Source organism: Manis javanica, chromosome 1 (genome assembly GCF_040802235.1).
Source record: "Manis javanica isolate MJ-LG chromosome 1, MJ_LKY, whole genome shotgun sequence".
NCBI lineage: Eukaryota > Metazoa > Chordata > Mammalia > Pholidota > Manidae > Manis > Manis javanica.
Window position 1 is genome coordinate 150,446,139 of NC_133156.1, and position 71,816 is coordinate 150,517,954.

The 71,816-nt window shown below is 51.9% G+C and overlaps 1 long non-coding RNA gene across 2 annotated transcripts; it reads right to left on the reverse strand.

The window, feature by feature from the left end:
• Positions 1 to 27,984: 27,984 nt before the first annotated feature.
• On the reverse strand, positions 27,985 to 54,739 carry LOC108400620 (uncharacterized). 2 transcript variants are annotated; one of them, XR_012132049.1, is made up of 3 exons: positions 54,085 to 54,739; positions 35,524 to 35,625; positions 27,985 to 32,725 (listed from the first exon to the last, which is right to left on the reverse strand). It is a non-coding gene; the product is annotated as an uncharacterized lncRNA (long non-coding RNA). The 2 variants fall into 2 exon arrangements; XR_001853948.3 differs by lacking the exon at positions 54,085 to 54,739 and adding an exon at positions 39,387 to 40,074.
• Between the last annotated feature and the right edge of the window lie 17,077 nt (positions 54,740 to 71,816).

Sequence of the window (71,816 nt, forward strand, 5' to 3'; positions counted from 1 at the left end):
ACCTCTATCCAGTTCCAACACGTCTCACCCCCAAAGGAGGCCTGGGGCCCGTTCCCAGTTGCTCCCCATCCCCCCCTCAGCCCCTGGAAACCACTAACTTGCCTGTCGGCATGGCCACCTGGTAAGCATGCTTCCCATTAGAGGAACCCCACAGTATATGACCTTTCGTGTCTGGCTTCTGTCACTTAGTGCAGTGACTTCAGGTTCCCAGATGATGCAGCAGGTGTCAGAACCTCATTCCTTTTTATCCTGAGCTACATTCCATGCACGTAGAAGATACATATTATGTGACATAGTTGGACGGACACCATGACCTGCTTATCCCTTCATCCAGTGATGGGCGCTGGGCTCTCTCCACCCTTGGCATCCATGAACATACGCACTCGCCTGCATCTCTGCATTCAGTTCTCTTGGGTCTAGACTGAAAGTAACTCTGTTGAACTTTCTGAGACCTTTTTCCATGGTGGCTGTCCTGGTTTGCATCCCCCCCTGCACCACCAGCCCCCCACCCCCTGCACGAGGGCTCCAGTTCCTTGTGTCCCTGGGGTAAGGGTCTTCTGGCTCTGAGTGGCTGGGACAATTCAAGAGGATGGAGATCGAGGCTTCAGGGGACCCCTGGGTGGGTCCAGTTCCCAGCGTGTGAGGTCTCTGCTCCCTGCTGGGCACCCGCTGTGGGACAGCACCATGCCCCAGGCATTCACCCACATGCCCTCCACTGCCCAGGCTCGGCTGTGGAAACCAAACGGAACCTGGCTGTGCTGGGACTGACTCGCCCTCTGAAGCCCTCGGCTGTGCACGGGCTCATGGCGCCCCCGTTTAGTGGACATGTGGACTGACTCCATGAGGCGAGGACCGCCTGCATGTGGACACTGCCCAGACAGGAGCTCAGGATGATGGTGGTGGGATGCCGCGATTCTCGCAGGAAGTAGGTGCCCTCACCAAGGGACAGTCACCTAGGGGGAGCAGCAAAGGGGCAGCAGTCACTCTGGCCTGGCCTAGGGGACCAGCAGCGGCTGCTTTCTCTGTGCTTCAGCACCAGCCACCTCTTACCCCCTGCCCTGTTCTGTGGGGCCCCACTCCCCACCAGCTGGTCCTCGTAGGAGAGCCCTCCGGAGCCCAGCTCCGCCTGGTGACAGCGAGCTTGGGGACCCTGTGCCAAGAGGTCCCGCCTCCCACCTGGACACCGAATGGTGCAGGCAGACCCCTGACTGTGCTCACCCTCCCCAGACAAAATGAGCTTCCTGTGACCTCCACTTCCCGGTCAGCCTGCCCAGGGTCCGAGCTGCTCCTGGACGGCCAGGGGCAGGGTCAGCCTTCACCCTTGACACCCTGTGCCCCAGGGCAGGCACAGCTCCCCCACCCACACACAGGCCCTCCTCCCTCCCTGGCCCTGGTCACCCTGTCTGCTTTACCAGCAGCCCTCCTCTGGGGCTAGAGGAGGGTCCTTGTCCCTATAGCAGGGGCCTCACTTCTATCTGTGTGGGTTGTGTGGACCTGAACAGTCACCTTCCCCAGACTCTGCTGCCAGGCCCTACCACCCCTCAGGTCCAGGACCCCTGGGCCTCCACCTGCAGTTGAAGGAGATGCATGCAAACAGCTAAAAACATACAGTGCTCTTCACAGACCCTCAGGGACCCCCAAGGCCCCGTCTCGGGTACTGGCCACTGAGGAAGGCCCCTACCAGGCCGCCCAAGGGCCACCCTGTCTTAGGTAGCTCTTAACGGGCCTTTCAATTCTGCATAAAGCCAAGCAAACTAGCGTCTGTTGGGGCAGCTTTGTGTCTTTGGGCAGAGACCCCCACTGGCTCTGGCGCTCTCAGTGCTGAGGCAGCTTTTATTTTGACAGGATTCCATTTGCATGGGTTTTGCTGCTTTTCAGCAAATAATTTTTTTCATCTCCTTCTCTCACTCCCAACCAAAATAGTATCTTTGCCAAACTGAGACCTGTTTTTCTGCTTTAGCAGAAAAAATTAAGTTGCCCTTTTGCCTCATCTGATTTTTCAGAATTTTAATTAACAAATTCTGTATGTAGAACACAGAGCCTATTTTGACAAAGACCATATTTCATACTTTAGAAATTCTTGCTCTAGGATTTTCTCTTTATCAATAGTAACACACTAACTTAACCTTGCATATTCATTTACCAGTATATTTTATTTTATTTCATTTATACGAGTAAATTATTTATGTGTCTAGAAATGTAATAGATTTAATCAGAAACTAGTCCACAGTTCAGTCATGAACTGGTTCCTTTTTGTTAAAATTGTGCTGCTGTTCCTCCCATTGAGCTACACAGGAAAGGAGGGAGGCGGTGATGGCATGAAGAACTGGAACCTTCATCGACCTCATGCTGGCGAGGTCATGTGCAGTGGAGCAGAACTGAGTTTTAGGGATCAGTGAATAGTGAAGAAGCTCGGTTTTCTCCCAGTTATCTGAGGTCTCTGAGAACGATCCACATGGAACAGCTCCGGGAAATCTTCAGGTCTGCAAGGTCCGTACACATTATAAGGAGCCATCACTTCACTCAAAGTTTACAGGTTCAAATGTTCATCACTTCTGAAAACACCTCCACGTCAACATCCAGCCTGGCGTCTGATCCAACACCTGGGCACCATGACTTGCCCAAGCTAACACATAAGTTTGCCATCACACAGGGCTCTGATAAAAGGGAGGTGCAGCCCACATCTGGAGCTCCAGTAGCCATTTTGCAGCCGTGAGGACCCAGGATGAGGGAAAGGGTGAGAGATGGAAGAAGTGGCTACAGCTCACTGAACACATGCACCACCTGTGGGGAGGAAGGGAACAGGCCCCTGTGTGTCCAAGACAATCTGCTCCATCAGTCCCTGGGTCGCTCATACTACTGAAGTCATCAAAGATGCTTAAACAGTAACATTCCAGCTACCCAAAGATAATGGAAATACAGGTTAAGCAGCGTCGTGATGAGATCTGCTGGCCTGTCTTGTCGAGTCAGCCTGATGTGGTGCCCAGAAGTTGGCCACGGATCCAGCAGCACCTCCTCCGCTTGCCCCCAGGACCTGGTCAGGTCCACGGGAGGGTTTCCGCTCCCCCTGAAGCATCTGGCATCTGTACAGGGAGCTGAGAGGGACTACACTGCGGCCTCGTGGAGCATGACTGTTACTTTTTGTAACTTCTTCCCATGTAAAAAGGAGAAGTAGAGACAGCCACCTACAGGGGCTGTGGAAGGCTTGTCCATACATTTCAGAATGTATTCTCTCTTTTATAAACCAAACGGTCAGGCACCAAGTTTCTACTGTGAGTCGGGTGAGAAGCACAGGGCCCGAGACATGCAAATACATCACTCCAGTCATGTACCAAGAATTCGGATATGCCCAGAGCAGGGAGCCCCTCAGGAAGCCTCTTAAAGGGTTAAATAGGACAATTCGGGCAAACCTGTCAGCTCAGGTCCTGCCCGGGACAAGCAGCAGTGGCCCGGCCCCTTGTTGCTCTGGGAGGGGATGTGATGTGATCAGGAAGGGGGACTTGGCGATGATGAGGTGGAGGTGGAAAGCCCAGGAGTGAAGACAGAACTTGGGAGGTTGGCCATGGGAGAGGCGGGAGGTCAAGGGTGACCGAGGATTCCATGCAAGCACAGAGCAGAGGGCTGGCAGGTCGTAGGGGGCACGGCAACTCCAAATCCTCAGGGTCGGACAAGGAGCGCCCGCAGCTGCAGCTCCAGGGCTGTGCATGGCGCTCCAGCCACAGGCACAAAACTGCTGCTGCCCCCGGCACACAGCCTGAACGTCTTACAGAAAGCGTGTTCTTTCTCGATCAGCTTCCCCTAAAAGATGAAGCTCACATGGAGGGTCTAAGATGGCTTTTCCATGGAAGGACTGCTGCTGGACTGCCAAGTGTCTCTGCGGGGAAGCTGGGGTTCCCATGGCCGGGATCCTCACTGAACTTAAATCACCTGATGATGTAACTGGCCTGCTGCTAGGCTACCGCTTCCACACCTGTAGGCAATAAGCTATTATTGCCCTATATAGAGAGCTCGGCCCAGCGCTCTGCGCGGAGGCAGAGATGGTAGTGCTCCACCTACCACTGGGAGGACAAGCTGGGTAATAGACTGTTTCACCCCAAAGAATGTTTTGCTATCAATTTCTTTGGTCACATTGAATCCATAGTGAAGTTGCCTAGGGCTGAAACCCACTGGCAGGACAGTCTCCTCCCTGCATCACATCTGTGGTCGGTGTGACCTGTGCCTTTGTGCGGCCGACTGCAGGCACCTCCCTCACCGGGCACGGTGGCCGCAGCAGCATCCCCTGAAGCAAACGGGGAAGGACAGGCCTGCCTTCCCATGCCCCCTGCAGATGGGGTGCTCTTCTGTCAGAAACACGGGGGAGCGGACACACCTGTTTCTCTACTTCCCTCTATTTGGAGTCCGCTATGCTCCGTGTTTTCCCACCATCCAGGAATGTTCGACTTAGCTACTTGGTTTCATTTCAAACCAACACATACTCTTTCTGCAGCAAAGAGGGAGGGTTGTTTGTTCTAGAAGAAACAACATACATGGCTGTGACAAACACAAATAATTGGCTCTCTGACATTCTTAATAAAAAAGACATGTTGATTTTGCTGTAATGGCAAATTTATAGCATATTCTCCTAAGTGAGAACAAATGTGATTCCATTCAGTATGCCAAGACTGCCCCCTGTGGACACCCAGGCTTCCCCACGGCCCCTGCTCTGGCTCCCTTCCCCCAGTACCCTGAGCCTGAAGAAGTACGTGCACTCCCCAAATCAAACGGCCCCCAGAGGGTGGGGCCCAGACCCCTTCCTCACCCGCCTCACCTCTGCTCCTGGGGATGTGCCCTGCGCCCATGCCCATCAGAGCCAGAATCAGGAGGTAGGCCCTCATCCCACAGCCCCTGGCACCTTGTTGCCCTCGGGTACCAGTAGGAATTCCTGGGGCAAAAGAGCCACTGACTCGGCAGAAGCAGCAGAGTTTGGAGATGGCTGTGGCCACAGAGAGAAGGAGCGGTCTGGGGGCTTTCTCTCTCTGTGGCAGAGCCTCAGCTCCCTCTGTGCCCAGAGAGGAGAACTCCATGGTCAGGACACTGATGAGGAAAGAGGAGAGGGCTGGGTGAAAACCCACTGCTTTTCAGAGGAGCCGAGTGGCTGCCACCCAACACGGCTGTGGGAGGCGGCTCGGGAGAAACAGGTGCCATAACTGCGGAACGGCACGTCCTGCCTGCCCACAGCCAAGGGTGAACACCGTGGCATGGAGACTGTGCCACAGCTCCCAGGTCCCAAATGCCAGCAACAGGCCGTGGCTGCCTTTCAAAATCCAGGGGAAGGAGTTGGCTGCCCTGGAGGACAAAGCCGAGCCGCCATCGTGCCCCTGGGTGCCCCCAGCATGCCTGAGAGGTACCTCTCCAAGGAGATGAAGCAAGAGGCCCCAGCTAGGTTCAAGTCCATTGCATCACAGACTGCCCCCAGCTGGGGCTCGGGCAGCACTGGCTCAGCAGACCCTGCCAGGCCGGCGTGTAACCCTTGGGCATGCCGCTCACGTCTCCCTCCCAGGCGGAGCCCACTAGTGCCCCAGTGGAGCTGAACTCTGAAATGTCCACAGCTGGCCTCTTGGAAGCCTGCACTGATACCACAGCCTGCTGACTGTCAGGTGCAGGGACGCCACCCCAGATGCAGGTGGAGCTGACGGCCAGCCACGCCGCCTCCTGGCTTGGTGGTCTGACAAGGAAACTCAGAGTGGCCCTGAGGGTCCTCAGTGGGAAGTGTCCCGGTAAATGCCACCTGAGTGGGTAGTTATGCAGGATGCACAGCTGGGTGGTGACCCGCCCCTGCTCTGTGTCAGCTCCCAGCCCTCCAGGGACAGTGCTGGTGGGAACTCTAAGCATCAGCAGGGCCAGCTCTGCATGTTTCCGGCTTCCATGTGACCCTTCGGCCATGGTGACACCCCCTCCTCCTCTCTGGGCCTTACTGCACTGCAGCAGGAGCTGTGGTGACATGCCAGCCCCTGAAGGGGACACCACCAAGTGGGGCAAGTGTGGAGAGTGGGTGACATGGACCCTGGTGTGTGCTGCTGAAGCCAGGCTGACTGGGCAGACCACCTGCCAGGCCAGACCTGGCCCTGGGGGTGGGGCAGCGGTGATAGCGGGGAGACAGTTCTGAGGTCCCGTGATCCACAGAGTGCACAGACTCCAGACGGCAACGGAAATCAATAAGGGAACTGAGCAATGAGCCCCCTACCAATTCTCTGTGCAGAGAAACCCAGACATCCAGGTCAGCCTTGGTGAGCGAAAGTCTTGGGTCCCAGGGCTGCCCCTCACGGGCAGGCGGGCTTCCTGACGCTGTGAGGACTTGGCACCCGCTCCAGCGGTGCCCACCCCGAGGGAGTGCATGGAGCAGCACCATGCTGCGGGAGTGACTCCTGGGAAACGGTGTGAGCAGCGTCAGTCCACAGCATCGTCTCCAGAGGGAGGTCTGCAGTGGCTCTGTGTCCCCAGGTGGGTGGCTGCGCATTGCTCCCATGTGGAGGCCTCTGGTGTGGCCTCGCAGGGACCCTGCATGACCAGGCCTCCCCTCGCCCTGCTCCCACCTACCAGCTTGGGGTGAGGAGTCCAGCCCAGGCCCCTCTGAGGGATGCCTTAGCTGGGACAGAGCTGAGCCATGCCCTTTCACCAGCCCAGCCCGCAGGAGGCAAGGGCTTCTCTGATGCCTCTGCCCCCAGAGGTGCCCAGGGCGGCACTCCCATGCATGGAAGCGTAGACGTGGCTCACGCATGCTGACTCCATGGTTCCCAGGCTAGGGGATGCTGTGCCCATGGACACACCAGGAGCAGGGCCCGCCATGTAAGTGCACCAGGTGCCTGCCCCACGTTCTGAGCAGATGAACCAGGTGAGCTGGGGAGGCCACCGACCATGTGGACTGGAGCATGAAGGGTGTTCATTCTGCTGCCTGAATCCCCGCACCCTGCAAGCTCCTTCGATGAGTCTCTGAGTGCAGAGGGCTGGGTGCCCGCAGCACCTGTGACCTGCAGAGCTCTGAGCAGGGTCCGCACTGCTTGGGAGAGCCAGGACAGATCAGTCAGATGGAGACATGAGCCTCTCCCCAGGCACAGCCAGGTGCCAGCTTCTCCTCCCCTACATCCCATTTGTAGGGTTGGAGTGGGGTCCATGGGGAAAGACCAGATTTTCCTGACAGAGCAGAAGGACTGAACAGCCCCTGGGACTCGGAGATCGCTGTGCAATGTCAGCGCACCCCAGAGAGGCAGTCCAGTCTGCAAGACACACTGCACGGCTCTCAGACATGCAGACGGGGACACACTGGGGCCCTGTGGGTCCTGTGGCCAGCCTTGGTCTGTCCTCTGGCCTGTCCCTGTGTCCCTGCTGGCCGGCATGTGTGACATGCCCACCTGGCCAGGATCCGTATCTGTGAGTCTCTCTTTTGAGTTCAACAAGTTTCTGCACTGACTCACTTCCTTCCACTGTCAGTGGTCCTCTTTCTGACCACTTTAGGAGTTCGTGTTGGCCTGATTTTATGTCAGTGGAGTATCATGGGCTGTGAAGTCCATGTGGAGTTGGCACTCATATTTATATGTCAGGATCTGATGAATTTTGAAATGCACTGGATTGGGTTTCTCTCCTTATAAATCAAACCAAATGTGGATCTCACTCCCACACCCGAGTCCCAGCGGTTCCACAGTCTTCTCACTGGAACTGAGCAAACATTTAATTTGGATGGGATTTCATTTCATTTTGGTGCCAAACCTGGTAAAAGAATGGACTTTTTTTACCTTAAAAAAACCAACATTTTGTAAAAAGTTAGCAGTCTGTTCATACTCTGGATGAAAAATGTATGTGGAAATAAACGGGATTCTCTAGAGTTCAGATAATGTGGAATGTACTGACAATGTAAAACAGTCATTTTCAGATTTGAACTTAATATTAATTTTTAATACTTTTCAATGAGACTTTGCACTTGTCAAAATATGCACATAAGTGTTAGGACAGCAGGCAGTGCTTTCAGGATGTATCAGGAATGTGGGCTTTCTGCTTCCTTGGAATAATTAGGTGTGTGCTGTCTGCTGTAGACCCCTTACATAGCACAGCAGAAGGCCTCAGCTTTGCAGAGGCTTCCACTCTGGGGGCTGGAGACCATCATCAATGCCAGGTCCACTGCACGTGCTACAGAGTTGGGGCCAAGGGAGCAGGCAGGGCGCCAGTCAGCATATGCTTCTGGCCTGCTGGGTTCCGGCTCTCCGGCCCCCCTCCGCTCTCTGCTGTGGCTTAAAAGCAGTCACAGACAATTCATGAATGATGGCAACTGAGAAAATCTCAATAAAACGTTATCTACAGAAATTTGAGGCTCAGGCCTTGCCCTTCCTGAACATGCAAGGCCCTTGGTCACAGTGCCCCATCTGCTCCCCACGAGGCTGTGAGGCCAGAAGCAGGTGGGCTTCCACACCCCGCAGACTGGGGGTCACCAGTCAATCCATCCACTCCTCACAGCAGGTTCAGAGCCCTCGGCCACCATCTGTACCCTTTCCAGGGGATTTCTGTAAGAACCCAGGTAGAGGCGGACACACTCAGGCACACACATACCACACATGCATGCACACACGTGCCCCTGCAGAGAGGCAGTGCACACACATGTCCATGCAGATGCACACACACACACAGACACACCCATTACTCTAGGTGGCCCAGTACAATCCTTGACAATCCAAATTAGGGAAAAGACCATTTATTTGTGACCCTCCCCTGATCAGCGAGCTTTGGAATGTTGGACATCAATCTTTCCAAGGATGAGAGCACACGACTCTCCAGGCCTGAGGGGAGCAGAGCTTTGGGTCCCATGGGTCAGTCATGTGTCTGACCCACACCAGCATCCAGGAACACCCTTTGCCCAGTACATGGGAGCTGGGAAAATGGAAAAACAGGTCATGCTCTTGGGAATGTGTGGTCGCCTATCCCACATGCAGGAAAAGAGCACCTCAAATTCTAATGCAGGGGGTGTGCAACTTCAGGCAGCAGCTCACTTTTGGGGCCCTTGGGAGGAGCCAGCCTACGGGGTGGAACCCAGATGTGCCAAGCAGGGCAGGGGCCACGTGGTGTGGGGGGGTTGCTTTGTCAGTGTATTCTGTTTCAGACATGACACACACTCTCTCAGTCTCTGCTCTTCACACCTGAGCAAGGGGTAGAGTTATCAGAGTTCTAAAATTTACCACTAGCTTATATTTTTTCACAGAATAAAACTTAAATAACATAGAACTTTACCATCTTTACATTTTGTAACAAATCAGTGGGTTCCTCAGACGTGAGCTGGCCAAGTAAGAGCTCTGCTTACCTCTGGTCCTTCTGTGGGCCGTGCGTGCATGTGTCAAACGTATCTAAATGTGAATGGGATCTCGCACTCTGTAGTGACTAACTCTCCTGACAGGCTCTCTGCATCAGCACCTTTGGGTCTATCTGTCCTTCTAAAGGGCTGCCTGGTACCTGTCACGTAGATTCAGCACAACTGGCTTAACTTGCCCTATTCCTGGAAGTTGTGCTCTACTGCTTCACTCCTATAAACAGTGTTTCAAAGAGCATCCTTGTGCATGCCCTTCAATGTCCACATGCAAGTACGTTTCTAAGAAAGTTACCTAGAAATGGTGGTAAGTGAAAAGATGGGATTGATATAATTGTATTCAATGCAGGACTCACCCCTTGTTATTTTTCCAGTGTCCGGTGTCACTGATGAGACTTCTGGCACAAATTTCTTCCTTTTTTAGGTAAGCTGTTTATCTCTCTGGAGGATGTCAGGATTTTCCCTTTGTCTTTGGTGTTCTCACCTTCAGGCTAAGTAGACCCAGAGCTTAAGGATGACGTGAACCTGTTCCCCCATCACCATTTACCTGTTGGGTCCCTGGTGAATCAGCATAGATAGTTGGTATCGCTTCAACTCTGCAAACTTGTATTTATCTGATTTATCTGATGATCCTTCTCCCACTTTTCTCTCTTGGAAATCCTGAGAAATGCCAGACACCATGGGCTGACTATAGTGGCTTTTTACTTGTGTCTGCTTTCAGGGATACCTTTGATGAAAACTTCCAGTTCAGTGATCTGACCTTCGGCCATGTCCATACCATAGACTTGCCTTGTTCTTCGTATTTTTGTTGGGGATGGGGATCATATTTTTAATTTCCATTAGGGTTTTAGGTGGGACCTGTTTTTTTTAATTTTATGAATGCATTAGTCTCTCTGATACCATGGCAGATACTGATTAAAGTATTTTTAATAATATTTTAGGTCCCTGTTATTTGTCTCCTGGTGTTATCTGTTCTGCTAGTTTGAGTCATCCTCTCCCTGCTGGTTTTGTGGAGACCTGGGGGCCCCAATGCCATCTGCTCTATTGGAAAGAGAGCTGAGGTGACCAGCAGCGGCAGTCACCTGGGTCCCACTGCAGTGCGAGGACCCACTTCTCAAACCCCTCCAGACTTTGGAGCCTGACAGGCAAATGAGTTAGGACGTGTGCAGGCTCTGATGGATGGGCAGCTGAGTGTGGGCTGGGTGGGCACTCCGGGGACCCGGGGGCTGTCACCTCACTCCCTGAGGCCACCACCTTTCCTAGAAGGACCTGTTTATTTGGTCATGTGTCTGCAGAGAAGACTCGTGTGCTGCCTTGCGGCCCCACCCCCTGTGCTCCCTCCGCCCCTTCCTTGTGGACACGCCCACTTCCACACACCTGCTGCCATCACGCCCCCTTCTGTTGGCCCTTGTGGGGATGGAGGGCTGCACACATACCCTCCCACTGGTTGGCTCCAGCCTTCCCTGAGATACTCCTGCACTGTTTTGGGCTGTAAATTCCATCTTCTCAGTCTTCAGGAAGTTGTCACCAGCCTTGGACAGAATATACCACTCTTGTTTTCCAGGATTGTTAAGAATGTATTGTTTTCTAAATATATTTTCTGTCACTTGAAGAAATTTGAGGTGGTAAAGACAGGAGCACTATGCAGGCTTGCGGTCTGGTTTGGATTGAGAACGAGCAAGGGTTAATCGGGTTTGGTGTTCAGACCTCAGGAAGGCACTGTGCCTGGGGGCCTGGGGGCTGAGGCCAGCCAAGGGTGCAGGTAAGACTCAGGAGGCAGTGTGTCCACTGAGGGTGTAGACATGCACCACACTTTATGGAATAGGATGTAACAGCTTAAAGATTAAACAGATCGCAGACAAAGCAATAAAATTGTTAAAAAGAAATTTTATAATAATATCTTTATAAACTAGAAGCTGGGAGAGCTTTTCTTGATCAAAACAGAAAAGTGTCCAAATGGGCACTTGCAAAAAACACCTTAAAGGAAAATTTAAATTAGATATCTTTTTACTTTATCAAGTCATGTGTTTTCGTATGTACAGCAAGGACACGTTACAGGAATACAAAAAGTCAACACTGTGAAAAATGTGTATGGGTTGTGTGATGGAAAAAGGGTCAATCTCCTTAACAGACAAAATTCTCTCACTTTATTTAGAAAAAGATAATCTATCCAATGGGGAAGTAGCAAAGACTAGGAGCTAGCAGCTTGCCACAGGGCTGCAACGAGCTAGCGAAGACAGAGACACCCAGCCTCACCAGCGGTCAGAGAGATGCAGACTCATACCGTGACAAGCACCCTCTCTGCCCCTTGGGGACAGCCATGTTCAGATGCACATCAGTATGAGGAAATCAGAGCTCCTTCCTCCTCTGGCTGAGGCATGAGTTAATGCCACGTCCACTAAACTAAAAGGAAGTGTGTTCTATCCAGCAACTCCTTTCGGGGATCCACCCCAGGAAACACGAGCACATGTAACTAACTGGTGGTGCATGCTGAGGGGTGTTTATTGGGTCAGTGTTTATATTGCCAGGTCAGTAGTTACTGCAGTCACCCCCCACCCTAGAAAGCATCCAAGCCAGGCTGGTGCAGTCAGCACTCCGGATATCAGGTCCAACCACACGAGCTGTTGGTTTTCACATTTCTGATGCACAAATGGGCACTTGCAAAAGGCCTCCTAATATATCAGCTATGAGTGAAAGATGTTGGCTCAGGAGCAACCTGACACATGCATTCAGAGAAAAGAGAAACATTTCAAGTGAGGGGGTGGCACAGCCTCTGGCTTTGCTTAAAAATAACAACAAGGCAGAGGGGATTCCACTCATATGGGTGATTTACATTGTGTATAAATTTGTACGTGTGTAGGGAAATGTGCAGAGAGATGATAATCCCATTTCTAACATTATACCTCAAAGAGATGGTTTGGGAGGAGACAGCCAACATTCTCATTATTTTGTTTGACTTGCTACAATGCCCTTACACCACTTTGGTAATTAAAACATCAAATAAACAAAACAAAAATAAGATGGAGTGAGAGAACCTTCCTAGTGATTTAGATCGCTAGGCTGGAATGTCGGGGTGTCTGCTGAAAGCGGAGACTTTTTTTAAGAACAAAGTCCTCCCTCTCTGAGGGTGTTAGTCTGTGCTGGGCCAAACCTTGGGGCCTGAGAGTTGTGGCATTTCAAGAGAGGAGGCTGCTCTGCACCCAGAAGATGAGTCGGCAGCAAGGGCCAGCAGGAACCCTTGGCCTTGGGAGATTTGCCTGTGAAATGCATGTGCTCAGAGACCAGGGTGTGGGGCCAACATGTGAGAAGCAAGCTGGGGTTGTCCAGAGGACTGCACAGCATGAGGACAGTGGGCAGGGAAGCACAGGGACGCGGTCTCCCACTGAGGTCCGGTACCAAGAGCTACCCTGAGAAGAAGTGGGCACTCGGCCTCAGCCTTGGGAGCCTCAGATGCCGGGAGCTGGCTCCACCCCTTTGCACCCAGCAGAAGGTTCCAGAGACCCAGCCCCTGTCTCCCTGGGTGTGATCCGCAGAGGAAGCTGCCCTGAGCGGCTGCCTTCGGGGCTGGTTCCCCAGAGAGGGTCCTGCTCACAGTCCGCCTCCCTCTCTCCCTCTGCATCTCCGTCTCTAGCTGGGGTCCCCCTGACCTTCTCCTCCTTGTCTCTCTCCTCGCTGCCGCTTCTCTCCCTGATCACCGAGGGGCCTGGCTGTCCACCCGCCTTCCCCTGAGGGTGACTTGCTGACGTATTTCCCATGGAGATGAACAGTCAGAATTCTGTGCTGTCAAGTCACTTGAAATAATGCTTTTCTCCCTGGGGTTTTGTCGCCAACTTGAAACATAATTAGCTGCTTTTGTTTTAGCCTGTTTTCAATTTCCGGGATTGCATTTTGTCCTTTTTTCTTTAATTTTATTCTTCATTTGTACAAAGCATAAATGATTCCAAAGCCAGGACGCCTCACTCCCTAGGGTCTGCGTGCTGGCCCCCAGTGCTTGCTCTTGCAGTATGTGTGTGAATGCGTCCAAACAGTGCTGCAGTCACAACGTGGGTCCTCTGTGGCCTCAGAACACGTGGCTGAGGTGGCTGCATCTGGTGGTGCCTGGAGTGCGCGGCGTGGACCGATGAGGGTGGGGACCATGTGTGTCTGGTCTGCCCCAGGCAGTGGGCCAGCCGTGTCCCAGGCACTCACTGGGGACACCGTGGCCAGAGCCCCGCCCCTCCTCTGATCTCTGTGTGGCTGACTGGCCTTCCTGCAGCACAGGGCTCAGTTCCAAGGTGAATGTCCCAGGAGGATGGCCTTTGGTGACCCAGCTTTGCAGAGTCACCCAACATCACTTCCACCCAGTCACCCAGCAGAGGCAGAGGGTGGGAACCTGGGCTACAGCATAGAAAGAGCATGAGGGATGAGGCATCTCTGGAAAACATATCGTGTGCCCCAGTTTCACACGGCACAGGGGTGTCACCTGAACAGCTCTACCCCTGGCTTTTCTCCCAGCCCACAGGAAGAAGACGGCCCCCGCCTGCAGGTCTCCACCGCCCCGGGCATGGCTGCCGCCCTCCTCACCTGCTCAGTGAGTAATCTGGTTGAGTCATTGGCGGCTTTTCCCAGCGTATCATTAAAGCAGATTTTCAGAGCAGCGCTGCTGGGCCAGAGGGGTAACGGTGCCTATACTTGGCTTTGTCCACCTGTGGGCCTCGCAGTGGAATCATGCCCCAGTCATCACTGTGTCCGATGGGCTTTGCTCCACACGTAGGTGCAACTCATCTGATGCCCAGCCTGCATCCCCAGAGGCTTGCTCACGTGGTTTCCGTTCCAAGATGGACCTCACTGATGCTGCTCCCACTGTGGGACCGTCACAGACCACCCCTCATGCACACCCTTGGCTGCGTGTGCGCAACTCTCCAGGGTGAGCCTGGGTGCTGGTCTGTGGTCCCCGGTGACCCCGCATGGCCCAGCAGCCTCAGTCCTCCCAACCCTCACGTCCTGGCAGACTGTCACCCAGCCTGGCGATGTGAGTGTGGCACTTCATCTGACGGCAGCTCCCCTTTCCCGAAGCTTGCCAGGGCTCTCTGTCTGCTGTGCGTCCACTCGACTCTGCCTGCTGCGGAGAGCCCTGAATGTCTGCAGGCATCTTCTGTAGGATAGCCTATCATTGCTTTGTGTGCTCTAAATACAAATCCTTTATTACCTTTTTGGGCCAGAGTGGTGTCCTCTCCTGTTTCCATTCCCTTTTATAAGCCCTTAATAATAATAAGGCAAAGCTGGGCCCTGTTTCTGGACAAATGGCAAGTGTGGGACATGAAATAAGGAGGGTCTGGCCTGAGGCTGCCCCAAAAAATGTGCCCTGTGCTTGAGGAGCAGGACCCCCTGAGAGCACCTGCAAGGCCAAAGCCCATCCTGAGCCAGCGCCTGGGGTACCCATGACTTATAGATGCTTTGTTCACAGCAGAGCATAAATACTTCACTGAAGCCTCCATTTGTCGCTCTGCTGGCACTTCTGAACTTATGCAATATGAATCACGTTTTGTAATGGCCCTTGTGTTAGGGTCTTTGGGGAAAATACTGTTTTCAGTGAGACAAAGCAAATTGCAGGCATTCCTAAAGGGGCCCCACTCTTGCGCACAGAAACACATTTAATCTGACATAGTTACTTAAATGATCTCTTGTGTTGCCTTTTATTGAACACAGAATGAGGGCTGCCCGTCACAGCTGTGTGTGTGGCTGAACGTCCCTGGGCTGTGAGGCGGGGCCAGGGCAGCCTGTCCAGGAGGAGAGGCTGGAGCTGTGGGTCTGGGGCAGCAGGCAGGCCCTCCACAGCCTCCCTGGGAGCACAGGCAGTGCCCAGAGGTGCCAGGCCATAGCCCTGCCCATCAGGCCTTGTGGCCCCCACATGCCCCTGGGCTCAGGGGAGGGGTGATTCCGTCCTGGACCCGAGGCGCTGTCCCTGCCCAACTACCGGAAGGCCTTGAGGCACCAGTCCCTCTGTCTCAGCTCCCCATGCCCAGTCAGGGAACAAGGACAGGCGGGAAGGCCTTCCATCCCCCGGCTGACTGTCGTCTGCACCTTGCATGTGGCCCAGACAGCTGACCTGCCGCCTCGTCCTCCCCATGGCCCACGCATGGAGGCCCTGGAGGTGGGAGGTCATGCCCAGCTTGGAGGCCTGGGAAGGGTGCTGGGTGTACGCCTGGGGAGCCATGCCTCATGGTGCCTCTGCAGCCATGCCAGGCGGCTCCAAGAGTGGGAGCCGGCTGGGGAGAGAAGGGGGTGCTTGGGGTCCCTGCAGGGGTCCACCAGGGAGCAGGGCCCGGGCCAAGGAGGCCTGTCTCGGACAGTGGTCCCGATGAGCCCTGGTCTGAGGTGCGAGGATCAGGGTCAGGGAAGACACCAGCTCCCCCCCACCTCCTCAGCCCAGATGCCAGGCTGCCCTTGCTAGGGCCAGTGCTGTGTCCCTTGGCGTGGGGACTCTAGGTCACTGGCCACATCCACCTCTGGAAGGGAGTCTCTGGGTCCAGCCCGCACGCATGAGCCAGCGGGCGGGGCCAGTCAGGGCCACCTGGGGAGGCTCCGGCGACACATGTGAACCATCCTGAGGAGCACTGAGCAGATCCCCCCACTACCTCTACCGCAGACCTTCCGTAAGCAGGGACTCCCCATGGCTGAGTGAAAGACATTCATCCAAGCCACGACGGATTCTTCTAGAACTTGGGCTTAATGTGGACAATAATGAGGCATTTATGTGGCCTGGAACTTAGCAATAAGAAGCACTTGAAAGTTTTAATGACGTCTCTCACAAGGCTGGTGGCCGCCAGTAGGCAGAGCCCGGGGACTAAATCTTTGATGCTGAGGGGGAATCTGTAGGACCCTGGGGTCGCTGCAGTGTCTGAAGTGAGGCCACCACCCCATGGAAGAAGGGCTCCTGCCCCCAAAGCTGACTCCCAGGGGAGCCGAAAGCATCACCGAGAGGGACAGCACCAGTGAGACAAGGGAACCACACGACCTCAGACACCAAGAGCTGTAGGCCACGTGGCGCTGGGACCCGGTGGGGAGGCCTGTCGGCAGCGTAGCCACAGAGTGGGTCACCGGGGCTGATGCCCAAGAGGAAAACTGGAGGACCCCCAGAGGCCCCGGGCACCTGCTCCCATTCAGAGATGCAGTGCTGTCCTGGGTGGTGGGTGGGCAGCCCCCAAGTGTGGTCAAGGCCCAGGGAGGGGGAAAGGGCAGGATGTGGGAGTGGGCAGCTGAGAAGGAGCGGCACAGGAGCGGCAGGCGCTGGGGCTCGGGTGCAGCGTGCAGACCCCCCTCCCGAGCCTCCATTGCACTCAGCCCTGGCTTGGCTCGTCTGGAGGGCGGCCTGTTGCTCTAGAGGCCAACGGTGGTCGTCCTGAGCTGACAGGAGCCATGGCCAACATCAGGAACAGAGACCAGGGCCCCCCAAGCGCCATCCTGGATTGAACTGTGCCCCCAGAAGAGACGCATTCAAGTCCTGACCCCAGGGAATGCAGCCCTATTTCGAAATAGAATCTTTACACATGTTATTAAAGTGAGGATTAAGAAATGAGGCCATCCGGTTCAGGGAGCACCCTTGTGAGATGCAGAAAGGGAGACACACAGACATGGGGCAGCTGCGTGGAGATGGGTGCAGAGGCTGGCATGTGCCTGGCCCAGGGACGCTGGGCTGCCTGCCGTTTCCCGTGGAAAGGACACACTTCATGTCACTCAGCCACACTTCCCTCCCGAGGGCTCCACCACCTCCTCCCTGGACATATGGTCCTCCCTGACCCTCAGAAACGAGCCCAGCACCCAAGGGCTGGCCCAGGTGCCAGGTCAGGCTGTGGGCACATGGAGTGGAGCTCGAGAGCCGTAAATGGCTCCCCGGAGCTGAGCACTGTGTGTCCAGCGGCGTCTGTCCTTGGCCCATTGTCTGCAGAAACACTGGAGCTTCCGGGATGGATCACGTTACATGACAGTGCTGCACGCTGTGGGCCTGGGTGGGTGCTCCCCGACCTCGGGAGGTGCATACACCTCCTGTGATGGATACCCCACTAATGGGCCAGAAGAGGAGCCATGGCCGGGCAGGAGGGCCACGCTCATACATCTTGTAAGGCACTGGAGATGCTAATCTCTGAACAACCTGCTCCTGCACATCCATCTTTCCACCCTCCCCGGCCCCAGGAAGACAGGCCCAGCCGGCTGCTCAGTACTGGGGGATACGGGGTGTGTGGGCCACCCCAGACAGCTGTTGCTGCTTGTGGTCGGGCCAGCCCAGCCAGAAGTCCTGGGAAGGGTCTGGAGCAATGGTCCAAGTGGCACCCTGCATGGCCCAGCAGGGCTTCCTGGGGACTGGGGGCCTGTTTGGGGCTTCCTTTCATGTCTGCTCCCAGCGGCACCCCCGGTTGGTGGTCTGGGTGTGAGAGGTGGGCAGTGAGTGCCCCTTCCCCACGATTACAGAAAGGCTTTTCCCCGGGTGGTTGCTTCAAGGAAGGCCTGGGAAGGTCTGAGGTCTGCGGAGTTGCTCCCCACCTGGGACCCTCCTGCCCGTGGGTGGCAGAGATGCCCTGACTGCTCTCGGGAGGTCTGAGTGGAGCTGCACACCCAGGCCCTGACGTCAGAGGCAAAGAGCCTGTGGGCAGCCGATCCATGACTCCAATGCCCGCACGTCCCCCCTGCTCTTCTAATTGGAGAAATACATTTTCCGACCTGTCACCCGCCCGCCCAAGCCCCAGAGCCCGCGTCACCTTGGCTGGGCTGGGCAGTGCCTACCAGTGTCCAGGACCACTGTGGGGAGTCAGGGGCCTGGGGAGGGAGTGTGTCTGCCCAGAGACCCAGAGATCCGGCCCAGCATGTGGCGGTGGGGTCATGAGCATCCGCTGGCCCAGCTCTCCCGGGGCAGCACCGCTGGGCACAAGTGTCCTGGGCAACTAGCAAAGGGCCACATTGGGCAGCCTGGAAGAGGGCAGGGATTCCCCAGTCAGTCCCCATCAAGGAGCCCAGGCGGTGCTTTCAGGGGCTGTGAGGGATCCCATCCCAGACCTGTCCCCGCCCCTGGCAGGCCCCACAACCCCGGGTGTTCCTGGGCAGCAGCCTGTCACCAGCTGTCCCCACCTCCCGCTCTGTGCCAGTCTCTGATTAGCCGTGTGGTACTGGGGCCACTCGAGGAGTTCACCTCATGGCCTCCATAAGGGCCCTCTGCCCAATACCGCCACATTCAGAGATACTAGAGGTTAGGACCCCGACACGCCTGTTTGGGGGGTACAGAATTGAGCTCAGAACAGAGGGGGGCCACCACCATGACCCCGTTGGGGGCCTAATGAACATCTCAGGGTGACAGCAGGGGGACCCCAGGCCTAGAACCCCCCACTCACTCTTCAGACCCCTAGATACCTGCTGACCTCAGGAACCTGCCGCAGCTGGGCCACCAGGCACATGTGACCTTCCTCCCACCCGCCGGGGCTGGGTCCTAAGGGCACTGGCGGGCGGGGCTTCCTCCAGAGCCTCCCACGGTGCTGGCCGGAGCTCGCCCGCCCCCTACAGACACCCTCCTGTCACCAGGATGGCAGGGGTTTCAGCGCCAGTTCTGCTCTGAAGAGTTTGGGGAAGGGGACATGGAGACACGGCCACCACTTACACTAGGGCCTGGCCCAAAGGCTACCCCACAGAGGGCAGTGAGGGCTGTGCCATGCCCTCAGCCTTGCCCACCCAGGACACAGACACTCTCCCTGGGTCCCTCTGCACCAGCCACCATCCATCCTTGCCAGATGTCCCTGTGCAGAGCTGTTCCTGCATCTAGGGCAGTAAGGAGGGCAGAAAGGAGAACCAACAGGAGGGGATGCGCATCCATGTGAGCCTTGTTGGGACCATGGAAACCCAGGGGACACGAGTCACAGCTGAGATGCCGCGGCTAAAATAAATAACACAGGGCAGGGAGATGACAGATCCTCAGACTCAGTGAAAAACTCTGCTTGTGTCTAGGATATAAGGGAAGCACGTGTCAGTGTCAGTTTTCTAACCTGGTGCTGGAAGACTCCTGAACAATGGAGCCACGGGTGGAGGGGTTGGGGTGGAGAATTGAGGTGGAGAGGGTAGAGGGAGGGTCCTGGAAGTGGGCCTGCACGTGAGGGAGGGGTCACGTGCAGGTCACAGGGCGAGAGTGGGCACAGCTGGCCTGGGCAGCCACCGCTCATCTACTAGCCCAGTGGCTGGCTGTGTGTTCACCGCAAGTGTCCTCAGGCTCCAGGTGCCCAGGGGCTGCCACACGATTCAGAGACTGCCAGCACGGCTGGAGGGTAACCAGTTATCTTTGCAACATGGCAAGCGACCCAAAACTCAGTGGCTTACATCAGCGCGATGTGACCTGTGCCACACGGTTTCTGTGAGTTGGGGCCAGGGGGCACCCAGCTGACTCGGGGTGGCTGGGCTGTGGTCTCACGTGAAGGCCCACTTCCAGGGCACTCACCCACCTGCCTGTGCAGTTGGGGCTGGGGCTGGGCTGGAGGCTTCTGCTCCTCCCGTGGGGTAGGTACAGAGGGTGCCTGGGAAGGAGAGGAGGCACCCCCACCCTCCACCCTCCCCACCTCAATTCTCCACCCCAACCCTCCACCCATGGCTCCATTCTCCAGGAGCTTCCAAGATACCTTTCATATCTGCTGCTTTCAAAGCCCACATGTTCACTGGAAGTAAATGTTACCAACCCCAGATTTTACATCTGAGAAAATGGAAAATCAGATAAATTGACTTGCTCAAGGTCACAGCCTAGGAATTTATGGGTGTGAAGATCGATTAGGTCTCCATACGCCTCCCCAGGGAGCTCTGGGCAGCTGCTCTCAAGCTGGGCAGGGCCCTGTGCTGCAGCCCGGCCTTGCCTGGACGCTCACAAGCCCACTGTTGAGCATCCCTGCCCAGCCCAGACACATGAAGGCTTGCATGGTGGGTGGAAGGGGGGGGTTTGATCCGCCCATGTCCGGGCCTCATCCCAGGCTCCTGCCAGCTCCGGCCTGCCCCACCTGTCCCATCGGTAACACCGCCTGCAAGCCACTCAGCTAATCTGTCTTCCCTAGCTCTGTTTTTTTAAGAGAGAGAATGGGAAGGAATAAAAAAAGGGAAGAAGGACTCAGGAGGAGATGCTGGAGATAAGAGGCACATGTGGGTGACAAAGGAGCTATGACATAGTCAAATTTTATTAATGGCTGGCCCATATGCATTCCGAGGGTAATTAACTATTCACAGGTGAAATTAGCTGATAGGAGAAGCTGTCTTGAGCAAATCAAATGAGCTCCGATTATATCGATAGTTTTCAACCAGTGTCCCTGGTTATCAAACCATCAAATAAATTTGTCCACTCTCTTCCTTTGGGGGGAAAAACTTTAATTATCCAGCCCTAGCGTATGGCAGGTCATTAATAAAACCTAGTTATCGGGCTGCAGGTTTGGGAGTTTTACTGTTATCCATCTTTTATCTAAATAAACATTTGGGAATTGTCCTTAAAATTATAATAGATACTTTGCCCTGCCCCACAGCAGGAATTTCTAAGCAGAAGCCACTAGACTGTACCGCCGCGGCGTCCGTCCACCCGCCCAGCCTGTGCCCACCGGGACCCAGAGCAGGGCCGGGCCTGCCTTGATGGATCCAGCGGACCTGCAAATGCAGATAAGGGGTGCACGCTGGCTCTTCTCGGCGCGTATTCAGGCGGCCTCTTGCTGTGCACATGGGCCTTTTTTCCACGCCACATAGATCAATGACAGATGGAAGAATGCGATGGCCAGAACAACAGAAGCAGCCCCTGGCCTGCCTCTCTGAGATGGGATATCCAGACAGTGAGCTTTCATTAAAAGAAAGAACGCTTTAAAAATCCTTTATTGTTCCATTTCCACAGCAGTAACGGTCATGCTCGAGAGGCCCGCCAGACTGCGGCAGCGTATACAGGAGCCCATTGGGGGGTGCCGTCCACTCGTGGGGAGCTGGCATCACAGGCAAGCCAGGCAAGGAAAATAAAACAGCCCTGGCGAGTGCCGGGACCTGCCATAGCGCTAACAGCGTTTCCCTGGTGGCCACACTGGGATTCTACCACGAGCAGGAAGAGCACCCCCACTCCCGGGTGCCTCATGTGAAGATTCACACCCGGCCTGCCCAGCACATCGCCCAGCAGAGAGCACCGCTCGAGGGGCGCAGACAGAACGGCCGGGCCGTAAGGAAAGCAAACTTGCACAAACAGAGCCTGATGAAAGGCAGTCAGGGGGTCATGCTGGGTTTACTGGGCATCACCCCCCACCCTGCGCTCTCAACCATTTTCTGAATTGCTGTTTTGAGGCAAAAGAGGTGGAAAAGAGCTACTGGGCTATTTGCCAAACAGAACATATTCCAGATTGTCCCGGCTGGAGGGGCATATCCAGGACCGTCCAGACAAGATCTTCGCGCCTGTCACCAGCTCAAACCACAAAAGGCAGGCTTCGGCCAAAGTTCGGCCTGCAGGCCCTGGGGGTGCTGGTTTCCTCCTCTTTCCTGAAGGCGAATGTTACAAGAGGAGCAAATTCCTAGCACAGCCTTTAAACCCGAGCCTCTGACAGGAGGCAAACCTCCAGGGAGCTCTGCTGGGCCGCTCATGCAGTAGCTGGTGGGGCAGCCAGGTGGTGGGATCAGGGTCTGCTTCCGAGCCCCCCCATGCGGTCCTGAGCTGGGTGGAGATTCAGGGTGGCCAACGTGGCAGAGCAGAGCAGTGGGCCGGGTCCAAGGCCCTGGGAGGCCTGAGCCCCACGGTGGTCGTGGGGAGGGCCCAGCGCACAGCACACGGGCTCCTTGGCTCTGCGTGGAGGCCAGGGGCTGCTGGGCACAGCCGCTGGGGTGTGTGGGTCCCTTCGGCAGTTGTGGGCATGCAGACTGTGAACCACCCGGGACCGGACGTCAGGTCGATGTGCCCCAAGGCGTCCAGGATGCCTCTCATTGTTCTCTCCCCACGTTAGCAGGTTTTGTTCCAGGAAAGTCAAAACCATCCCCCACAGTTTCTTGCTGCTGCAAAGTCACCAACATGGGGCGATCGCCCACCATCGAGGCAGGATGGCTGAGGCGCCCTCATGAGGCTCATGCACTCCACCCCCTTAAGGCCAAGCTCACAGAGCACCTGGCGCCCCTTAGTGACCTGTGGGGCTGGCAGCAGGGCCCCCTGCATCCTGTCTGCTCCACAGCAGAGCTGCAGACCCTGAGACAGGCTCTCAGAGCAGGGGAGCACCCTGGGCCCAGAACCCCACGATGAGAGCCTCAGCCCATGCCCTCAGCCCTGAGGTCCCGCAGGACAGCTGCGAGAACTGGGGGACATGGGGACACCCTTAGCCCAACATACATTGTTTTTCTCATGTGAGATATTTGATTTTGAAGAAAAAACTTAACTGTGGGTCCAGAGAACCTCATTTTCCTTCCCTTGATGCTGAATCCCCAACTCTACCCGGCTCAAGCCTACACCCACCTAATACACACAGTGGGTGTCCTGGCTCCTTGGCTGTCAGGGGCCTCACGGGCTGGGGCCACAGTAGTGAGTCATCACGGAAGGGTGGCTTCCGTGTGGCCACACTGCTCACGGCCCTGCAACGGGAGGGCTGAGATCAGGTGCCAGCAGTTCTGTCTCTGCGTCCACAGCGATCATTTAAACGCCTTCACAGGATACCTCAGGCTCTCCTGCTCACCCACCCGCAGAGCCATCCAGGTCTTGGCCAGTGAGTGGCTTGCATATGGCAAGTTGTTTCAGAGTTGCTCTGTCCACTTTGGGCTGACTTTCCTTTTCAGAAAATCCATTTCCCTCTCCACCATCCATTAGACAAACAAACACTTATCACATATAATTTTTTTTAATTTAAAAAGTGAAAGCAATGCTTTGGGAGCAAGAAATCCCCCCTGTGAGAACAGCCACTCCCTCCCTAATGTTAGGATCTCTGCAAGCTGATGGGGGGCCCTGGACTTAGGGCAGGATCTGGACAGGGGGGGCAGGAGACTAGACAACGAGACTTTCTGGCAAGGGGCACGGCCCCTGAGTGGCCTAACGTGAGCAGACCTCGGGGTCCTGGGGACCAGGTGTGATTATCGGTGGCTGAGCTGGGGTACCATCAGAGAGGAGCCTGGTCACCAAGGTGCCCTAGATCAGGAATGATGAGGGGCAGAGGCCAAGAGAGAGATGGAAGTGTCCGCAGGGCCCTCGCCTAGGGGCCCCAGGGCAGGAGAGAGTCCGCCTGGCCTCATCCATCTGCATCCACCTGAGACTTCCTCCTGCCCCTGTTCCACAACCCAACCGCGTCTCCCACCCCCTTCCTCAGGTCCTTGCTCAGAAGTCACTCCTGGAAGGAGCTGACGTGACAGGCCCTCTGTATGTGCTTGTCTGAGGCATGGAAACCCTTTACCATTCAGTGTCAGACCGGACTGGAAGTTGATAGGACACCGGCATAGATGGGAGCCGGGGGTGTGCACAATGAGGAGGAGGGGTCTCCACCAGGACACAGACCAGTGCTGACCACCCTGCAGAGACCCTCCCCCAAGCTCTCACGTGCAGGACGCTGTCGTTGACACCCAAACCGTGCTCTGATGGCCTGGGGCATCACTGGGAGGTCGCCATGGATGGCTTATTTAGGTGAGCATTTATTAAACCCTCTCCCACTCCAGTGTCTGAAATTCCACCATCAGCTGGGCCACAACCACTGCAAGAATGTGAAATGCACCTGCTGGGCCCCATGCTTCCCTGAGCATGTGAAATGTGCCTGGTGTGAACTGAGAGGCCCTGGGTCCCAAAGACCTTGCACAGAAAAAAATTTTTAATGTGAAATAGTTCGGTAGTAATTGTCTATTAAGTGCATGCTGAATGATCTTATTTTGGATATCCTGGGTTAAATACAATATACTGAAATGAACTTCACCTGCTTCTTCTTGCCAAAATTTCACGTATGGTTCAAACTATGTTTCTACTGAACAGCAGTGGTATAGAGATCCTGGGATAGCACGATGTATTCCACTCAGTGAGAAGTACTGGACCCCAAGTCCACAAGGGAAACTTCCATGGAGAACCTAGGCTGGTACCGTGTGGGCAAGCCTGGTACCATGTGGGCAAGCCTGGCCAGCTAGCAGCATGCTGTCCAAAATGATGCCTGAAGCAAAGGGAAGGGAGAGAGAGGGAGGAAGAGAGAGGGGGGGGGAGCGAAGCTTGGCAGGGTCCTGGCAGTGTTTTCCCAAGCTCCTTCTTCCCTTCCCCTGATGCTGAAGCCTCCAGAGGAGGGTGCCGATAGGTGGGAGCACCTAGATTTATGTAAATTTACCTTAGCATGATTCTCTATCAGGCCCAGGTGACCCTCCCCATCCCTGCACTCAGACCTGGCCTGCCTACAGCCCGGACACAGGCAAGGGTTAGCACAGGTGTGCAACTGCTTTTCTTATCTGTAAACAGAAAGGAACCTTGTCCTGGCCCTTTGGCTACAGCTACTTTCAGTGAGAGGCACTCCCATAATTCCATCTTCCTGAAAACACTTCCTTTTTTAATCAATTTGACTTATAATCGCAGCTGTTTGTGAACTTGGAGTACATATATTTCTGCTCCAGGCTTTACCTGCTATACCCTGGCATTTACATGTTTATGTTTAAAGCCTTGGTTATGTTCTTAGGCCAATCACTTCTTATTTTGCAATTATGTCTGCTGTGCTGGCTGCACACTGTCTTTGGTGGTTATATAATTAAAGAGCAGAGATTTCTTTTTCCCTTGGCTGCACAAGGTGAAAAATGTTAGCTATTTCCACACTTCAGAGACCCAGCTGCTACAAGCATTAAAAATTACTTAAAACATAAATTTATGGCATTGTGATCACAATGGATTGTGTTGTTGTAAATGAATTGCACTGTAAATTGCTGCTTTAAATTAAAATATAGCTTATTAGGAATGGCAGGAGAGGAATAAAGAAGGAAGAAAGGTTTCATATAACTGTCCCCACAAGCCTGTCCCTCCAAGAAGTAATGGCAAAGGGTGTGCCCAAAGCAGAGCCTCCCCTCAGCTGCCCCAGGCTTCGCTGCCGGCCTGTCCCTGCCTCCCTCCTGCCTCCCTCCCATCTCCTCCACTCCCACCCGGCCTCGGGAGTTACTGGGGGTCCTCACTGGGCATTGCTCTGAGGCAGGCAGTGGACCTACAAAGATGAGTGAGACATGCCTTTCCCTCAACAACTCGAGGGCTCCTAAAGGACTGGTGCCACGTGGGCAGGCAGGGAAGAGGGGCAATGATGAGGTAGGCGCACTGGGGTATTTTTTTTCTTTGAGCAACAGAGAAGGATCAAGAATACTCAAGGACACACACGGGAGAAGGGGACTTGACCTATGCAGCTAACCCTGCAGATGCTGAAACCACCAGGAACACGGAACCTTGGCAACAGGGGGGCCTCCACAGGGGGACCATCGTTTTCTCAAGCATTATGGCAAAGTGGCTGCCTGTTCTCTATGTGGACATGTCCAGTGGCAGAGAACTTGCCCCTTTCTGAATTACCTGCTTCCATCTGGAGACACAGACACAAGTCTTCTCCCAGTTAAACAGTCTAGAAATCATGTCTTCGGACACTTCAACCTGGAAATGTCTGGATGACTTCTGAGAAAAAATTCCTAATAGATGAGGCAGCATGAGCTGGGAGCTGGGAAAATAGCCAGGGCACAATCAGAATAGCTGGCACGTGGGCACCAGGCCAATGCTTGTTTATGTGCAAACAATGGGGAATAAGGGTTGTCCATGGGGGCATTTATAAACTTGGGTCTTGATTAAAGTGGCAGCACAGCCTTTTTGGAGGTTTGTGAGCAAAGGAAAGAGTGATGCCAGAAGCATTTCAGGAAAATTCGCTTGCTCTCACATTGGATGGAGAACTTGGACAGTGTCTGATCCACCATACCACCACGTAGCAGCTCCCAGAAAGGGGCCCACATGACACTGCACAAATGCCCTACCCACGGAGACTCCCCCAGCAACTGAGCATGGCTTGCTGGCAACCTCAACCTCTCTGCAGCCTAAACATTTCCAGGTCACATCATCCTTTGATTGAGTCTCCTGGCCCTCCCACATCCTGTCACACCCTTCTGCAGGTGCCCCATCACACATCAGTCCAGAAATTTAGATGTAATAGAAGGAAAATGCTCATTGCTTTATTCCCACACTCCTTAGACATTTACTTATAAAGTAACCAACAACAGCAGATGTCATATGAAGCCTTGAGGGTGCAGAGGAAAACAAATTGTTCTCACCCAAAGGATGCCTCAGGTGGATGAAGGGAGATATGCACACAGAAAGAGCGTGAAAACCATGGCCCAGATCCGTCCGCAGTGGAAACACCATTCTAGCATAACGAGGGATGTGTGAAAAGCCCTAATAGGGAAATGGGGCCTTAGATGTATTCCTGAGGGATGTGTGGGGCTTGATCTGGAGGATGGGAGCAGGAAAGTCCTTACCAGCAGTGGGAGAGATGGGGTTTCTGTCCTAAGAGAGGTCAGGGACACATGAGATGAGTAACCAGTGCTGGGAAGAAAGCGGCACCATCCTTAAACAGAACACTGCAGTTCTCTCTCTGAACCTGGCAAGAAGGGAGAGGCAACAAAGATGGAAAATGTAGGTGTGTCTAGCACATTTGAGAGGATTCATGAAACTCCCATTTCATTCCTTTAATTCTCTCTGGGATAAAATATTTTTTTCTCCCTGACAGAAGCAGCCTAGAGGCTCAGGAAGAGCATTGAGTACACTAGTGCATCCTTGGAATGCATGACTCTCTGTATTCTTTACCCACAAAATAATGCAAATGAAGCACTCTGGTGAGTTAAAAATGGTAAGGTCTCTGGGATACATTGTAATAGGAAAGAAGAAAAAAGATTCTAAACAGCACAGGTAGATTGAAGAATGATATAATGGTAAATTTTGAGAGACTGAGAAAATCATTTCAAAAAAGGTAACTTTGGCCTGTATCTCATTATTTACATTTGTCTGGAAAAAAAATGTTTGACCTTTAAGATGAAACCTGAATACATCTTGAAAGACAGTGTTTCTGGGTATGCAAAAAAGGTTGACAATTATTCAGTCTCAGCACATTGAAGATGTGGTTCCACTGTCTCCTGGCTTCCATATTTACTATGGAGAAGTTGGCTGTCTGGATAGAACTAATTATAATTGTTCATTGGTTTATAATCTGTCTTTTCTCTGGATATTTTTAAGATCTTTTATTTCTTCTTAAATTTCACAATATTGCATTTAGGTACAGGTTTCTTTATACCTACCTTGCTTTGGATTTGTGCTTCTGATTCTAACCGTTGATGTTGTTCATCAATTTTATATCATTCTTAGCTATTAGTTCTCTATATGCTGACTCTCCCCCAACCTCTTATCTCCTCTGTGAACTACAACTAGATAACCTATTAGGCCTTCTTATGCCATATCTAATATCTATCATACTCTTTATCACATGCTTATTTATTTGACTCTGTTGTATTCTGGGTAATATTTTCAGATTTATCTTCTAGCCCACTTTTCATCCCTACCACCTCTGCTATTTAACTCATCTACAAAGGTTTTATTTCTACTGTCATATTTTTCCATTTATAGAAATATATGACTATTTTGTTTCTAGTACTTATGACTTTTTTCAGTTTTTGTCTATGAAAGTAAGCTTTATATTATAGTCTTTTTTGTAATAGCTTTATTGAAGTATAACCAACATACAATAAACTATACGTGTTTAAATGTACAACTTGACACATTTTAACAGGTATATACAATCAGGGAACATCACAGTCAAGATAATGAGCATATCTTCAGTTAGCTTGTGCATTCACTTATTAGTGGATATTTGGTTTGTTTCTAATGGGCTTCTACAAATACAGTTGCACTGCACATTTATTTATATACACGTTTGTGAGGACCTATGCTCTTTTTGTTTGGATAAACATGCAGGAGTAAAATGGTTGGACCATTTGGTAGGTGTATGTTTAACTTCTGTATAAAGTTCCACACTGTCCTCCACAGTTGCTTCTTTAGTGAATTCTACCATATCACTGAGGAAGAAATTGCATTTTCTACACAAATTCTTCCAGAAACCTGAAGAGCAGGGAATTTTTTCCTAGATCTTCTCATAAGGTCAGCATTTCCCTGATACCAAAACTATATAAAGTCTTATAAAAAAAAAAGAAAACTACAGGAGAAAAATATCTGATTAATATGAACATAAAAATTCTAAACAAAACTGTAGCACATTAAACCCAATAATGTGTAAAAAAAAATGTAACCCATGACTAAGTTCATGTCAGTATTGTAAGGCTGGTTCAGCACTGAAATCCATCAAAGTAACTTAGCATATTAACAAAGAAGAGAAACCATCAGACTTTGACATATTGACGTGAGGGGCACACAATTCAATCCATAACAGGCTGACAGATATTGAGAAGTTGTATTTTGTTGGGTGATATTTTTGAATTTCTGTAAATATTCCTGAGCTCTGTTCAAGAACAAAGCTGAGGTTTTTTGAAACACATTGATCCTTTGGGTCTTGCGTTTGGGATGTGCCAGGTGGAACCTGAGCCATGCTCAGTCACAGGCAGTCATGTCACACAGCTTAGGCAACAGCGCCTCATGGGCTCTGCCCATGCGCCTGGAATCCTGGGGTCCCAGCCTTGCCTGGTGGGAGCAGGCAGCCTTCCCGCCCCGTGGGTGTCAGAAAGCCTACCAGGGATTCATGCCCAGTTCAGTGCCCTGACCAGGACCTGGCTGGACACCCAGTGGGGAACTCCTGCATGTCTCAGGACTTTTGTCCACATCCCCTCCAGCCCTCTCTGCTGTGAGCTTTGGGGCGCTCATCTCCATGGAGACAGTCTCCCGCCTGCTCACCCACCTGGCTGTGATGACCCCTCCCTGCACCGCAGCGTGGATGCGCCCCGGCCCCTGGGCAGGGAGCTGCAAGCAGCTCAGGGCTCCACCCACCAGCTTCTCGTCTCTCGTGGGCCCCTGCCCTCCGCTGCCTGACATCTAGTGGATTTACTGTTTCACAATTGCTGGCAGTTTCAGTCCAGAGGGTAAATCTAGTTCTTGTTCCTCTGTTTTGGCCACAATTGGTCATATCTATTTGGCTGTTATAAAAGCCACTTTGATAGCTGCTTGTTGCTCTTCATATTTAATACTCTCTTTTTTTTTTACTTAAACACATTAAGCTTTCATATCCTGTCTGATAATACCAATACCTGGGCCGTCTGTTTTTCCTACTTCTGCTGTCTCTCAATGATAGGCTTTATTTTATTTTGTGTTTCCTGACTTTTTGTTATGATCTCATGAGGGATAGAACTCTGTCTGTGGAAATTCTTTGAGACTGGAACTGAAGATGCATTCCTCCAGAGAGCACAGGCCATGGGGTGCTGACAGCCTGTGACCACTTCAGGCTCCTGGCCTGTCATTTGTAGCACAAGTATAAAAATTTAAGCTACAAATTCACATGAGTGCTAGCCTATGCTTTCAAATTCCAGAGGTGTTGTCCTCCTAATATCAAGGTCAAGTCCTGCAAATTGCCTTGTGGGGCAACTTTTTCATCTAGTTTGCCTTCTTGCTGGAATGTAACCCTTCTAGGTTCTAACCCCTGACCCCTCACTGTACCTCCCATTAAAATGGAAGTTCAAGACCACCCAAGACACACAGAATCTTCAGGGCAGGTGCTCAATTGGGCTAGCGTACATCTCAGGGGACCAATCCATCCCACAACTGGCTTCAGAGGATTTTCCTTGTTTTCTTGCCAGAAGTGAGCTGGTTGTCATGGGTTAATTGTTGCAAGCAGGACACACATCCGCCAGCCTCATCTTCACACTGTGGGAAACAGAGCTCCTCTCACTTGTCTTCGTGGGCAGCCATGGCAGCCTGCCCTTGAGACCGAAGGTCCCTCCTTCTTGTTGTTCCTTCTTCAGACAAGGGAACACAGAAAAGTTTCAGCCAGCAGCTTTTATAGGAGAATGAAGTCCCACTGTCACAGGGTCAATACCAGTGTCGCCCCCGTGGCTACAGAAGCACATCACCTCCCTGTGGACACCTCAGCATGTAAGCCTGCAGTGTGTCCCCACAGCATCTCAGAATCTATTTGTCTAGTAGGCCTGTCCGTTGTAGAAACACATTATAAAATATCCACCCAAAGGAAGGGAGAAGTTAATTTTTAGTTGTATGGGATATTCATTATGCAGAAACATTCATTTTTCAGGTTCTTTGTACCTAAGCCATTATTGTATTTACTGTTAAAATTGTTTTTGCAATACTGTCTAGTAGGTCTAGTAGTAACTAGAGCAGGTCGAGAAGAGTAGCTACAGGTGCACAGATGCAACAAGATACGACCCCACCTGTGCTCCTGCCACAGGGCTGGGCCTGGGCGCTGGCTTTCGTGGCCATCTCTGGGGCTCTTTCATCTCCCTGGAGATCCCGACGAAGAATCTGTTCCCGGCTTACCTGGTCATGACGCAGCCAGGCAGTGTGGCTGTTGTGCACGTATGCAGAGTCACCAGGTTGGTGCAATGGGAGCAGGTGGCCCATCACCTCCCAGCAGGCCACTCGCTCCATGGAAGTGCAGGGGGCCAGGGGCCACCCACCGTCCCACCCCCAGGGTCCACCTCCCCAAGACAGTGACTTCCACAGCCCCCCAGGACCAGGAAGCTCCCCCTGGTGGGCCCCAGATATGACTCTGAGGACAGTGGTGCTGTTTCTGTCACATGTCTGGGAGACCACCGTGGTGTGTGAGCATCTCATAAGTGATGAGCAGTGTTTGCACCTATGAGAGTGACTCGCCCTCCTGGTCTGTGGGCACCACCAGCACTCACTGTGGAAGAGCGGGTGACCAGCAGGTCTGGCTTTTGGTAGAGGCAGTTCTGAGCCTGGTGTGGGATTGCCCTGCTGTCCCTTCACTCTCAGGCCCCCTGGCCACTGCCTGTCTGAGATGCAGTGCCCTGGACAGGGCTCAGGGTGGGGGGACAGCCTCTGGAGCAAGGACAGAGGGCAGGAAGACCACCGGCTCAGCCTCTGCTCCTCCCAGATGGAAGCTGCCACTTCCTGGGGCAACACCAGAAAGATCTACAATAAAGAAATCGTTCTTGTCGACCATCCTCCCAATGTGAGCCGTGTCGGGCTGCACATGCGGACAGTGCTGGGGTCCACAGCTGGCCACCCTGAGTGCCACGCCTGAGCTTCAGCCAACAGGCAGAGGGACTCTCACCGGCTCCCTGTGTTTCCACTGGTACATGTCTTCAACATGACAATCCTTGTGGAATTTGTGGGTCAAGCAAATGCCCGCGTACCCACTACCTCAGGTAAAAGCAGAACAGCCATGTTCCCTGGGAGCTCTTCTCTGCCTCCCCTCCATGCTCTGGCCGCCTGTGCACAGTCTCTAAGCCACAGGCCCTGTGACTGCAGAGTGCCGGGCAGCAAGCGAGCCCCGCGGTCCATGCCAGAGTGACACTGCCCTGCCCAGCTACCCGCTGCGTCTAGCCCAGAAAGGGCTCTTGGCCGGTGTGAACATGGGGGACACTCGGGGCTACAGATCCTCGGAGCCCATGCGTGGAGGGGCTTCCTTGCCCATTTCTTCTCCAGTGACAGCCTGGAGACCACAGATCGTGGAAATGGGATGGGCATGTGTGTCCACTGTCTGGTCACATCCAGCACAACCAGAATAGGCTGCTTTCTCACGATGACTGCGATAAATGTTGTTCCTTCCAAGTGTCCTCGTCAGTGCCCTGGTCACCTTGTACAGCTCACCTTTGGGGAGCAATGCACCCAGTTCCCAGAGAGGCTGTTCAGTTTCCTGAGGGAAGAGCCCCAGTCCTCACTGGGGTCCAGAGAACTATCCCAGTGTTGAACCCAGTGGGTGGCAGGCCCACACCACACTGCTGGGGTCAGACCCCGTAGCACCCCTCCACTCACCGAGGTCAGAGGGCACTGCAGCAGCCTGGCCCAAGGCGCTGGCTGAAGGAGGCCGAGCCAGCCTGCACTGCCTGCCCCCCATCCCTGCCCAGGCCGGAGTCTCCACCAGGGTGTGTTCTGCCCATCTCACATGGAGTCGTATCCCACTGGGGAGCACTTTGCCCCTCAGGTTGAGAGCCTGAGTTACCCCCAGGCTGAAGGCCCAGGGAGAGTGTACCCCTGGGCGCTCATGTTGCTTGAGGCCCAGCTTGGGCCTGAGGGCTGCTGCAGACCCCTGAGAGGGGGAGGCTGTACCCTGGTTCCTGCTGCTGCTCCAGGTGCCTGCGGTGGCCCGTGGGGCATTGTGCCATGAGGATCAGACAAGCCTTGATCACGGAGGTGAAGATGTAGAGCAGGAGACAGGAGATGGGCCCAGAGATGACCTGGCTTCAGGGGGCAGGAGGGTCACGTCAGTCCTGCTAGCAGCCATGGGAAGCAACACTTTCTGGCTGAAATAATCACAAACAGGAAGGCCCTTTAGCAGGGATTTGGGGGAGGGGACCATCGTGGACCTGGACACTTTTGTGACACTTTGAGTTGACCTGATGTGAAGCATGTACGTGTCATTAGAATATGAAGCCTCAGTCTCAGAGCAGGTGACCTGCCCACCAAACTCTCCTTCCATGATTCAGACTGAATCCCTGGCAGCAAAATTCAACCTTTGCCCTAAACTCCCATTTCCTCAAAGGGCCATCTCATGTTGCACTTGGAAGTAAAAAGGAGGGCAAAACATCTCATCCGATGTCTGCTGTAGTCTGTGAACTGGTGAGAACTGTCAAATACAGAGGGTGGATTGTTCCACAGAGGAAAACGTTTTTGCACTGCGTGAGGGGACCATCTGCTCCATGTCAGTTCCCAAGTCTGGGAGACAGAAGTTTACACAGAGTTTACATCAGTCTGTGCGATTGGTTTGTATGATCCTGTTTACATGAAGATCAGGACCTGGGCCATGCATGTCAACCACCACCTGACGATGCCAATTAAGGCTCCAGAGGAGGCTTGGTTTCTACAGCAAAGCCACACTTTGCTGGGAGAACCTAGGACGGGAGCTGCTTGAGCTGCCCGTGATGAAGCACACCAAGGCCTGGATGGAAGGTTACTCAGGCCAAAACCCAAAACTGCCGCTATTGTGCTCAGGAATCATAGTGAGGGGCTGGGATGCATTCAAAGGGTCAGGCACAAAGACACTAAAAAGCTGCAGAAAAGAGGGGCCGGGCTGCACCTGTCCGGGATGAGGCAGGGATGACAGCAGTGCCTACATAACCAGCACGACGCAGGGGGGCTCTGTCCTCGGTCACTCTGCAGAGGGATAGACTGCAGACATGGTCCCACTCAGGGCCCTCTCTGATTCTCCCTGGCCTCCAGGCCTGCACGTGGGACATGGGGCTCTCTGCCTTGCCCTGGCTGCTGCAGGACTGGAGGGGGGCCTTTGTTTTCCCCCAGCTTTGCTCAAGGTTCCAGTCTCCAAAGACTCTGACTCCCCTTTGGAATCAAAGAAATCTGAAATTGATTAACCCTGTTGTCCAGCCCTGGGCATTTGGTGTGGTTTTAAATCACATGAGGGCACACCTGATTCAGGCCTCTCATCTGCCCCAACAGGGGGCCGGGGCTGTAACCCAGCCGTGCCCGGAAAAGCCTTCAGTGTGGCATGGGGGCAGCCATGTTCTTCCATTCCCAGGGGTTTGAGACTGCAATGCTGCAGGACGCCCTGAATGGCAGCGAACTGGTTTCAGCTGCTTGGTGAGTCAGCCCACAGGATGGCCCAATCACAGGACCCTATGGCAGATACTAATAGCAGCAGACGATTTCCATTTCTCAAGTCTATTTCAAATTAATAAGAATGTCCCCCTTCTGTTTTTCATCCACAAAGAGACTCCCTTTGCATATTCATTTAATGTTAAATTGATGGATTAAATTATACCAAGCTCAAAATCAATCCTGCACATATCCATTAGAAAGGACTGAATCTCCCAGTGGGGACAGAGCAGAGAAAATGCATTCAGAGACACTGATAAGTCCAGGCCCATTATATGTCATTTTAAACAAAGAGCAAAAAAGCTCTTTGGAGACGCTCTATCAGCTGTTAAACAGAGACACTGCATGCACAGGGAGATTGATGGCTAGCATCTCTGTCCTCCAAATGGTTCTCCCTGGGCTGATGATTACAAGGAAATGCTTCTCCGTGTCTCTGTCACAGTTCACAGGCAAACAGATGCCTCTGTGCTGAGCCTTCCCTTTGTCTTTCCCGAGGCACAGTCAGTTAGTTAACAAGTGCCAGGCAGGGACCTCCCACTCTGCACAGCTAAGCAAGGTGACACACACGGTGTTGGTGAGAATCTTGTCTTCCCATCTCCTGAAGCATCACAAGGCGAGTTGGTGTGCACAAGGCTCGGCAGTGGCTCAGGGGCACAGGTGGGGCATGCCAGGGCTGTGGGCTGCGGAGGTGACAGATGTCACTGTTGTGGGGGGGTGGCTCTTGGCCTTAGACAAAGGGAGGGGCCACAGGGCCTCTGGATTTTCTTTGGAAACTTTAATTCCAAGTCTAGATCTAGAGGTGAAAATACTCCAGAAAAGCCCTCCCTACCCTTTCCCTTGTCTTCCCACTAGTGAGTTTTCCCATCTTTCCCCATTTGGCATTTCCCACCACCTGCCTTCCCAGACTTTCTCCCCACCCACAGCGGAATATAATGGAGGGGAGCCGAAAACACGACTGGGACTGGGACATGTCAAAACAGCTCAGAAGGCCGAGGAGAACCCCACCAGGCATTTTTCTATTTCTCCACATCACATCTTTCCAATGCTTTTCCATGAACACAAGCATTTTACTTATTAAATTATTCCACGAATTGCTTTCAAACAGACATCAATACATAATACATTTCTAAAAACTACTGGAACTTTTACAACTAAGATGTAGTAGCTATTCGCAGTGTACACATCACCATAAAACCATGAGAAAATTGGAATAAATGAAAAAAATCAGTTTTAAAGATGTTGGAGGGCAACGAGCTGGATGGACTAAAACGTCACAGCTGAACCAGAAAGGCGAGTTTCCTGTGTCCTCACCAGGAGGCAAGGTCCCCCCTAAGTGAGAGCCTGCAGCAGACATGACCATTCTTATCAAGATGGTGGCCAGATTTTGGAACCCAAGGCCCAGTGCCAGCTCCAGGTGGGCTGAGTGCCGTGTGATAACCCCAGCCCAATCCAGTGACTCCAGGTGGGTTGATGTGGTCAGGATTCACCTTACCTGCCTCAGATGGAAGAGCAGGTGGACCACCTCCATGGTGAAATCGCATCTTCTTCAGACCTGATAGACCTTTTACTCATGTCATCTGGCACACAACAGAACCTCAGGAGAGGCAGAAAAATTGGTAAATAATTAATAGACAACAGAAGATAGAAACATCTTCACAGGTAATTCAGATTTGGAAATTATCAAAAAAACTTTAAAATAACTCTTAAAAATATAATAGAGAAAATAGCCAAAAAGGTCACATGAATTAAAGATAGAACATTTCCGTAGAGAACAGAATCTATATGAAGGAATCTAGTTGGCATTCTAAAATGAAAAATACAACATTTCAATATAAGAATTCATTGGGAGGGTTTGATAATAGACTAACTGTAGTTGAAAACAGGAGTAATTAGCTGAAAGGTCAATACAAAGCACTCTGAGACTCCAAAAGAAAGAATGAGAACAGGACAGAGCACAGGACACAAACAGAGACAGGACAGTGGGGCACACTCAGAAGGCTGCTCCTCCGGGAATCCCAGCCCACAGGGACAAAGGCATAGATGGAATTACATTTGAAGGTATAATGGCCGAGGTGTTTTCAGAATGAATGTCACCAACACACAAATACATTCTCCATAAACACAAAGAAAACCGCACCTGCACACATTACAGTCAAGAACCAAATACAAAGAAAAAAAATCTAAAAATTAGCCACAGAGCTACAAAGTGATAGTTTGAAAGAAGGGAAAATAAGGATAATGAATGACTTTTCTCTAGAACTATGCAAGTCACGGGACAATGGGATGCTGTCTTTAAGGAACGAAAGAAAAGGAAAAAACCTTCCAACTTGGAATTCCATGCCCAACAAAGGATTTAAACCATGGGGGCAAAATAAAGGTGTGTTTATACAAAAAAAACTGAGAAAAATTATCTCCAATACATTAGTATCACAAGGCATGAAAAAGCAAAATTTGGGGCTCAAGGGAAGGGAAAAAAGCTTGAAAATACATTAGCAATGAAGAGCATCAGAAAGGACACATGTCAGGGTGAGCGGCCATTGCTTGCAGCAGTCACACTAAACACATCATGTGGTATTTCTCACAAAAGCAGAAGCAAAATATAATACCCAAGGCACAAAAGCCTTTTGTGAGACTCGTCGATTGCTCAGAAAGCGGTAAAAGTACTAATTTTAGGTAGACTTGTATAAATCAAGTATGCATATTTTAAGCTATAGAAAAATAAACAATATATAATGGTAATGCAGTAGAAGAAGAGAGAAATGAGTAATACAAATACTTGGTTAATTCAAAAGCAGGAGAGGAGATATAAAAGAATAATAGACAGAATGAAGAAAACAAATCACAGGATATTAGACTAACCTCCCAACAATGAATGTGACTAACTTACATGCTGATGGACTAAACATTTCAATTGTGACAAGTTTGTCAGACTGGTTTTTTAAAAATAAAATTTTTTTAATTCCGACCAGCTACCCCTCATAAGAGACATTCTATAAACATGACTGCATAGAAAGCATGAAGTAAAAATATGGGAAACAAGCAAAAACTGGCCAGAAGAAAAGCACTGGGGCTTTACTGACATAGGACAAAATGTGACCTGAGGTGAGTTATTGCTGGAGGTGAGAACACATTTCATAAGGTAAGTGAGGGTGTAACAGGAAGATATAAAAAACTTAAACTTGTATGCATAGCTTAAAAGTATAAAAAGAAAAATACAGAAATAAAGAAACAGGCCAATCTACAATCATAGGTAGAGATTTTAAGACACATTTCTCAATAACTGCTTGAAAAAAAGACCAAGAATCAGTAAAATACAGATTATAACCACACAGCTGGCCAGCATCAGAAGACACATATACTGAACATTCTACCCAAAGACTGCAGAATATACAGTTTTTTAAGCATACATGAGACAATTGCTCAGACTGACCACATTTTGGCCATAAAGTAAGTCTAAAGCTATTTCTAAGAATGGAATTCATCAGAATTTGTTCTATGCTTTGTGTAAGTAAACAGAGAATCAATAACAGAAATGCATGGGTCAAAGAAGAAATCACAATGAAAATTATAGTTTCAACTGAAAGATAATTAAGATAAGATAGATTCACTTTGAGATGCAGCAAAAGTATTACATAAAAGGTCTAATTTATAGTTTCAAATGCATATATTAAAAATAGGAAAGAAAAATAATCAATTATCTAAGCAGCTCCCAAATAAAACTAGAAAAAAAACACTAGCAAATAAACTCTAAGAAAATAATAGAAAACAAATAATAAAATTAATAGTACAAATCAATAATACAGAAAAAATAGATATGCAGTGGGAAAAAACTCAACAATTCATAAAATTGTGAAAACATTCATAAAACTAATAAAATTCATCAGGAATAGACAAGAAAAGGGAAATCACAATAGATGCTACAGATCTTTAAAAGTTAGTGAAAAGATAATATGAACAAGTTTATGCCCACAACTGTGTAACTTAGAAGTAAACAGATTGCTTAAAACCCCTTACCAGAGGAGACGCACAAGAAGTGAAAAATGCGAATTAGACTTATATCTATTAAACAGATTAAATTCTTAGTTAATTTTTTAACAGCGTTACTTCAGATCCAAATAACTTCACTGATAAAGTCTTCCAAATAACCAAGACAGAAATAATAACCATAATATACAAACTCCTTTAGAGTATATAGAAAACAGTAATACTTCCAATTCATTTTATGAAGCCAGGATAGACCTAATACATAACTAGACAAAGAATGTTATAAAAAAGGAAAACTACAGACCAACACATCTCATGAACAAGTTATTAGCAAATCAAATCCTGCAAAGCAGAGAGGATATATTAAGTAGGGTTTATTTAGCAGCAACATTTAATGGTAACACATCATGATCAAGAAGTTTTATACCAGAAATTCAAGATGTTTAAAAGAGCAAAGGACCTAATATAGCCAAAGAAATGAAAAAGAAGTATGAGTTCAAGGACTACACTATTTGACTTCAAGACTTACTAATCAAGACCTACAGTAATCAAGAGAGCGAAGTGTTGGTACAGAAAACACATAGTTCAATGAAACAGAGGGGAGAACACAGGAATACACCCACATTCCCATGTACATTGGATTTTTGACAAAGGACTAAAGCAATTTAGTGGAGAAGTAGAAGTTTTCTCAACACATGGTTCTGAAACACTGGATATCCATACACAGACAAAATGAACTTAGCCTGATGTCACATTATCCACGAAAATTAATTCAAGATGGATCATAGACCTGAATATGAAGATGAAAGCTGCAGAGCTTCTGGAAGAAAGCACGGGGGGAACAAAGTGTCTCGAGACAGAACACAGAAAACAATACAAATGGATAATTAGATATCATGAAAATTTAACCTTTCAATCAAATAGTCAAACCATATTTTGGGAGAAATATTTACAAAATATCCATTTGACCACAAATTGATATTTAGAATATATAAAGAGTGAACTTCTTCTGCAGCTGAATAATATAAACAAAGGCCATAATAAAAATGGGCAAACACATGAACATGTGTTTTACTAAAGAATATATGAATGGGACAAGCAGGCAAAATACTTCTCAACCTCATTACTCATCAATGATACGCACATTCAAGCCACAGCTGGCCGCCCTTCAGAATGGCTAAAACAAAAATGACTGGCAGTACCAAATGGTCATGAGGAAGGGGAACAAAAAGAATGGGCAGGAATGTAAAACAGCGCCACCATTTTGGACATGTTGGACCACATTTTATAAAAAATAAGCATACAGCTATCTTATAACCCAGGAATCCGCTCCTAGGTATTCACCGAAGAACAAGGGCAGCATGTACTCACAAAGAGACATGTCCAAGAATGGACATGGTAGCTTCATTCATAATGCCAAAAAGCTGGAAATAGCCTTGGTCCTATTGACGGGAGAATGGGTAAAGACATTAATATCTGCAGACAAGGAATACTACTCAGTTACAAAATACAATGAATCACTAATAAACACAACTACATGGATAAATTTCACAACATTGTCTCAAGTCAAAGCAGCCAAACATAAAAAAAGTGCATATGCTGTATGATGATGTATGATGCTCTATGGTGCCACATGATGTTCTATGATGCTCCATGATGTTGTATGATGCTCTGTGATGCCATATGATGCTCTATGATACTATATAAGTAAAGTTTCAGAACAAGTTAAATTCTTCTGTGGAGAAAATAAATCTGAGCACTGTTACCTGATGGGGAGAGGTGGGGGTGCTGGATATTGATTGGAAGGGAACATAATAGAATATTCTGTGGTGGTGAGAGTGCTCTGTCTCTTCATAGGATTTGCATTACAAACACATATATACATATAGATATATACATTTGTTAAAACGTATCAAATGCACACAAAATTGTACAGTTAATTCAAAACAAACTAGATGTATATAAATATTCAACTCCACTTAGTAATATACAGGCTGAGATGTTTAAGAATCAAGTGTACTGTTGTCAGTTTACTTGGAAATACATCAAAATTTATAATAAATTGATAGACAAGATAGAAAGATAGATACAGATGTGATATGCCAAATACAGAAAAATCTAGACAGTGAGTGTTCACTATACAATTCTTTCAATTTTTTTATGTTGGAAAGAATTTTTATAATAAAACATTAAGACTATAAGTGAAAAATATTCACATTAACAAAATTAAGAAAAACTATATAATCATGTCAATAGATGCAGAAAGATAAAACTCAACACTAGTTAATGTTGCAGAACTCTAAAAACTAGGAATAGAAAGCACTTCATTAATTAAAGAGTACCTCACACACATACACACACACACACACACACACACCAACAGCAGCTGACATTAAACTTAATGGTGAAATATTGAACACTTTCCCCCTGAGGTCAGGAACAGACAAGAATGTCTACTCTCACCACTTCCATTACAAATTGCCCTATGGGTCTCACCCAGAACAGTCAGAGTACAAATTTAAATGAAGAAAGACGTACGTAAATGTAAGGTTGGAAAGTAGCAAAATTGCCATTGTTCACATATAATGTGTTTATGTACTTAAAATTTTAAATAGTCTACAAAATACTAGAGTCAAATCAATTGGCAAGGCCACTGGATACAAGGTCAACATACAAAATTCAATTAATATTTCTCTATACCACCAACAAAGTGATTGGAAGATGCAATTAAAACCATACCACAAGCATCAAAATGTACAGCATATACAAAAAACCTACACATTGAAAAGAGTAGAACATTGTTGAGGGACAATGAAGAACTAAATGGAACGGTGTAACACATTTATGGATTAGAAAGTGAAAAAGACTTAACATGTTAAGTTTTCCCTAAATTTCTCTATAGATTGGATAAAATTTCAATCAAAACCCCTTTTGTCAAAATTGGCAAACCGATGCTATCATTTACGTGGAAAGCCACAGCCCTGAAAGGAGATGAGCAGTCGGAGTCTTGCATGACTTAATTTGGAGACTCACTCTAAAGCTGCAGTCACTGATTCCCCGTGGTGTCGGCACGAAGATGGGTGAACAGTCCAGTGAGTGTTGGGGAGAATGTAGGAATGGTTCCTCATGATACTCCCATCACTGGCTCAGCATCCGTAGGCTCCGTGGCGGCTGCACCTGCCTCCTGAGGCTGGAGGCCTGGGCTCTCTTGTTTCTCCTCCAGTCCATCTTGGCCTCTGCTCTTTCCACCAGTGTTCCCAGTTTGAACCTCTATTACACCAGTCAAGACAGGACCCTCTGTTCTCTTGAAATCTTTGGGTCACTAACTTTGATCAATTCAGTACTCAGTTTGTGGTCCATAGACTTCCATAGACCATGTGGACAGACACTTACGAGGCATCTGTGAGGCCAGGTGGAGATCATGGAGGCTGGAAGGCAAAGACCAGGATGTGGCTGGGCCACCTCCTTTTGGCGACGGAGCAGAGGCTGCCCTCTGTAGGCGCAGGCAGCTATGCCTTTGGCCATGTGGGCCCTGGGAAGCCCCCGAGCACCATGAGGCACGTTGGAAGCAATGGTAGACACAGCTCATGGCAGTGCACCAGGGCAGAGGCCGTGTTCTCTGCTGTTTGCTGTGGGGATCCCCAGAGTGGCCCAAGATCCTCAGCGCCTGAAGCTTATGCATGTTGGGGCCTCTTCAGGTAAAGTGTTGAACACTGTGAACAGAACGTTAAGGACTGGCCTTGGGAGGGCTGTGCAAGTGGGACCTCTGAACTGGAACCTCACGGTGCGTGCATGTGTAGCAGAGCAAGGCCCTGCCCCTCCCTCACCACAGCTCATGCACACACACTCTCACACACCAGACACACTTACTCACACACATGCATGCACACACACACACACCAGAGACACAGACACACACTCACCCATGCACACACACCAGACATACATACATTCACATGCACACACACATACACACACATGCGCACACACGAGACACACACTCACACAGTGACAAGTCACTCCCAGCCCACATCACACTTGGAGGGAAAGCAAGCTGGCATCAGCACCTCCCCATGAGGAGTAAAACCACATTCCAGCATCTGGGGACGTTTTCAGCCTTTGTGAGGCCTCGGGAAGTCTGGTGACCCCTTGGCCCGTCGCCTTTAGGCTCTGATGTGGACACAGCCAAGGCCGAGCTCCACAGCCCAGACTGTGATTCGGGAGCCGGGTGACACGGCTCCACGGCATCATCAGGGGACCTGGAGGAGATGTGAGTCCTGAGCCCCTCTGGCCCCCTGGGGCCCCCCGGAGTCTGGAAACTAAAAGCTTCTGGTAGTACTGGTGGGGCTGTTTGCATCTGATTCATCTCCTCTCCTACTAGAAAATTCTCCACTGTGGCTGAGGCTGGAGTGATGAAGTAGAAGAGACGGCTGGTGGATTATTTATAAGACTCTGGCTTCACCCAAGCCCATGGCAGAGAATGCCATCATCTGGGCAGGCTCCCCAGAGAGCAGCGCAGGCCTGGAAACGGCACACAGCTCGGCTCTCAGCTGGGCGCGCTCCCTGGCCCTGCACGTATCGATCTGTTAGAGTGCTGCCGGCCCAGGGAGAGAGGCCAGCCGGGCCATGGCTTCCACTTCGGGCCTGGGTGTGGGAGGACCTGGGCAGAGACCCGGAGTCGGCCAGTTCAGACTCACTGAGGGTCTTTGCGGGCACCTCCTGGGGTGCATGAGACCTGCAGTGCCCCCAGAATAACTCTGGGCTCCATTTCCAGCCAGCACACCTTCAGATCCGAGGTGCAGGTCACAGTCCGTGTTGCTGAGAAGCTCTTCCCACAGAAGGGCCCTCTGCATGGCAGCCTCGCCCCTCCACACTGGGTGCAGTAGAAACCACCTTTCGTGCCCTTGGCAATCATGTGCCCGGTGGTCACAGACTAGGGCCCTGCTGCCAGCGTGAGAATGCCACATGACACTCCCTCCCTACCCACTTCCCAGGGTGGCTGAGCTGCTGCCCCCGGCCTGCACATCTCCCTGGTCCCAGGGGACCAGGGGCTCTTCCACAGCACTGGGGGCAGCCCCAGGGCCTGGCCCCTCACCACCTGCCCGCTGCACACGCAGACATCCCTGATCAGCTCGGCACTGCCCCTGACCTCTCCAGTCTGTGCCATCACCTGCTCCACCTCAACCAGGAGACAGCAGGAGGTGCTTAGCTGTGCAAGTCACTGGCAAACACAGGCAATCTTTGAAAGCTGGGTGTGTTCAGGGATGCCCCAGGAGTGACACCATGGGGACTAACAGCCCCTCCTCACAAACAGCCCGCAGGCAGCAGGGACCTGGGGTGACGCAGCGTGACAAGCGTGGCATCTGCTGATGTCCTGTGTATCTCAACACCCATAACCTTTCTGGTGGGGAAAATACTTTAGTTACTTGAATTGCTAATTTCTAGTTATGCCTTGAGACTTGTACCCAACATATAGCATGCAGACATGCACACACACGTGTGCACATGCTCAGGAACCCAGAGGCTGGGAGGTCTGCATATTTGCCACAATATTCTATTTACTATAGCCCACATTTCTTCCTGTTTGACATTCTTTTGGTCATTTGTATGCAATGCTTAAGGAAAACAGTGTCTAAGAGGTGAACTGTCACAGCAAAGAGCCTGCTCTTCATAAGAGGCCCTGGAAGCATTCAGAATTTTAAAAAGGCATTGCTAATTAAGTGTGACAGTTGAGCCTTTCCGTGGAATGCCTAGGGTATACCCCCAAGAAAAGCTGTGTGCAAAATGGCCATCCTCAAGGGAGCAGCTACATACAGCTTCTTTCTGCTCTTCAGAGACTCATAAAGTCACCTGAGAACACCTTTGTAAACAGCCAAAAAAAAAATCCAAAATACAATATTAGGACAGAATGGGTATGTGCCAAGGCTCTTGCCTGTACACTTCTTGAAGCTCAGTGTGACAGGGACACTCTGGCAAGTGGCACAGGGAGTGAGCATTGCGTCTGTGCTTGAGTTTCAGCAGACTGGGATGATTACCTGCAGAGGTAGTTACCCTTTGTTCTCGGTGTTGTGGAGAGGCTTTGCCTCCATGGGCCCTGCTCCACCCCTTGCTCTTTGCCAGGTGTTAAGAGGTCGTGTAAGTGGACCAAAGGCATCTTGGCTCTGCCGTGATTTTCCTGGCTGCTCGCACAGGTCTGACACCTTCAGGACAAAAGCCAGACTGTTAGGAGTAAACACGGGTTTTGAAGTTTTCCTGCACACCATTGAAAGTTATTTAAGATCACTGACATCTGATACTGAGAAGAGAGAAAGGCATTTTTGTTTGATCTGACACCATTAGAGTAAATTTTCCCTACGTACCACTACAGATCTAATAACCTTGGGCTTAAATTGATGTTAAGATTAAGACAAACGGAAAAATCTGAGAAAAGGCAGGTTGCGTTTGATCTTAAGCACATGAGAACAAATTATGGCCAACATTATCATTCTCACAGTGAGAAACGGGAGAGGGCTAAAAACCACAGACAACATTAAAAACTCCTGGAAAATGTATGCATACATTTTTGTCACTTTTGGTAATTTGTGACTTGCAACGAATTTGTCCATTTCATCTAAGTTTCTGAATTTATTGTCATAATTTTTCATGATGTTTCTTTATTATCAATTTAATTTATGTAAGATCTGTAGTGATGGCCCCTCTTTCATTCCTGAAACTGATAATCTGTGCTTCATATCCTTTTCTTTCTTGATCGGTTTATCTAGAGCTTCGTTGTTTCACTGACTTTTTCAAAGAACCAGCTTTTATTTCCATGGATTGCCTGTTTGCTGTGTGATTGATTTTTTATTTTACCTTTACTGTCTCCACCTACTTACTTGCAGTTCTATTTACCTTTCCTTTACTAACTCCTAAGGTGGAAGCGTAGATCTTTTTTCTTTAAGTATTTAATGTTATAAATTTCCCTGTAAGCACTGCCTTGTTACCACCCATGAATTTTAATACGCTGCCTTCTCCTTATCACTCAGTTCAAAGCATTTTCTAATTTCCTTTGTGATTTCTTTATTATAACAATGGTTACTTAGAAATGTGACATGTAATTTTCAAATATTTGGGGATTTCCTAGCATCAATTCATGGTTGTTGATTTCTAAATTATTTTGAGGCCAGAGACATACACTGAATAATTTCAAATCATTTTAACGCATTGAAATCTGTTTCATGGCCTGCATGCAGTCTACTTTGGTGAATGTTCATGTGAACTTGAAAAGAGTGGGTTCTGTTTTGTGAAGTAGAATGTTCTATAAACGTCAATTAGATCAAGTCGGGTGCCAATCTTGTTCCAGTCTTCTATGTGTTTACCAATTTCCAGCCTACCTGATCTGTCAGTTACCAAGAGAACCGTGTTGAGTCTTCAACTAAAATTGTGCATTTGTCTAGTCTCCCTTTGTCTCTGTAAACTCATGTTTTATGTATTTTGAGAGTCAGTTATTTGATGCATCCATATTTATGATTATCATATCTTCTTACTGAAATGTCCCTCATTGTCCTGATTTTAATATTGCTATCCAGCTTGCTTATTATGTACTTGGATAACATATATTCTATCCTCTTATTTTTAGGTTAAAAAATTGTTCCTTATAGGCAGCATTATTTAATCCAGTCTGACAATATTTGCATTTAAATGGCTATGTTTAGTTTGGTTAATTTAGTTTATTTAAGTAATCACTCACATCATTGGATTTAACTCCATCATCTTTCTATGAGTTTTGTGTTTTCCCCATTTATTGCTTGTTCCTTCTTTTCTCTGTAATTTTATGGATGGAATATTTTTTAGTGTCTCATTTCATGCCTTCCTTTGACTTAGTGTTTACTCTTCATTTTATTTTTTTTATTGCTCTATGGTTTCAATATGTCTTTATGATGGTACCTTTATAAGACTTTATAAAAATATTATAATACTACATTTCTATTTCTCCCTTTCTGTATTTTGTACTAATTGGCATATGTTTTACATCCACAGATACTAAATATTACACAATACACTGTCATTATTTTTGCTTTAAATTGTCAAGCACTGTTTTAATAAATTGAGAAATAAAGAAACAATTCATTTACTCCCATATTTAATATTCCGCACAGTCTTCATTCCTTCATGTATATGTGAGTTTCAATCTGATATTTTTCTTTACCTTGAAGAAATTACCTTAACACTTTTTTATTACCATTTCCGCTAGTAATAAAAGTTGGTCTCTCCTGCAACTTGCTTTATTTTGCCTCATATCTGTAAGGAAATTTTAATTGGATATAGATTTCTAGGATGATTTTTTTTTTAATTAGTTCTTCAGAGTTGGTATTCCATTGTCTTCCATCTTACATCGTTTCTGATGAGAAGTTAGTCGTTATTTTTGTCTGTCACTCTGTATGTAGTTTGTATCCCTGCCCTGGGCCACTTTTATGATTTTTTTGTTTTAATTTGCTGTCAATCATTTGATTAAGACATGCCTTTGTGTGCTTCTGTTTGTTTTTTGAGTTTCGAGTTCTGTGGGTTTATATTTCTCACCAAATTTGGATAAATTTCAGACATCAGTCATTCAGATATTTTTCTGCCCTTCCTTTTTTTCTGGCATTCTAATCACACACGTCCGGCCTCTTGATATCGACCCACGTGTCAGTGAAGAGCTGCTTTTCTGTCAGCCTTTTTGTTTGTTTGTTTATTGCTTCAGTTTGGATACTTTCTATCGGTCAGGTTTCCAGGTCACTTTTCTGCAATTTCTAGTCTACTCTTAAGCCGATCCATTTTAAAAATTTCAGATACTGTGCTTTTCAGCTCTGAAATTTTGACTTGGTTATTCGCACAGCTTCTACTCCTCTGTCTATTGGGTGCTGTCTCCTTCAGCTCCTGGCGCACTGAAAAGAGCTGCTCTAGAATGCTGCTTCTGTTTTCATCCTCTGTCATTTCTGGGTCTTTTTCTCCAGAGTCAAATCTCTCTGATTCTTTGCTTGTCTATCAATTTTTTACTGGGTGCTGGGCATTGTGATTATGATGTCATTGAATGGCTGGATCTCGTTGTCTCCTTTTAGTGAACACTGAGGACTTTTCCTCTAGAAGGAACTTAATTCACTTGTGGATCCAGTCAATCCTCTGAAGGTTGGTTTCAGGCTTTGCGGAGTTAAATAGAGATCAGCCTGTACACTAGGTCTGGTTCATATCTGCTGCTAAGGTGTCCCATTTCTAGACTCTTTACTGAAAGTCTCAAGCATTTAACAAGCTATTTCTACTCTGCCTGCTCAGCATTTGGATTCGTGCCAGTCCTGTGCTGCCCCTGATAGCTGTTCTCCCAGCTGTCCTTTGCCCAACCTTTGCAACAGACCCACAAATAACAAAAATGATGGAATTATCAGATAAGCACTTAAAAACAGCTCCTATTAATATATTCAAGGACTCAAAGAAAACTAAACAAACTTTATTTTTGATTTGTTATTTTGCAGCTTTATTACAATGTGTCTAACTATAGATTTCCTCTTCCTTGAATATTGCTTAAGATTAGCTGGGATTCTTAGACTTCCAGATTCACGTCTCCAATCAATTCTGGGAAATCCCTACCCACTGTCTCTTCACATACTCTCTGTGCTTCATTTTCTCTTAACCCTCCTTGAAAAACTTTGATTAAACAAATCTGTTATGTTCTAAATCATCCTGTGGAACTTATCTATTCTTCTATAGCTTCCTTTTATAATCTTTCTGTTTGGGAAATATTTGGGGTCTATTTTACAACTCACTAGTCCTCTTCATGGCTGTGTTGATTTTCTACTCTGCCTGCTCAGCATTTGGATTCATACCAGCTCCATGTTGTCCCTGGTAGCTGTTCTCACAGTTTTCTCACAAGAAAATAACATCTTTCAAGGGTTTTTTCAGTTTTTTTAAATATTTTATTTCTGCAAGTTCTGTTTTATTATTTTTCAAATTAGCTATGCCATTAAATAATTTTCCTGATCCCTGAAAATATTTCCAAGCTTATTCTTAATTTGTTATTTTATAATCTATATTCAATGATTCCAATTTCTGGATTCTTTATACTCTTTTTTGTATAAAGCTGGGTTGCACAGAGATGTGTGTGTTCCCATGTTACTCAGAGTATAATGATATTAGGACTGAGAAAGCATTTTTCCCCTAGTTAGTCTGGAAGAATTTCATTTGGAAACATGGAAGATTTCTGGCTGTGTTTTATGGTCTAAAATGACAGTATCAATAGTATTTACATTTATATTATGATTTTAAATTTATACATCCATTTTTTTATTTTTATTTCCATAAAAACTAAAGATTCTACCCCTCTTTCTTTCATGGATGAGGAAACTGAGATTTGGATAATATAGGACTTGCTAGATCCCTACAGGGGAAAACAAGGCAGCCAGATCCCACAGCAGCTACTCTGAGTACAAACGCTATGCAGGACAGTACTTGAGGAGACACATGACACTACTGCAATAAAGCAACAGAGGTGGTGGGCAAACCTGTGGGGAGAAGTGAAAGCACAGGTGGAAGCACCTGGGCCCAAGAGCAAGGACCTCAGGTGTGCCTCCCTGCCCAGGGCAGTGGCACGGAGGCGCTGCCGCTCCTGAGGAAGAGGAAGCCGGTCACGTGAGGCCACTGTCACCCTCACCAGCTCTGGGGCTCAGCGAGGCTGGCCCACTGCTGACCTCACAGTACAGGACGTACAGTGTGCAAAGTGATGAAAAATACATCCTAGAAAAATTAAATACCATTTTCTTACCTCAATTTTTTAGATCTTTTGGAATCTGAGGAATTCATAGCTAAACTTCTTACTATTGCCTACTTAAATGTTAAAAAAATAGAAACGATAGATTTTGTGTGGGCATTTGTAAAATTTATCCCAAACCCCAAACATTTCTCTGAAAAATAAACCTCAAACTCTTTATCATGGCCCAGTCCCCCCCGATCATATGGTCAATGTCACCCACTATTCACGATCTTTTACACACACACCCTTCCTGGTGACTGTGACCCCTACTGCCCTTCATGGAGGCCCTGTCCCCTGAGCAGTCGTGAGCTCCGTGCTTGCCAGATCGATCCACTCCACCCACCCCACGGTGGCACCCTCCCTGGACACCGCAAGGACCATCGCCTCCCTGCTAGACTATCAGCAACAAGAGGGTGAGCTCACATTTCTTCGCAGATGTTCTGAATGATTTCTACAAGTTACCAATCTCGTGTGAAGAAAGTAGATTATAGATGCAAATAGCCCCTACTGAGTGTGGAGTGTGCATCAGGCCCTGGGCTAGGGGCTTTGCATTGATTACGTTATTTAATCTTCACAGCACCCTAAGAAGCAGGCACTTTTAGGCTGAGGGCTTGCTTCCTGCAATGTTCTCAAGGTCAAGGAGAGCCAGGACTTTAATCCTGGTGAGCATGTCTCCCAACAGCAGACTCCTTACAGTCCATCCTCCTGGTTAAAAATGTGTTTCAATAATGGTGGATGAACTCAGAATATTTATAGTATTTCTTGGCACCTGATAGTAGTGAATCCTCCCTCACCGCTGCGGGGCATCCACCCAGTGCCCAAGCTGATGGTGACTTGTACTGGGCCAGCCATGTTTTCTAGGGTCAGCCTCTCTTGGACACATAAAGCCTAGTACATGACCCACAAAGGAAAAGCAGCATGTTCCCGAGGCCCGCGGTCAGGGCACAGCTTCCCTTCAGCGGCTCACACTCACAGCCCTAGCGGCTCTGTGGCCTCAGGTGAGTGCAGCGCAGGCGCGCGTCCGCCCACCGAGGAGCGTGCGCCTCCCAGAGGCCGGGGCGCAGGGTTCCCACCGCGGAGATCAGCGGACACTGCGCGTCGGGGCCCTTTTCCCCAGAAACCCGGAGGCTGAATGCTTCCAAGCTCCTGGCGTAAACCAAGCAATGCCTGGCGAGACCTCAGGCTATCTTCAGGCACTGGGCACACAATAAAACAATATTAAAATAGCCGGAGGGAAACTATTTGACAAAGTCAATAAAGGAGAGAAAGAGAAGTAGGAAGCTTCCATGCAGCAAAACCGGCCGTTACTGTGTGACGGCAACGAGGCGCCCTCCTCCCCGGAGCCGCTCCTCCCCGGCAGGGTGGCCCAGACCGCTGCCCTGGGACCCGCGGGATAGACCCTCGGAACTAGTAAGTCGGTGCCCAAAAAACACCATCGGTCTCCTGAGCTGTCGCTTCAAAGGGGATCCAGCGGCCACGCTAACGCCTCCAGCTCGTGTCTGTCAGCTCCGGAGAAGAGGAATTTCCCCCAGCTCAGGCCGAGGCTTTGGGGCCGCGTGGGCAGGAGCAGTGCCTTGAGGGATGGTGCCTCACGCACGGAAGCAAGAAAACCTTTTAGCTCAGGACCATGGCATTGTCTGTCAACATCACAGAAGAATACAGAGCTGCTCTGTCTTTTCTAGCCACACAGCCCACGCTTGGGCGCCTCGCTGAATAATAGGGACAAAATGCCCCTGCCCCTGCCTCTCCACACCAAGCAGAGCCCTCTCTGGGCCCTGTTGCAAAGCTGATGCACCGATCCTGCCTGGGCGGGGAGCCCCAGCACTGCAGCCAGCTACCCACGGGCTCTGTGCCAGGTCCTTAGACCCACCTGCCCCGTCCTAGGGAATCAGGGAGGCATGCTGAGCCCAGAGAGCCATTACGATGGGGTCGCCCGCTGCTCAGGGAAGGGAGAACATGCCCAGGTGGAGTGAAGTCTGACTCTGCTCCCAAAGAACGTGCTTTGCCCTCCAATATTTGGGAAACAGAGAAGCCCCTCAACAGGGCATGCCAAGGCTCTCCAACCAGACTTGTTTTGCTCATAAGTGACTCATGCAAGCTCTCCCTTCTCCCAGAGCAATGTTACAATTAATTTTGCAGCCGACAACAATGGGTTTGGAAACAGAGACAAGTATGTCATGAGTGTGCACCTGCTATGTACCAGGACTCACCGTCCCTAAGGAGATTGGCCATCATCGCTCCCTATACAGATAAACTGACAGTGCTGGGCAAGACCACAGGCTGGGGCTGGTGGGTGGGTGGCCTGGGCACCTGCAGGGCGGTGCACTGGCATCACCAGCCGTGTCTGGCAGTGCTCACTGTCTGCACTGCCTCTCCTCCGGTGAGGGTGTTAGACCTCATGGCCACGGCGTCACTCCTTCCCTCTCACGACTTTCACAAGGTTCCCTTCCCTCCTGCCCAGAGCTGCTGGAAGCTGACTCCTTGATGGTCGATATCACTTACGATAACACAATTTCAAGGTAGGCACCTACATTCTTACCTTGTGAACGTCCCGTGTGAACTGTGTGTCCTGAGTCAAAGGCCATCTTTATTTTGAGATCATAGAAACTGATGATGTCTATGCACTGTCTCCTTCCCCCACTATGCCAGGTGCACCTGTACTTGATGAGCCTGCTGTGCTCTCAGCCCCCCAACTAAGCCTGCTCTGCTTCTTCAGGTTCAAGGTGGACTCTTGGGGCTCAGAGGGGTGGGAGGGTGAGCCCCGTCTTATTACCTTTCTCAGGCTGAGTGTGGCTAGTGGCCTAAGCATCCCCAGAACTCAATCCTTCACCTTAATTGTGAAGGCCAGTCAAGGGCCGTGGAATGACATAAAGGACAAGGCTTCCCTGCATGGATGAGGTCATGGAAAGACACTTCAATGAGGGCCGCTGCCCAGGTGACCCACCTGCCTCTGTGCAACACAGGAAGCAGCTTCTTGGAAGAAGAGATGCACCTCACCTCTTCCTGTGCAGGATTTGTGTTTATCATGTGCGTGTCCACTGTCCTCCCAGAAGGGAAATCACCGTGACACGCCAGCTGCTCAGCTAAGGGGGCCACAGGACTGCCAAACACCCTCAAATTGCTGCATGGCAGGCATGCAGCGGGGCCTCAGGTGGGCTTCTGCAAAATCGTTCCTACCCTGTCACTGTGCTCTCGCAGAGTACCACAGAGCAATGCACCAGAGATGGGTGGAGGTCTAAGGACAGTGTGGCCCTCTGGACTGGACCCTGGGACCCAAAAAGGGAAAAAGGATGTTATGGAAAAACTGGTGAAATCAGAGCAAACTAGTTAGGCTAATAGTAGCATAAAGGTTGGTTCCTCAGTTATGACAAATTATCACGATGGTGGGTAAAATGGGAACCAGGAGAGGAATGTATGATAATGCTCTGCAATCTCTCTGAAACTTCCCATCATGCCTACAATTATTCCACAATGAAGAGTTCACGCTTAGGAAAAGGCAACCTGAAAGGTAAATGGAATCACTTCAGGCCTTATTTTGGTAAACAGTCACCATGTGAACATGGTATTTTCCCTAAAGATATGGCTGTACATGTCTACTAGCTTCACTACACTTTGCATGAATTTATTTAATACCATTAATTATTATGTAGAGCATCTTGTAGATAAATGAATACTTACAACCAACATCTCAGCTAATTGGTTGTGTGAACACAGGAACCTAATCACCGTCACATACTAATTGAAAATACTGTATTAAAACACACACACACCACCAACAGGAAAAATCCAGCAAGTAAACCACCCAGGAAATTTACCCAGGACGTCACTAAGTGTCTTGACCCAGAGGCAAGGAAGGCACCAACACTACTCAGAAGAGCCTTCTTGAGAACCCCAGGTGTTTTGCTCAGACCCATAAGTCACTTGCCCATTTGTAAGGATGAGGACTGGACCCAGGACAGGTGGATGTAACTCTACAGGCCAAGAGATGGCAAAGCAGCTGAACAGAAGGGCCAGGTGTAAACAGGATGAAGCAGGTTGGGGCAGGTGGTTCTGACGCAGGGGAGAGGGTAGGTCCGGAAAGGAAGTGAGCAACAGGCCTGGGCTCTCTGGAGTTGGCTGAGACCGGGCCTCTGCACACCGTGCAGGAGAAGCCCCAGGACGGAGTTCGCCAGCTGAACGCACCCAGCGGCTCGGCTCCTGCCCACTCTTGTCAGGCTGCTGAATCTGCACCAGGTGTGCACGGCTGTCAGCCAGCCTGAGTTCAGATGGGAAGGAGAGGTCTAACAGACCTCCTCAGGTGGGAAGACAGAAGAAACACCAGCGCCCTGCTCCCCAGAGGTGGACATGAAGAAATTAGGGTGTGCTTTGAGTGGGGGAGCCCCAACAGTAACACACATGGTTTATGAGAGATGATGCAAAAGAACAAGCTAAACCCAGTCCTCAAGAAGAAGAATCAAACATTTTTGGTCATCAGAGGTGAGTTTTAGAAAGCATCTACTCTTGTTTTTCAAATTTTAAGAAAAACTATGAAGCAGATCGTGAACGTCCCCTTTCTGTCAGGGCTCCATCCCAAGGACCCACACTGGGGACAATAGAGACAAAGGAAAAATAAGGTCTAGATAAAAAGTTAAAGGTGAGTAATCAGGAAATCTCAGGCCACTGTATCTTTTTTAATGGGAAAGCAAGAGAAGGAATTCTGACATTAGGAATGCTGCGTTAGACATGCCTCCTTCTAGTTTAGAAACACCAGTTTTACCTTTAAAAAAAATGAGCAAGAGAAGAGGATCAAGGTCAAATCCTAAACCAAGTCATTATAAGAAAAGAAAACACAATAAAGAGCAAAATATGTATTCTGCATTATTCTGCAGATAACGCAGGTGTGCAGGCCTGCCCTCACAAACAGATGGAAACTGCAGTCCACTGCGTCATACACCACACAGTAGGAGAACAAGAGCTCTCAAAATTAGAAAAGCCCAAGCCTGAGCTCATGTTGCCTAGGGTATAATCAGAATTAAGAGCAATGCATCATTTCAGTAAAGACGAAGAGTAAGGAAGGAATACGAGAATGAGTAAAATACGCAGCGACCTTAAGAGACTCACGGATGGAAAAGGAGCAGACGTTTTCATAAGACTGCATGAACAAAGATCAAGGAAATTCGAAAGAAAGGTCAAATCTTGAAGACAGGCCAGGAAAACCCAGCCTAGGGACAGCAGGAGGCGGGGGAGGGGCTGGGGAGCCGGGTCAAAGGGCACGGACGCGGTTCGAAGAGGCCTGAGCCCGGGGGCCTGAGCGCAGCGTGGACTGGTTACCTGACACCACCGCGGATCCGAAAGGTGCTGAGGGCAGATCTTAAGTCCTCTACACAGGAACACCGCACCTGTGTGAGGAGGGTGCCAGCCAGCCTGGGCGCGACCACTTCCGGGAGAACCTATCAGATCGTCACCTGTCCGCCCTACGCCCTCAGGAAAGCCGAGGGAGGGGAGGCAAATGGAAGGAGTAAGATAAACACTAAACTACTGTAATTCAGCAAAGATTTCCTGAAATAATGTTAAGAGACTGGAAATATCCCACTGAAAGCAACGGGCTGGGTTTTGGCTCCTGCCTTTCCCGCAGGGCCTGGGCTCCGGTGCCTCGAGGGTCTGGGGCCGCTGAAGCCTGGCCGCCTCCCCAACAACCCCTGCAGCGGGAGGGCCTCGCAGGGGCCCAGGTGCGCGAGCAGAGCAGGGACATGGGCCAGCGAGGTCCTCGCAGCCTCCAAGCGCCCAGACCGCCCCGAGACGCGCCCCACGGCGGGCAGAGAGTCCGGGGCGCGCGGGGGAACCCCATGGGGCCGCCCCGCCCCTGCAGCAGCGAGTGCCCGCGCCGCACCCAGCGCCCAGCTACGGTTTCCAGTCCCGCTCCGAACCCTGAGCCCCAGACGCTGACCCCGCACCCCAGACCCCGAGCCCAGGGTCGCCCCGAACCCACTCCGGACCCCGCGCCCAGGGACGCCCTGACCCCACTCCGGACCCTGCGCCCCAGACGCTGACCCCGCATCCTAGACTCCGCGCCCGGAGCCGCCCAACCGCGCTCCAGATCCTGCGCCCCAGACCCTGACACCCCCGCGTCCCCCAGCCCAGACCCCCGCTGCCCGATCCCTCCCAGACACCCTGCTCGCGCTCGGGTCGCCCGGCCCCCAAAGGCCCCCTTTCCCCTGCGAGGCCCGCATCGCCGGCGTCCCCGTGCGACCCCCGGGGTTCCTGTCCCTGCTGGGAACTGGACCCAAAATGGGGCCGCCGCGGGGTCGCCGGTTCCAAGGGCAACAGCGCCACCGCTGGGCGGACGCGGGGAGCGGACGAGGCGCGGGTATGGCGCACGGAGAGGGGGCGGAGCCGAGGGGAGGACGGGGGCGGGGCCGCCGGGCAGGGCCGGGCTCTTCTGGCGCGTGGACCTTGCGAGAGCGTCTGCCGGCCGGCCTGCGGGGCCGACCCCCGGAGCCACAGCTCTCCGACCCGCGGGAGGGGCCTGGCCCTCGCCTGCCGAGGGGGGCGCCCACCCGGGGCGGGGCCTCTCTGCTCCCGCCCCTCCCCGTGGACAGCTTCCATGGAAGGCGGCACAGGCTCTGCACTACCGCGCACGTGTCACCGGGCCCCTCCAGACGTCCCAGACCCTGGACGCAGAGTCCCTCACCCCCTGGAGGGCCAGGGGCACTGGGAGGGATGGTGACCCCCGTGCAAACTTTTCCTGGAGGGGGCGGAACCCAGGCGCCCAATCCAAGACCCCTGAAGCCTCAGGTGTACGGCTGGTTGCACAGGTAAACAGACCCTGAGGGGAACCCCTGCCCCGAGCCCCCATACCAGCCGGTTTCGTCTCAGTAAGCACGGAAGAGGGTTTCAGCCCTTACCACAAGGGAAGCCAGGGTACCCGCCACCGCCCAGCCCGCCCGGCCCACCCAGTCAGGGCAGCTGGTCAGGGCAGCTCGGACTCACCTGCATGCTCACCCTCAGCTCTGACCCAGGTGGCCGCCAGACACAGAAGCCCGTCTCCACCCAGGTGCAGAGACCCCATGACCTCTGCCAACCGCAGGCAGGCCCTGCACTCCCCAGCTGCTGCATGAGGACAGGTCTGGGCTCCCCAGGACAGTCACCCTGTCACCCTCGGGTGACCAGCTCTTCCCAGTCAGCCCAGGATTCTCCCGCTTCTGGGACTGAAGTCCCGTGATCCAGAACACCCCTCAGGCAGCCACCAGTGGACCCCGTCCCTGCCTTCCCCTCGCGCCATGCACATTTGCCTGTTACACTGGGACAGACCTGGGTCCTAAGGGCCCAGAGAGGGCTACCTGCCTGAGTAGTGGGCGCCCAAGGCCTGCGGTGACCCCAGGCCCAGGATGTCAGAACCCGGGTGGGGCCAGGCCAGGTGGTTCTCACGGATGTCCAGTCCTGGGATCGGGAGCCTGGGCACACGGGACAGCCCCTGGGTCTCCTGCACCATGCCCTGGGTGAAGACAGAGGGCCCTACGGGGACAGGGACTGGGCAGGCTGGAAGGAGAAGCCGCAGGTGGTTCGTGGGAGAAGGAGCTGCCTGCACCAGCGCCGGGGGTGGGGCCGCTGCGCACTCCACAGCGGTCCTGGGGACGGCCACCCGCCCATGCCTTCTGTCTTAAAAGATTCTCTCATCCTTGCTAACTCTCAAAGGCCAGATCTGCAGACTGTCACTGAGATAGCCCCCGTGCCCAGCCTTCCCTGAGGTCCCCCTCCTCCTGACCACAGAACCAGCAGGGCCCAGCTGCTCCTCAGCGCTGGCCTCTCCCCTCTGGCCGGCGCCCTCTCAGGGGCTTGCAGGCTCCCGGGCCCCTGTTCCCGCCTCTGCGCAAGGCCCGCAGAGCGGGGACTCAGGGACGCCAGGCCTGTGCCTGCCGGTCCCTCGGGCTCGGCAGGCCCCTCCTCCTCCCCATGACCTTCCCCCCAGCCACAGCTGCTCAGCAGTGTGGGGACCTCCTCAACCACACCTGGTGTCTTCCAGGAGCTTGCTGATCCTCCCGTCTGCACCCCTGTCCTTCCCCCTGCAGACTCCTCACCCTCCTGGCCCCTCCAGCTCTGCTCTGAGGGGGTCCTGGATGTCAGACCTTGGTGGACCCCCGTTAATACAATGAATCAGCGAGGTACTCAGGCCCCCCACCCCCGCGGGTCCCCACCACGCCACTCGCCTGGTCACGGTGACCATCTTGTGGACTTGGAAAGTCAACTGGCTCCTCTGTGCCTCAGGACGTCCTGCACTGCGGCTGGACGCACGCAGCCTTCCGCCTGGGACAACACACTCCTTCTGAAATCGGGATGATTTCCGTGGGCAGGCGTGGACAGGAGCCGGCCCAGCACAAGGAGAGAGTCCCCTGCAGTAGTGGCCCGTCTCCTGGCTGCCGACCTTCATGGGAACAATGTCCCCCTCACTGTAAACCCCACTCCAGGGCACCAGAGGCCCCGCAGCCATCCTCAGGGGGCCCGCGGCCTGTTCCTTATCAGCCCCCGCTGTCTTCCGGAACCAAAGGCCCTTCCTGTTTCCCAAAGCAGCAACTCTGCCCAGCCTACCCCTGCAGAGGCGGTGCCTGGGTCTATGAGCACCTCTTGAATGTCCTTCTCACACAGCTGTGCTGCGGGACAAAACGGCACCTTCCTCCCAGGCAGGCCCTCCCTATCACCACGGCCACTGGGTGCATTCTCCCCGGGAGGCAAACGCCACGTGCATCCTTCACATGACCCTAAGATGCCCTCTGCCTGGCCCCAGACATCACTGGTGGATGGGCAGGTAATGTACTTCAAGAGTTACATTAAAGAGATAGAAAGGAAGTTGGCTTGCCATGCATGGTGACCATGAGCTGGCTGTGCTGGGCCCCAATATCTGGGGTCCGTGGCCTTTGTCCAGCCTCACCTGCCACCAGCTAGCTGAGGCTCAGCCCCTCCATGCAGGTTCTGCGTCTACAGGGGGACCAGTGGCCACAGCCTTGCAGTGACACTACTGTGACCCCCAGTGATGTCATTGTCACCTTTACAATAACATAGGCCTGTACACACGGTGGGGGGGAGACAGAGACAGAGGGAGGGAGAGACAGGGAGAGAGACAGAGAGATAGAGGGAGAGACAGAGAGACAAAACAGGTAGATGGAGGGACAGAGTTGGAGAGGTAGAGATGGAGACAGACGGAGAAAGAGCTTCTGATGAGAGGATTTTATTTGTTGTTTTCCACAATTATAAATTGAATTTCTGTAAATGATCTTGTTTCATTTTTTTTGCATTTGTTAAGATGATCATATGGTTTTCCCCTTTATTTGGTTATATTGTGAATTACATGGACTAGTTCACTGCAATGCACCCTGCTCGGTCACACGTCGCCCCCTCTCCGCATGGTACCACCATGGATTCGCTATAATTGCTCAGAATTTAGGGCCTGTGTCCAGGAGAGAAATTGGTTTCTAATTTTCATTTCTGGTAATGTTCTTATCAAATGTGGTATCAGGGTTATCAGGGTTACATTACCCTAATAATTTAGGAATTTGGGACATGTTCCCTCCTCCTCAGTTCTGAGAAGGAACATGGATAGCACCGGGATTCTTTATTTATTAACTATTTGAAAGAGTCATGGCTGAAGCTACCTGGGCCTCACATTTTCTTTGTCTAAAAATATTAAGTGGCAGATTTTATTTTATTAATGGAAACAGAACTTTCATATTTCCTATTGGTTCTTGTGTGAGTTTTAATAGACTGTGTTTTTCAAGAAATGTGTCCATTTCATGTTCTCCATTAAATATATTGGCAGGAAATTGTTTGCAATATCTTAGTATCTTTTTAACAACTAAGATTATTTTGCAAGGTTGCAAGTTTTCATTCTTGATCATGGTAATTTGTGCTTTTTCTCCTTTTCTTTTTGTTCTTAAATGGCCTTGTTAGTGTTATTTATTTTATTAATATTTATAAAATAACTAACTTGCAGATTTGTTGAAATTTTCTGTTGTGCAACCAGTTTTCAACTTTCTGTATTTTTCCTTTGATCTTCATTACATCCTTTCCTCCTTGCTTCTTATTGTCTCTTTCCCCTGTTTCCTGAGTCAGAAGTTTATACTGTTGAATGTCTGCCTCTCTTTTTTTCTGATTTATGCATCTAGAACCAGGAATTTCTTAGCTGTACCCCACAGGTTTTTAGATATCGTATTTTTTTATTATTGTGTTAAAAATGCTTTCTAATTGCTTTTTTATTTCTTTATTAACCAATGAAATATTTTTGACAAGTATCTTAGTTATTTTTCACTTTTTAGAGAATTTTCAGCTATCTTTGAGTTTTGATTTTTTTTCTACTGTAACTCCAAGTGGTCAGAGAGTATACTCTGATATATTTTCAATTGAAATTCCCCAGGACTTTCTTTATGCACAGAATGTGGCTGATTTCAATAAATGCTTCTTTCCGAATTAAAAAGAGCGTGCTCTACACAGGTCAACTCGGTCACATTAATTAATTGTTCTGCCCAGATGTTCTCTATCTTTATGGACTTTTTGTCTGTTTTTTTCTACCAGCTACTGTAAGAAGTGTCTTAAAATCTCCAAAATGATGTGGTTTTGCCTATCTTTCACAATCGTGTTCTAACTTTTGCCCTCTGTGTTTTGATATAGTATTATTAGGCACATACAAGCTTAAGATTGTTGCATCTTCGTGTAGATTTGACCTTTGTACCATTGTGAAATGTTCCTTTTCATTCCTACAATATTCCAGCCCTGAAGGCCATTCACCAGCTCTTTGCCACTAAGTGCTTGCAGGGCAAGTCTGAGAGGACGCATGTGCCCTGACAAGCTGCTTTGGGACGTATTGCCAGGGCCCCAGACAGCAGTTGATGACTTGAGGTGCCAGCCCTCCCTGCTCCACTGCAGCTGTGTTTGGGATCCGGGAGGAGTGTCCTGGTCCCAGGGATAGTGGCTGGCCAGAAAGTCTGAGTTCTTAACCACAGGCAGAATCCTATCTAACATGATAGATAAGAATCCTTGAGAATCAATCATGTCAGATAAAACCAGCCTGTGGCTCCCAGGAACCTGTTCTTACAGATGCTTATCTATTGTCCCTTGTCCTGGACTTCCCAGATTTCCTGGCACATGGGACCCTCAGTGTGAAAGCCTAGAAGCCCCAGGAAGCCCACCCTGATTTGACCATCCCACCTCAGCCCTGCTGCCGTGTCCTGTGTCCCTGTCAGGCCACACGTGGCTTCTCAGAGTCCCAGCCAGCGTCCCACCTGGTGCCTGTGCATGTTTGCCGGTCCACACTGGGTAACACTGCGTGTCCTGGTGGAGAGGGGCCATTTTTCTGTGGAAGGGCTGAGCTGGGAGGCAGCCCTCAGTGCCCACTTCCCAGGATGGGCAGGGGTGGGCACCATCCATCAGGGAGCGAGCTCTCCCCTCTGCTCTGGCTGCAGCCCCCGGCGCTGTCTCATGAGTCCCGGCCTGAGCCCCACCAGGAGCGTCCCCATGGGAGCCTGGTGGTCTTGCTGGGTGCTGCAGACCCCACCTGCTTTGTCATCCCTTCAACTTCCACCTGGGAAGCGTTGAGAAAAGTCCAGCCACATGTTCAAAGATGACATGGGCTCGTCTCTGTCACCCTGGAGCTACAAGTCTTCCTTGGCCTCCTACACCTGGAAGCTCCTGTGAGGCCATGAGGTCAGAAACTGTAGCCTCCGGGTGTCTCTCAGCCACACGGACCCTTCTGGACATCTGGCCACCGCAGCCCTGCTGGTCCTCAGCCTCGGGCTCCAGGGCTCTCAGCCCAGCACCTGCCGCCAACAGGCCAGGCTGCTTTATTCCAGGCCCTCGATGGATGCGACCCAGTGCTGGAAGGGGCAGGCCATGGCTCTGCTCAGACGGCAGCTCTCACGGTCCTGACAAGATCGCCAGATGAGCATTCACACCACTGATGTTCTGGGCAGGTGTTAGACTTCAGGGAAGGCTGTGAGGTTAGTGAGAAATGGTTTTAGTTAAAAGCCCCCAAAATTCGTATGTTGAAGTTCCAACCTCCCCCTATCTTGGGGGCCCGGGTGCACCATGATTGTGTCCTTATGAGGAGAGATCAAGATACAGACATGCACAGAGGGACAACCGTGAAGATGCAGGGGCCACAGCAGTCCACACGCCCAGGTGGAGGCCTGGGAAGGAGCCGCCCTGTGACCCCTGGGCCTCCGACTCCAGCCTCCAGGATGAGGACACAATTCCTGTGGCTTAAGCCACTCTGTGTGTGTGGCTTTGTTACGGTGGCCCCAAGAGACTAATCCAGGGGACAAAATGGCTATTTCCAAATATCTAGGTTGTCATGTGGGAAAGGATTAGACCCTATTTTCCATTTCCAACAGGCAGGATGAACCTGGACGTGAAGGCAGCTGGCCATAGCCGTGGGCTCTTGTCTCACTGCGTTTGCTGAGTATGGGGTGTGTGCCCGCCCTGCAGAGGTGTGGGCACACAGAGTAACCCACCTTCCCCCTCCCCCAAAGTCGTTCTGCCGGCGTGGACAGGCATATCAGTGCTCCATAACCGTGGGCCACTGCCACGGCCAGGACAGCACTCTGACCCTGTGGGGGACGGTCCCTGGTGCACGGAAATGTGGTGACAGCAGCCTCTGGGGCGTGATCCAGCCGTGCAGGGAGGATGGTGGCTGGCACGCGCTGAGCCTGGCTGCAGTCCTTTGGCTGACCATGCCTGGAGGCAGGTGGAGGTGAGGAAGGCAGCCACAGGACCCCCCCCAAACAGCACTGCCGCACCCACCACCCGCGGCGGCCAGGAAAGGTGGTGGCTGGCGGGCTGACCCAGAGGCCTCCAAGGTCCCTACCCACCCAACCCCAGGGCTGTGATTTTAGGGAATTCCCACAGCAAATGTTAGCATGGAATGGACACCGAGGGCAGAAGCAGCAAGAGGTGATGGGACCTGAGGCTCAGAGCCCTGGCCCTTCCTGGGGCTATGGTGCTGGGGCTCGGCTGCACTTCAGAGAGAGTGGGTGATGCCTGTGGACTCCATGGGGCACCCCTCCTTTGACAACAAAGAGCCATGAACCACACTGGTATGTCTCAGGAGATTCTCTCCTGTGGACATGGGGACACAGGGCCCGAGGGCTCTGAGCAGGTCCCTGGGGCACAGCCGAGCCGCTGTGGTCACGTGGCTGCTCCACAGGCCATCTTCCCACACGCGGGGACGTCAGCAGCCTCTCCAGAGACAGGGCCGTCGTGGCTGGACCCAGGGGGCTGCTCGCTCCTGCCCGAGGCCCTGGAACCTTGGTTGGGCCCTTGTTGCCCTCTGAGCTCACCCACCGCCAGCATCTCAGCTGCGTAAGGCCTGATTCAGAGTCCAATGCCGGCTGGAAAAACCAGACATGTTAGAACACCACTGAGAAGACAGGCAGGGGGGTATTTTGGTAACAACACAAGGCTGGTGTGACATAGGGGGCTTAGGACGACACACATGCCCCACATGTGCTGACTTTCATGACGTCTGCATAAGTCACAGCTTAAAAACTAACTTCTCACAGACCACACTCATAAACTTAGCATTCAGACATGTCATCTATGTGCTGTTTCCACCTCTGTGTTGATAAAAATAGTAACAAGGTTTCCCGCCCCATTGCTCCACACCATCGATGCTGCGCGCAGGCACCACGTGGGGTGTGCAGAGACACGGGGGTGGGGGGGCGGCGGGGAGCCTGCCCCGACCCTGGTCCCATTCATCTCGGTAGCCTCAGTTTCCACAGCCAAAGAACAGGGTCCTCCCGCCTGCACCCGCTGCTTGCAGTCCCACCGCAGGGACACGGGTGCAGAGTGAGTGCTTCGGAAGCAAGCCAGTCCTGTTCATGTTCGCTGATTCCCCTTCCTCCTTGGAGGCCCTGGCCCAACACAGCCTTTTCCTGGTGACCCGAGCATGTGTTCTGATCGTCTCCAGGACCCGTCTCCATGTGCTACACCGCCCTGGCTGGGAAAGAGTGCAGATGGCTGCTCTCCCCATCGAGCAGTCGGCATGGGGACAGCCAGGCGCAGGACAGAGTGCCACCAGGCAGCGAGTGAGCTGGCTACGCTTTCTGAATTGTGCGAGGCAATTGGTCGGGACAGAACTGCGCCCCCCAGAGTCCACGGTGCAGCCCTAACCAACCCCCTCCCAACCTCTGCACCCCTCAGTGTGGCTGCATCTGGAGATAGGAGGTAGTTAGGCCAAGTGAGGTGCACGGGATGGGAGTCTGGACAATGGGATGGGTGCCCCTACAGGAAGAGACACAGCCAGGAGACTCTCTCTGGGACGCAGACCCCCGGCACCCTAATCTCGACGTCCAGGCCCCAGAGCTGTGGGAACTAACGACTGTTGTCCAACCACCTGGTCTGGGGTGCTCCGTTTGGCAGCCCTGGTAGACCAGGCAGAAGTCAGGTTTAATTGCCCCCCAGCTCCTGCCACCCTCATTCTTTCCTCTTTGTCCAATCAGGAGGGTCTTTGTTGCTGGCCCTGCATCTGCCAAAGACAAGGGGCAGGTAGGGAAGCAAGCCTGGGAGAGGGAGCGTGGCTCAGGCGGGGCCGTGGATGCTGAGCGCCCGCACAGGGTGTCACTGTGCGCCCGGACACGAGGGCTGCTCAGAGCCCAGGCTGGGCCGCAGAGCTGCGGCTCCCAGGTGGGCGGTACCAGAAGCCCACGGAGACCCTGTCCTTTCAGCCCAGCTTCGCCTGTCTGTCCACAGGTCAGTGTGAGGGCAAGGACAGCAGCCTGACCGCAGATCCCGGCAGCCTCAGAGAGGGAGGCTCGGGAGGCACACGGGGCTTCTGGCAAGACTTCTCCTCCTGGTGACAGAACACAGCTGCTGGGAACATGCCCCACAGTGAAGGACACTCCCAGGGCCAAGCCCACCACTACTGGGAAGACCCGGAAAGTGGGACTCCCGGGGAAAAAGAGAGCGACAGCTACTCTCCTGGCTTTGGTGGGCATTTTAAAATTAAAAATAGAATTTTGTTTTGTTTCTAAGATTCAAGTATGTCAATAAGATCCCATTTAAGTGTCTCACCATTTTGACGATCAACCCAGTATCCACTGTGGAACCCCATCGCCCTTGAGCTATGAGAAAATCAGACAGCCACCCTCACATGCATGGTCTGGGAGAGCAGGTGGTCGGCTTTTGCTGGCAAATTGCATCTCTCTTTTTTAGAAATTCCACTGTTGCAATGTGGCCTGATGAGACCCCAGCGTGCCATTAACCTGCCGCCCGGGGGCCTTTGCCCTCTCAGCTCCTGCTAGCACCCCCACCCCAGCCCCCAGCAGCAGCCGCATACAGTTATCTCCTTCTAAATTAAAACTGTAACTCGTTCGGTCCCATTTACACAAAGCCTCTGGTTTGACACATGCAATTACTATGAACACAGGCGCAACATGATTGCTAACGGCTCTGAAAGAGAGTTTAATCAGAAAACATGGAGCTGTTCCGGCCGATTTATAATTCTACTACTTGCTATTCCTTTATGTTCTTATGTGTTCAGATAATTAGATACACTAGTTCTTGCTTCCCAAGAGGCCAGAAAGGGCAAAATTCCTATTCTTTTTACATTAAAAAGATTAAATTATAATATAGAAAATCTGTAACTTTGGGCAGAAATGACAAATTCACACTACATTAATTTCAGTGCTTACAAAATGTTACAAATAATTTGTGTGTTCTTTCCTCTCTCTTAGGTGCGTATGAATTAATTACCTATCCAATTTCAATGTCTTTCAACTCAGCTTTCCACAGACAACTCTGAAATTAACAGAAAATAAGGTTTGACTTCCAGTTGCCATGTGGCTCTGTTTTAGCAACATGACCATTTAAGCCTTTGCTCATGGGCTCGGAGACACGGGCAGTAACAGAGGTATCGTGTGCACGGACACCATGGGGACAAGCCTCGTAATTACAGAACAAATGGGGGAGCTTCAGTCCAGAGTCTTGGAAGGGGGCAACTCGCTGTGACCCCCCCACAAGTCAGCTGACATGAGGCATCTGCCCAGCAGCCAGCACATGGGCCACGTGGTGGCAGGCTTTGTCTGGGGTGGGGGGGTCCAGCTCCACCGATTTGTCCCCCACACCTGCTGGAGGCCCACCCTGTGCCAGCTCTGCCCCAGACACCAGCACCCACTCTCTGCCAACAGGCGTGGCAGGTGTCCTGTCCCCATGCAGTCAGCAGCACTTAGACACAGCGTCCTCTCCCTGCGAGCTCCAGGCTGCAGATAGAAACAGGACGGACTGCAGGGGGAGCCTAGTGGGCTGAAGAGTGTCCCCTGGAACCTATGAATGAGACTCCTCTGGGAACAGGTCCTTCCGGGGGTAATTAAGCTCAGGCAGGGCACATTGGGATAGGGTGGGCCTGGACCCAGCAAGACGGTGTCCTCGTGCACAGGCCACAGGAATGGGCCACAGAGAAGAGCGCCATGGGCCATGGAGCACTAGGTGGGCGCACTTGCAAGCCAGGCATTCCCAGAGTGGCCACCACATCTGGAGCTGGAAGGCTCCCTGGGAGGCTGAACGGCGTGCGACTCTGTGACACCTCAATCCCAGGCTGGTGGCCCCTGAGCTGGGAGAGGACCAATCCCTGCTGCTTTAAGGCGCCCAGTCTGTGGTGCTTTGCTACCAAGTCACAGGGGACAAAGCTAATCCAGTCAAGAGATTTAATTAGGTTTGGAGAGCAGAGGAGGCCTCTCCCAGAGCACCATGGGAAGCTGAGACGCATGGGCAACAGGAGCCCTGGGCGAAGGTGCCACGTTGGGGGTGGCACACACCACGCGGGGCTCCCAGGGCATCTGTTGGCCCTTCCATGACAAAGCCCATGAAAGCTGCTTAATGACCAGGTTAGGATAACGACAAACACATAAACATCATATATTGAAACATTCTTTTGGTCTAAAGCTCTTAGTTTTTTCTTATATTGAAAAAATTAAAGTGTTTTGAGGGCCTCAAACAGGAAAGTGAGGCCCACCCTATGCCCGCTGCATCTAAAGGCGAGTCAGTGTGGCCACCAAGGCTGAGGCAGAAGGGGCTCCAGGAGGCGGGCAGGTGCCCGAGCACCCCGGACCTGCAGGCCAGGCCACAGGCGGCAGATCTACATCCAGAGCTGCAGCAGGAATCCTGTGGGGGATTTTGCTGTCCTTTTAGGACCACGTTAACTGCTGCAAGAAAATGGAATCCCATGAGAGTCAGGTACTAATAAGAGGTGTTCCAAACAGCCAAACTCAAACGAATCATCACAGAAGTATAAAAAGTGGACATATGTTCTAGGTTTAAAAACGTCAGAAAAATGGGCAAAGGACTTAAGCAGATTCTTGAGAAGAGAGGCCATCCAAGTGGAGAGTGGACAGAAGTCACGGGCCTTCCTAGCCACAGGGTCGTGTGAGGGAGAGCGCTGTCTGCCACCAGCAGGGCAGGAGCAGCAGACCTGCATGCGGCGGCCATGGGACGACCCCTGGCAGTCGCCGGGGCCGAGTGCGCGCCACCCATGGTCCAGCACCCCACTCTGATACGTGGCCTGTGCACTGCCTGGGGCTGCACGAGCCACCCTAAACCTGGGTGCTCCAGGTTCATGATGCAGACTCTTAAGGAGTTCTGGACCCTGGCATCTGGAGTCGGTCCCGGGGCTGGGGTCAGAGTGTGGCAAGGCCACCCTCTCCGGAGGCTCCAGGGAGCCACTCCCAGCCCTCTCCAGCTTCCGGGGGCACCCACCTTCTCAAATGCCCCCACCCTGTCTCCAGAGCCAGCAAGGCATGTTCCGATCTCCCTCTGCTTCTGTCCTACAAGGACACATCGATGGCATCTGAGCTTTATTTGTGTCCCAGGGGCCCCATAACAGACACCACAGACCAGGATCCCCCACAGGCTGGGGCCCAGGCTGCACATCAGCAGGGCTGGGCCTTCCAAGACCCTGACGGAGCCTCTCCAAGTGTCTTCACATGGGGCTTCTGGGGCAACACCCGACGCTTGTCAGTCTCAGTATCATACGGAAATTTGGGAGACATCCATTCAGGAGCCACCTGAGTCCACAGAATGTCACCCCCTGGGGTCCCGTGGCCAGGGAGTCACCCAATACAGCCATGAGGCAGGGACGTGGGAATGGGGGTGGGGCACTGCCTCCTGGGGACCCCAGGCCCATGGGCAGCAGTGCAGAGCAGAGACCAGGTCCACAGAGGCCACCACCCAGCCCTGGGTCGTGGACATGGATGTGACAGGTGGGGCACATGAGGGCAGAGATCCCCTCTGATACAGCGACATGGTAGCTGGTGAATAGGGCACAGGTGGGGGTGGGGCGGGGGTGGGCTGGTGTCCTCCCCTCCCTCTGCTTCTCTCCCCCTCCCTCCTCCACTATCTCTGGGGCCCTGGGTAAGGAACCCATAAACAGTGTATGTGTTGGATGCAAGCCCATTTAGGAGGAAGGTCCTGTGACCCTGTTACCACTGCTGGAGGGAAGGCCCTAGAGCCCATCACCCCACTGAGCCAGGCTGGCAGTGGGCAGGCAGGCGCTCATGGTCTTCCCTTTGCACTCCGGGGCAGCAACAGGCGGTGTGGTCCCTGAGGGGGACACGGGGTGGCAGAGCCATGAGGGAGGGCACAGCGCCTCCCCTGCAGCTACACCCAAGCAAACGCATGCGTCAACCCTTCCCCAGTTTCTGCTGCCCCGTCAGGGGCATGTGTGGGAGGGAAAGGGGGATGTTAGTGACCGCACACATGGCCCTTTGCACATCCCGGCTGGGAGGTCACTCGCCCTGTTTAACCGAGGCAGGCCTAATCGCCTCTCAATGCCTGGGGGGCCTGGCCCACACCTGGGCTCCCTAGAGTTCACAGTCCCAGCAGCTCTGGTCATTCCTCCCAGGGGAGCCCTCGGCTGGCCCGTGGGCCCCGAGGCTGAGAGACCCAGCCCCAAGTCTCTCAGGCGATAGAGGAACTTATCTGCTAGAAAACCACTATCAATGTGTCCACTGCCATATCCCTGGGTCAATGTGTCCCTGTCTTTCTGTGGACCTGCCTGGGCACACGCAGGTGGCTAGCGGCCTGGCCCCGGCCTGACCTCATCATCCCCATGTCCCACTCCAGCGCCGCGAGTCCCTGCGCAGACCTGAGACGGCAGCAGGGGGCGCTGTGGGTCCGGCCTGGCCGGTGCTGGGGAAATCACAACTGGAGCTGCAAAGCCGAACCCCCAGAACAGACCACGCTGGCCCGTGTCTGCCCAGCAGCCTCTGGACCACACGCCGACCGCGCAGCACCGACACCGGGCACCCCAGGGCACATCCAGAGAGACCTGCACCCCCGGGGTTCAGCAGGAGCCTTGTTGAACACAGAGCTGCTCCAGGCCCTTGATTCTCACCTGTTCCCGCCCCGTCCTCTCAGAGGCTCGCTCCGAGCCCTGTACACTGGAGGAAGGGGGGCGCCGAAGAAAACCTCACTGCCCTGAGTCCCTTCCCACGGCTCCTCCCCCCAACACACGTGCAGATGCACGCGCGCACGCAAGGCGCAAAAACACATGATGGCACAGTGCATACGGGCATGTGTACAGCCAGAGGCATGCACAGTCTCGTGACCCCAGACACACTTGTGCACACTCAGATGCATGCAGTCACACTTGACCTCACACACAGCACACGCACACCATCTCACACGCACATGGGTGTAGACACCCACCCCCGAGGCTGTCAGGAAAGCCAGAGGAGGCAGCGCATCCCGTGTCCTGTCCCTTGTTCCCTGGCGCTGGCTTCCACTTTGGGGCAGCCTTTTCCTGGCACCTGGGGAAGAGGAAAGAGACGGCCCTTCCCTCTGCAGACTGGTGCCCTGTCCTTCCAAGAGGCAGGCCTGCCGAGCAGGGCTATCCACTAGAGGGCAGTGTTGGCTGCGGCGCAAGGCCTGCACTGGCCTAACTAGGGAACAGAGCCTGTCTTTGGGGCAGGATGACACCACCATGCCAGGAAAGGCTGGCCCAGTCCACGCTCACCCTCCCCATAAATCAGGTCCTGCCCACACCTCCTTCTCACTTGCAGGGATTCACGGATGGTCCCTACACACCAAGCAGGACTGCTGGGCTTCCTGGGCCCCTGTGGACACAGGGTCAGGCCTGGGAGCCTGCACTGCTCATGGGGAGGCCAGGGCCTCCAGAGGCGGGACAGTGCGGGGTGCCCTCACCAGTCCAGGTGCCCGTGACCCTGCAAACCCACAGCAGGGCCCCTCCGTCTCAGGCCCGGGAGGCCTGGCCCACCCCCAGCCCTGTGGCTCCAGCAGGGTCAGTGGGGTCAACACCAGGAGGGGGACTGGGGCATCCTGGGGAGGGGGGCTGACTCCAGGGTCCACCTGCAGGGACACTGAGGCAGCAGACAGGGCTCCCCGGACCCCCTGGGACCCACCTGAGAGAGGCCCCGTCTGACACTCCAGCTGCACGTAGTCCACTATTCAGGCTGGTAGGCCTTTCGGTCTCACAAGTGGGAAAAGGGCTGACCCCAGATGCGGGTGTGTCACCCACAAGAGGGAGGGAGGGGAGAGGAGAAAGGAAAAATGCCCTGGAATCATGCCCGCTAGAAACGAGATCATTCCGTGATGCTTTTCTGCACGCAGGTGCGCAGGGGCGGGCGTCGGAGCAGCAGAGGGAGGCCGTCGGCGCGCCCAGCTGAGCCCCTAACCACCTGTGTGCGCTTCACGGTCCCCAGATTTGTCCGCCAGCGTGACGCCGCCTGGCTGCTCTCCGTTGCGCGCAGGTGGCTGCGGTGGCTGCAAGCAGGACGGCCTACTGCTACCGGGAGGGCGGCGGCCCACCAAGGGCCCCTGTCCAGCTCGGAAATGGCAGGGAAGCCTTGTAGGCAGAACACAGATCCCATTCACAGGAGCTCTGCTCAGAGTTCCGGTCGCGTCCAGATCAGGTTATTTAGACTGTTTGCATCTGTGTCAGAAACTAGGTGCATCTCACTTGTTTCTGTGGTGTTTCCACGGGTTTCTATGCCACGATGGGCACCTCCTGGAAGCCGGGACCCCGCTGCATGTGGCCGCACGTGTGGACCTCCCCGAGGACCAGGAAGGCTGCTGGGGTTGCCCCGGTGTTTCAGCGTCTCAGTTCCAAGCACCAGGTGTGAGAAGGTCCCCACCGTCTGGGCCGGAGTCCCCGTATAGCACGTGCTCCCTGGGCACCCGCACACCGCCCTGAGGGGAGGAGGGCACCGGCACGGAGGAGCAGGGCCTTCACCAGAGCCTCTGAAGGAAGTAACGGAGACCGCAAACGCGTGCTCATAGAGGAGACCCGGGGGAAGCGGGCGGGCTGCAGGAGGGCATGCCGCTGCCTGGCGTGGGCGCGAGCGGAAGTTTTCATCATTTTCTGTCCACTTCGTGTATATTCTAAATCCCAAAGAGTGCTTTTATTAATTCTGTAGTTTGGGTGACGGGAAAGCGGCAGGGTTCACCTGGGCAGGACGGCGCCCGGGGCCCTTCCCCAAGGAGACAGAAGCCCCAAGCAGAGCCTGGGGCCCCAGCCCCCTCTCCCAAAATCCTGTGTCCAGAGAGCCCACTGTCCACATGCCCCCAAATCCAGGGACCCCTGCACCCTCCCTGGCCTGGGACACAGGGTCCTCACCAGGCCCCAGCAAGTCCGAAAGACAGAAATGTGGGGCAGGCCACACGTGCGCAGTTTCCAGGCTCTCGGTCCACGCCGCCAGAGTCCTCTCCAGACATGCTGGTCATGCGCACCCTCACCAGCAGGGCCTGAAATGTCCTTCTCTGAATATTAGCGATACTGGCCCCACTGTCCTTAGGGCTGCCGACATCCTAGGGCAATGCCGAGGTGAGGCAGGCCATGAGGGACGCAGGCAGATAAAAGTTCAGGACCCCTGTAAAAAGCCCCAGTCCAGCTAGACAGACAGACAGACCTCAGCTGCTCTGACCAGCTGCGCCCGATGCAAACGGAGCTGGGCCATTCAAAGGCACGGAGCCCTTGGCCGCTCTACACAAGTCAAGTCTTTTCCGCCAATCAGGCGCAAGCTGAGACGTCATTAGCTCAGCTCTGTCTGGTGGGGGGCGGGACTTCCTCCTCCCAGGAGGCAATAGAGACCCCAGACCCCCGAGCCCTGCCGGCTGCCCCCTGGAGTCCCTGCAGTCTGGCCAGGGTTCCTGCTTCCTCTCTGACTCACTGAAAGCTCTGCTGGTGCCTCCGTGCTCCCGTCTGCTGGCGTCATTCTTCTTCGTCCCCAAGACACAGTCCTGGGAAACAACAGCATTCAGGCCGGTGACAAAAGGGCTCCTTGTGCCATGCCTGAGGGCCGTGGTTCTGTGGGCACGCTGTAACCTAAGCAGCAGGGGCGTCTGCCCACGCTCGGCCCCTCTGCGCACCGCAGCTGGCGCCCCTCTGCTCCAGCAGCCACAGGCCTGCCCCAGCTTCTGTCACCTCTGTCGTGGTGTGTCTCGGATTGTCGAGTGACCCTGACATTCCCACCTCCGCGATACTTTTGTGCCTGGTGCATCGGGCAGCAGCCCCTCCCCTCCCCGGAGCTACTCTTCAGGCACTCCGAGGGGGCGCCCAGCGGGGCTGCCGTCAGCAGAGGGCCCGAGCCCCACAGGAGCCACACTCTCTGTTCCGCAGAGCAAAGGGCTCCACACCGAAAAGGAAACCGGACAGACCTGCCCTGATCTAAAGCAGTTACTCATGTTTATATAAATATGATCATCTACCCGTTTGTCACCGCTGCACGGTCTGCACTTGGTGCGCACACACACACACACACGCACGGACACTTTGGGCTCTGCCCCCGGGAACCTGGGGGTATCAGTGGGTACAGGCCCAGTCAGCGTGGCCCACCCTCCTCATCCTGTCTCCAGGCCCAGGGAGAGGCCCAGGCTAGTGGCGGCCTGCCAGGATAGACTGCGGGGCCCTGGCGTACCGAGAACACCATCTCCGGCAGGGGCTTTGACAGCAGGTGAGCAGGGCCAGAATGGTTGGATTCACATGGGTTTGAGGATCCTTCTGAGCAGCTAGAGGGTGACTTTTGCTTTTCATGTGACTTATATAAAACCTTCAACCCAACATGAGATGG